We start from the raw sequence: 56,710 nt of genomic DNA, 5'->3' as shown, positions 1-56,710 counted from the left end.
GTTACATGACTTGATTCTATCCAATGAGGTGTTAGCAGAAGGCTTCTTGAAGAAAGTGCAGAAATACTGCAGAGAGGCCCCTGTACCCATCACCTATCATCTCCTGATGGTAACATCTCAAATAACTATAGTACAGTACCAGAAAGAAACTGACATTAACACCATACAATTAAATAGACTACAGACCTCACATGGATTTTACCAGTTTTTGCAAGCACTCATTTGGTTAAGTATGTCTTTGTGCATAGTCTATGACATTTTATCACATGTATAGATTTATATAAACACAACCACAATCAAGATACAGGACTGTTCTATCACCACAAAGGATCTATCTCTTTCTTGCTAACTCTTCATAGTCACATCTGTCCCTAATTTTCCTGGTGGAAAATGTCCAGAGGAGATGTGGCAACTACTAGTCTGTTGTCCATCTCTAAATTTTTGAAGTTTGGGAGTACTGAGATTGTTTTTCTTTTTCACTCAGCAGAGTTCCCTGAAGATCTACCAAAGTTGTTGTATATTTCACTAGTTTGTTCCTTTTTATTGCTGAACATTATTCCTTTGGTTTAACCATTCTCTTACAGAAGGACATTTGCATTTTCTTCCAGTTTGTGGAGATTACAAATAAAACTGCTATAAACATACCTGTACAAGTTTTTCTGCGAACATGTTTTCATTTCTCTAGGATAAGTGCTCAGGAGTGCATTTACAAGTTGTATGTTAAGTGTATGTTTAATGTTTTATAAACCACCATGTGTTTCCAGAGTGGTTGTACCATTTTACATTCCCATTAGTAATGCATGAGAGATCCAATTCTATCAGTACTTGGTGCTATCAACCTTTTTTACTTTAGCCATTCCAGTGAGTGTGTAGTAGTATCTCATTATTTTAATTTGCATTTCCCTAGCAGCTAGTGATGCTGAACATATTTTCATGTGCTTCTTTGAAATGATATATTTAAAAACTGTATCTTTCACCGTACTTATAAACAAGATAATTGAATTTCTGCATGTATTGCTCTCTATTCAGGAGTCATACTAAGCTCTCTAATTAGTTTTAATAGTTTCTAGATGAGTTTGAACTTATTGTTCACAAAAATGACAGTGATGCCTCCTTCCTTCTTATTTACACCTCTCACTTCTTTCTCTTATCCAGTTGTTCCTAATGTACCCCTAAAATTATTATTCTCAACTTCAATGGAAATGTTTCCAGTATTTCACCATTAGGAATGACGTTGATTTTTGGCATATGATATTTATAATTCATCTATCTACTCCCATTTTACTAAGAATTAAATAAAATTGAGAATATATGGTGAATTGATCAAATGTCTTCACAGTCTCTTCAGAGATAATCATGTCTCTTCCACTTTTATCTTTCAACATATTTAATTATAATTTAATTACTAAAATTAAACCATTCTTGCCTTTTTGGTATAACACTAATTTGTGGGTGGTGTGCTATTCTTTTCGAGTGCTTCAGAATTCTACTTACTAAAATTTTGAGGATTTTTGTGTATGAATACTTATAAACAAGCTTGGATTGTTTTTCTTTTTGCTGAGGTTTTTTGGTCACAGTGGCCAACAGTGTTATGATGACTTTACAAAAAGCATTTGGATAGTCTCCTTTTCTGTGCACTCTAACAATTTAAATGGAACTGGAGTTATCCCTTTCTTAAGGACTTAAGATAACTCACCCATGAATCATCTGCACCTGGGGCTTTTGGGGGCAGCTCCTTGCCACCTGCGAGATGGATCATGTAATTCTCCAATTTGAGGCTCTTCAATGACTTGCCAATTTCCTTCGAATAAAATTTGACTCCTAACCATAGCCTTCCAGGCCCTGCAGGCCCTGGCCCAGGTCTGTTGACAACCTCCTCTCATACATTCACCTGCTGTTCACAGCACTCCAGCCTCACTGGTCTCCTTTTTGAACCTGAAACACACCAGGTTCTTTGCAGTCCTACAGCCCTTTCATTTGCTGCTTTTTCTGCCTGGAATGTTCTTCTTTTTGCTCTTATATTCAATGGCTTATTCTCATCCTTCAGGTCTTACTTAATATCACATATCAAACAAGCCCCCCTCCCCACCATCTTATCTGCTGTGAGGTCCTTTCTTTCTATCTCATCATTCTCTTTATTTCCTTAAGGTATCACTCATTATGCTCTGTTATCATCTTGCTAACTTTTTACTTGCTGACTGTTTGCTACATCACCTTCCACCCTACTGTGGACTGGGAACTCCTTTGAGTCCCTTGGAAAGTTGCCTGTCTTAGGGACTCTGTCTCCATTGTCTACAACTCTGTTGGCACACAGCAGGTAGCCAAACAAATGAGCAAAAAACATTGCTGACTGAGTGAACTAAACAGAGGACCGGTGAAAGGAGCACCATTGTCAGAAAAGAGATGAGAAATCACCTAGGGTAGTGCTTAGGTTTGTAGAGGTTGAGATGACAGCAAAAGAGCCAAGTGGAAAGTCCTAATAGGCATCTGGAGATGTAAGAATTGAGTAAACTGAAATGATAACTTGAGAGTTACCCTTAAGCATCTGTTAATGCACTTAATCATCTCTCCACTCATCCATTAACCCATCTGTCTCTTCATTCATCTGTCCATACATGGATATATTCATTCATGGATTCAGTCTACAAACCTTTGAATAAACTATGAGCTAACCATGAGCCAAGCCCTGGGCACCTGGGTTACACTGACCAGTAGACAGTCTCCATCCTCAAAGAGTAGAAGTCTGAAACAGATGGAAGAATAGCGGACATAAGTAATAACAGACTGCATTAAGCACTGCTATGAGGTAGCCACAAGAGCATAATACAGAGCTTAGTCAAAAACATACGGATAAAATACAGAATTTAATCTTGAGGGTATGCCAGAAATGAGGGAGCACTGGAGAGGAGGAGCTTACGAGAGCTGACAAGCAAAGGGAGAGGCAGTTCATGGTGATAAAAGGAGAAACAGGAGAGACATTACATCACAGTAAAACAAACAAACAAATCTGGGCTTTAGAGTAACCACACTTCGAATCCTAGCCCTTATCAGCTGGGTAAGATTGGAGAAATGATTTATCTTCTCTGAGCTTCAGTTTTCTCTCTGGAAAATAGGGGTAACAGTGCTAACCTCATAGCAATGTTGTGTGGTATATCCTGCCTGATACATGGGAGATGCTCATGATGATGGTTGGATAATGGTGATGGTGGTGGTAATGGTGGTGGTAGGGATGATGGCGGTTGGTTGGTGGTGACAGTGGTGGTATTGATGATGGTAGTTGACTGATGGTGATGATAGTGGTGATGGAAATGGTGGCAATGGTGGCAGTGATAGTGGTAATGGTGGTAGTGTTGTTGCTGAAGCAGTGGTAGTGGTGATGATGATGATGGTGATGGTAATGATGGGGTGGTGGTAATAAAGGTAGTGGTGATGCAGATGAAGATAGTGGTGATGGTAACTGGAAGACAATTTAGAGAGCTTACCTCTTGCTTGTTGAGCAGTCTTTGACTTGGATTTATGGAGGCATTGCCTCTTATTAGAAAAAAGCTGCAAGAAGTTTTGGTGCACAACAGAAGGCTGGGTCAAGTTTGTGCTGCCATCTTTTGCAGGGTGACTGTAATTCTGGTGGAAGCTGGACACAGGCCATCTGCTTTCTGTAAGGAAAATGCATTAGCTAGAGTCCATTAAGCTGGTTTGCTGACTCAAAATCTTTTATGATGAGCACTGAAATTAAGTGACTATATTTTTTTCTATTTTAAAAGATATGCCTTCCTGCTGGGCTTAAATAGTAGGGTTGAGTTCAATGGTCAGGGGAATCAGTTATAGTTATAATCAATTTTCTATTGATGAATACAGGGGACTATGGCTTATAACTTCACCAAGAGGATCCACATTTTGCCTTCTGCACCTCTGCAGAGTGGTGGAGCACCAGGGATACTGAGGGTGGGGAAGAGGGAGCAGAGTCTGTTGGGAAAAGGTAACTATTTCTGTCTAGCAGTCCTTAAAGGGTGATAGTATCACCTGCTTAAAGCATCCACCACTATGCCCAGTATCTATCAGCTATGTGGCAAACAGACCTCTCATTTTCTTCCTCACATAGGCTTGGCATTCTCACAGGTAACTCAGTGGCAATGATCACCTAAAAAAGGCAGGAAACCAGGACATGAGAACCACATTCAGTGACTGGTGAGACTGTGGGTTCAGAAATGGCTGGAGTGAAAGATACTACTCTTTACTACGCGCCTGCAGACTGCCAAGCACTGTGCCAGCGGCTTCATGTTTGATCCTTACCATAGCCATGAGTTAACATTATCCAATTCATCTTGAAAATGAGGAAATCAGGTCTCAGAGAAGGGAAATGATTTGCCCCAAATTATCGAACTAATTCAAGGCCTAGCCAGCATGCGAGTCAAGGCCTTTCTGACTCCAAAGTCTCCACTCTTTCCATTATACAGCTCTGTGAGGCTGGAATGCTGGGGACATGGGGTCTTATAAATGGAGTATCGGAAAAGAGATTGAGATATGGGACAGCCAACATCTCTGATCTCTCTTCACTTAGCTCAGGGCCTAAGTTCCTGGAGGAGCCAAAGTTCTAGAGAGCTAGGTCTGAGCCAGCCACATGTGGGGAGGGGGCGTGGGAAGCAGGAAGGTGCAAGATGAAGGTGGGAGGGCATGTTCAGAATTTCCAGGATCGCCCCCTACCTCAAGCCTCTTCCCCCCTTTCCTTATCCCCAGGCACAGTGCATGCCCCCTTTTCCTTATCACAATCACCTGGCTCTGGGGTCCTAAGCTCTTGGGGGAGCCAGGCCTCTGCAAATACCCAGAGACATTTTAATAGCCTCATGGCCTCATGGCTTGGGGCCCATAAGCTTTCCAAGATCTTACACAAATAGTTAAGCCCCAAGAAGAAAATTATATTGGCTCTAAAACATGAGCAGATAGACAGCAATATCAAAATTAATAAATGTTCAAATGTCTAAAAATGCAGTATGATACCAACTAGTCACAGGCATCCCAAACTAATTCTTAACTTAGTTAGAATAAAGTTAAGTTACAAAACAAAATGAATAGCTTACTCTTCACAAAACTCAGAATTATAAAAATCCTTTTCAAAACTTTTATTGCGGAAAATGGTATTTGATGTAGGAACCAGTTATAATGCTTGGCACAACAAGTTTATTATGCTTGCCAGCCTATGAAGGCCTTAGGAGGCCTCTGCTGGCCTTGCAGGGCTGGGTCCCTTTGAGTCATAATGGTGGCCACAGAGGAAGCTGCTGCTGATTTCCTTGCAGAACTGGGTATCATAATTCAGTAGACAGGGACATAGCTGGGGGCCATCTGCCGTCAGCAGTTGTGGTCTCCTAGGAAACACTGGAGAAGGACAAGGAGCAAGGCGGCTGATTGGCTACACATAGGAGACTGAAACATCCATCTGTCATCTGCTCTGTCTGGGCGAGGAGAGCAAAATGCTCAGATGCGGGTTTTAGCAGCTCTTTCTGGCTGCTGCTGTGTGGAGAAGGGGCTGGTTGGAGGAGAAAAACCATGGAGGAGGCTGTAGCAGGGTCCAGTGAAAAGGTGATGGTGGTCTGGCCTCCAGAAAGGGGCATGGAGATGTAGAGAGGAAGATGGATTTGAGAGATGAACATATGGTAGAAATGGCAGGACTTTGTAGATTAGATATGGGAAGTGAGAGAAGGAAGAGGCCCAGACTGGGGGTGGGGGAGGGGTACATGGTGGTGCTGATGACCTGATGGCATCAGGGGATACAGCAGAGCAATATTTGTTACATGATGGTGTCAGTTTGCATCATGCAAACCCAGGAGGCTTGAGGGGCTTGTGGGATGTCCAAAGGAAACCGTCCAGGATGCAAAGTGATATACTGGCTTCACAAGGTGGGCCCAAGGTGAGGACACAGATGAAGGCATCCACTCAGGATAGACAGAGAATGTTTATTTCACTGTGGAACCAGACAGCAAAGCCCTCTTCTAGAACCTTGGGCTTTCACCTTATAACACCATTCATTCAGTCTATCCATGAAACCTCCTCTGACGTTCACAGTCTGGTGGATAATGAGATATGAATGAGGGCAACTGTGCTGCGAGGTGGACAGGACTCCCCACTGTCAATGCTGTGGACTCTGCTCTATCTGGTGGGTGTTGTGGGGTCATAGCAGACCGTGTGGTGGAGGAGGTGTTGAATTGGGCCCAGGAGGTTGGGCTGGCTACCTATGAGAGCAAGTCCCTCTGGGCAGAGAAAAGAGCAGGCTAGCTCATGGTGCACAGATTACGGGCTAAGGGTTTTGCCATGGTCATTTGGGATTGCAAGAGAAAAGGAAAAATTTCCAAATTAAGACTTACTGAATCTCTTCAAGGTGCTACATTAGCTTCCCATCACAATTACTACAAATTTATTTATTTATTTTATTGTTAATACTATAGTATATGTATTTCCAGATCTTTTTTTAAAAATTAATTTATTTATTTTACTTTACAACATTGTATTGGTTTTGCCATACATTGACTTGAATCCGCCATGGGTGTACATGTGTTCCCCATCCTGAACCCCCCTCCCACCTACCTCTGCATCCCATCCCTCTGGGTCGTCCCAGTGCACCAGCCCCGAGCATTCTGTATCATGGTCGAAACTGGACTGGTGATTCGTTTCACATATGACAACTTACATGTTTCAATGCCATTCTCCTATATCATCCCTCCCTCATAAAATAATACAAAGCTATTCTTTTACACTTCTATAAGTCAGAAGTCTGAAATCAGTCTCACTAGGCTAAAGTCAGGGTATCAGCAAGGCTGACGTCTCCTGGAGGCACTGATGCAAGAAGCTGTTATCTTGCTTTTTTCAGCTTCTGTGTTCTTTGGTTTGTAGCCCTTTCCTTCATATTTAAGGTTCATCACTCCAGCCTCTGCTTCCATCATCATGCCGCCTTCTTCCATGATTCTCACCCACCTGCATCTTTCTTCTGAGGACAGTTGTGATTGTATTGGGCCCATGAATAATACATGATCCAGGATAACAGCAAACTTCTTTAATCATGTATGCCGTGTCTCTTCTGCTATGAAACATAGCATTCATGTCTCCGGGGGTTAGGATGTGGTCATCTTTGGGGATCATTATTCAGCCTACCACAGGTGCCCAGTACATTCATCATCCCTAGGGTATGGAGAGCAGACTCAGGCCCTGGAAGCCTGTCTGCTCCAAGGTCCAGGCTTTCAGCTTCTACTCCAGGCTGACTCTGCAGCGATTCTGTATGGAATCTGGCCACTGTCCTTGAGCTCAGAAATTGCCGAGTTTCTGATTAAGTTGTACTGCAATATTTAGGCAAACAAGGTAGGTGGGGAACAGAGGAATTGAACAGAGCTAAACAAGCTCTTTATAACAGGACCTCAGCATGCTATGTGCTGTAACTCTCCAAATATAACTCATCATGAAACTTTTCTGCGATAGCAAGACTTCATTGAACATAGTTTAGGCAGTGCTGCATAGAGCAGGCTACTGTGTGGGGTGTTTAGCCTGAAGGGGAAAATGCCACAGAGGAGGAGGTGCTTCCTTCTGCTCTGGGACAGGTGAAAGTAAGAAGGAGAAAGCTTCAGTCCTACATTTTTTAATTTAATAAATGTACCTTCTAGCTGCTGGATATAGACTGGTGAATTATATAATCATGATTCTTGCCCTACAGGGGTTTACAGTCTATGTAATAGATAAAAGTAAAAATGATTGATTTTAATACCACCCAGGGAGATAAAGGCTATGGAAGAAATGTCCAGGATGGAAGGAGACGGAATAACAGGGTGTTCAAAGGTGTCATTTACATCAAGACCTGAAGAAGAAGGAAACAGCAATCAAAATGTTGGGGCAAGAACACTCCACGCAGAGAGGACAGCTTGAGCAAAGGCCCTGAGGTGGGAGGGAGTGTGACACAGAAAAGGAACTGGAAGGATGAAAGGAGGGCAGTGTGGCTAAAGGACATGAACATGGGAAGAGAAGAGGAGAAGGTTGGCAGGAGAAACTACCAGAGAGGTCAGATCACTCCTTTGCTTGTGGGCCAAGATGAAGAGTTTGGAAATCATTGTGTAACTGTTAAGCAAACAAGTTGCATAATTAAAAAAAAAAAAAACAACAGTTATAACACAATGATAACACCGAAGAACACACGACAAGAAGCCAGTGGATAGCTCTTGCTCCTGCTGTGTCCCCAGTATCCAGAGTGGTGCTTGACAAATGGGATGTACTCATTTGACAACTATCTGTCGAGTGAATAAGTCAGTAAGAGAAGTAGGACCCTGAGTACAGAGGCTGTTGTGGTAGTCCCTGCAGGTGAAGGAGAAGGGAGATGGGAAGACATGGAGGCATTCAAGATGTATTCTGGATCTAGAAATGACAGATGTTACTGATTGGTTGAGGGTAAAGGGAGTGTTAGTAAGGGAGGAATTTAGAATGTCTCCTGGATTTCTGCCTCAAACTACTGGATAGATGATGGTGACATTTTCTGTGAAGGAGTAGACTGGAAGAGGTTAAGGAATATTGGGAGTGAGAGTGAAAAAGAGAACCAAGAGTACATCCTTGAACATGTTAGCTGTGAGATGCTTTTGAAATAGCCAAGTACAGATATTAAGTTGACAGTCTGGAGGACAGGTAAAGCATGTATTTATAAATGTGGAAGTCATCACACATGGATGGGTAATAAAACTATGTCATGAGGAACATCACCCAGAGAGAGTGTGTGAAGGAAAGAAGAAGATGGCCAGGACATAGGTGGATTCAAAATGGCGGTCTTAACTTCAGACAATACTACAAAGCTACAGTAATCAAAACAGCATGGTATTAGCACAAAAGCAGACATGGATCATGGAACAGATTAGAGAACCCAGAAAGAAACCCACACACGTGTGGTTAATTACTCTTTGACAATGGAGCCAAGAATATACAAGGGTGAAAAGGCAATCTCTTCAGCAAACAGTGGTGGGAAAGATGGACAGCTGTGTGTTAATCAATGAAGTTAGAACACTCCTTCATATCATACACAAAAATATGCTCAAAATGGCTTAAAGACTTAAATATAAGACAAGACACCATAAAACTCCTAGAAGAGAACATAGGAAAAACATTCTCCAATGTAAACTGTAGCAATGTTTTCCTAGGTCAATCTCCCAAGGCAACAGAAATAAAAGCAAAAATAAACTAATGGGATCTAATTAAGCTTATAAGCCTTTGCATAGCAAAGAAAATCATAAACAAAATGAAAAGACATTCTACAGAATAGGGGGGCAATATTTTCAATGAGGTAACTGATAAGAGCTTAATTTCCAAAATATATAAATAGTTCATACAGCTTAATATGAAAAACACAAACAACCCAATCAAAACATGGGCAGAAGACCTAAATAGACATTTCTCCAAAGAAGACATCCAGATGACCAACAGACACACAAAAAGATGCTGAATATCTCTAATTATTAGAGAAATGCAAATCAAAACCATGAGGTATCACCTCACACCAGTCAGAATGGCCATTATCAGAAAGTCTGCAAATAATAAATGTTGGAGATGGTATGGAGAAAAGAGAACCCTCTTCTACTGTTAGAATGTAAAATGGTGTAGCCACTATGGAGAACAGTATTGAGGTTCCTTAAAAACCAAAAAATAGTTATTATATGATCCAGGAATCCCACTCTTGGGTGTGTATTCTAAAAAGATGAAAACTCTAATTTGAAAAGATAACATGCATCCCAGTATTCATAGCAGTACTATTCACAACAGCCAAGAATGGAAGTAACCTAAGTGTACATTAGCAGATGAATGGATAAAGAAGTTGTGGTATATATATATACACAATAGAATATTACACTCAGCCATAAAAAGAGTGAAATAATGCCATTTGCAGCAGCATGGATGGACCTAGAGATTATCATACTAAGTGAAGTAAGTTAGACAAAGAAAGACAAGTATCATATGATATCACTTACATGTGGAATCTTAAAAAAGATACAAATGAACTTATTTGTAAAATAGAAATAGACTCACAGATATAGAAAGCAAATTTATGGTTACCAAAGGGGAAAACAGGGGCAGGGATAAATTAGGAGCTTGGGAGTGACATATACACACTACTATAAATAAAACAGATAAACAACAAGGTCTTACTGTATAGCACAGGGAACTGTATTCAATATTTTGTAATAACCTATAATGGAAAAGAATCTGGAAAAGAGTATATATACTTGTGTATAACTGAATTAGTTTGCACTGTATACCGGAAACTAACACAATATTATAAATCAACAATATTTCAATAAAAACAAACAAACACAAATAAACAAAAAGGTTATATTATTGTGATGATCTGGAGAAATCTGTCTAATCCCTCTGAGTTTGTTTCTTCCTCTGTAAAGCGCGAGTAATTCTTCCTCCTAGTTCCATACTTCAAAGCACCAGACACAGGAGGGGCTCCACAGGGGACACAGCCGTAGGCAGGCTTAGAATTCCCCATGCTGACAAAGCTGGAAAAGGTACAGATTTAGCTGCTCTGCAGCCAAACCTAGCAGAAATAGACCACTTAGCCATCTCTGTGAGCAAGTTCCCCTGAACAGCTCTGCCTATTACTCAGGCTCCTCTCCAACCCTCGCCAGCCCTGGGCTACAAAGGAAGTCCACCCTGTCTGCAACTACGAAGAATCGCCACCAGAGGGAGCGCCTCCCCAGGGCTGGTACTGGCTGGCTCTCTTCCTTCCATCCCAAACTCTTCTCGCTTCCTCTTGCTTTCTCCTTTTCTGTTTGTTTTAATTTCAGAAGTACTCCAGAGTCTTAAAAACCACAAGAGTCCAAATAGAATTGGGACAGCTCCCAAATCTTCTGTATTGTTTCTGCCTTTTATTGTCTAGTTGTTAATTACTAACAATCCTGTTTGAAGACTTGTTAGAACCTTGAGAACTTGATCATTTAATTTGGGCCTCAGGAGCATCATTTCTTTAAGGAGAAGATGATTCCACTTAAGATGATGTTCTAATCCAGAAGTTTTAGGAATACAGGCTGGTTGGAGAGACGGGCTGAAGAGGGAGCCCTGAAGGGCTGCTTTCTCAAACAGCTCGAAGTGAAGGTGGGATGTGAGAGGCAAGTGGACCACAGATACTGGAAAAGGGTAGACGGACCACAGGATTCCACGTGGTGGCTACAACCTGCGGGTGGACCCAGTAGCACCAAAGCCTGGGCAGAAGCGCAGCGCTCAGTCCCTGGTCCTCAATCAGGCCGCTGGCCTGGGAGAGGGGCGGGGATAGGGATGGGGGCAAGAGGTGGGGCAACAAAAGTGGGAATAGGGCCAGGGTTAGACAGCAGAATCATCTTCTCCTTAAAGAAATGGTGCTCCTAAGGCCCAAATTAAATGGTCAAATTCTCAAGGTTCTAACAAGTCAGCGAACAGGATTGTTAGTAATTAACAACTAGACAATAAAAGGCAGAAACAATACAGAAAATTTGGGAGCTGTCCCAATTCTATTTGGACTCTTGTGGTTTTTAAGACTCTCGGGTACTTCTGAAGTTAAAAAACAGAAAAGGAGAAAGCAAGAGGTGGAGGGACAGTATGGGGTGGAAGGAAGAGTCGAGGGTCAGGGGCTCGGGGTCAGGGTTTGGGGCTAGGGGTCGAGGGCAAGGTTAGGCATAGGGTTGGGGGCAGGAGATGGGATCAGAGACAGCGGTGGGGCTGGGGGTGGGGGAAAGTCAAGGGTGGAAGGGACAGTCGGGGGCAGGGCTGGGGGGGACAGTCAGGGCCAGGGGGGATGCGGGTGGGCTCGGGCCCCGCACTCCTCGATCTGCCGTTGGAACTCGACTCTCATGCCCCATCATGGGGTTCCAGCATCCAGATTGTTGCGGTTCTTGAGCGCCGGGCTCACCCTCCTAGACAACGTCTTCCAGTCGTAGACGAGGAAGTATTGATACACTTCTTCCCATTGTCCGTCTTGCGCTCGGCTGCTTTATGCTGCCCACCTGGTTGAGGAGAAAGTCCACCTCCACTCTGCCCGAAGCCAAAGAAGCGCGGGCAGATGTCGCCCGGCGTGGGAAGGCGGGAGGGCGTCCGCGCGCACCGCGCAGGCGCAGTTCCGCCGCCGAGCCTGCGCGACCCCCGCCCGCAGTGCGGGTGGGTGCGGAGCGGACCAGCCAGCCAGCCGCCCGCCCTGGAGGAGCGGGGTAGTGCACGCCGCTTTGGCCGCTCCGCTGGATGTGCAGGCCTTCTCCCTTTTTGCAGTTTTTTAATCAAAACGTTTCTATCCTCTCGGTCTGTCTCTCATACTGGGGACACAGGATTACTGAGCTTTGAAGATTTTATGGACTGTTCAAAAAAGGAAACCAGTCATAAGCATGGAATGGAGAGTGTGAAGAAGGGGAAAGAAGGCTCTGGAGTCAGGAAGACCCAAACCGAGCCCAACTCCTGTCTTCTGTGAATTGAGAGATCTTAGATAGATCACTGCACCTCTCAGAGCTGTGATGGGACCAGCATTTATATTGGAGAGGTGAGAATAATGTGAGATGCCAGTTTTTATGTGTGTAAATTAGTGATACCAGTAGCACCTACCTCATAGGGTTGCTTTGAGAACTGAATGGAATAATGCACATAGATCGCCTGTTTCTTAGTAGACCTAAAAAATGTTGGCTCTTTAAAAAGTATTAATACAAAGAACAACTCATAGTCCTGTAGGCCCTTAATCTGAGTACTTACCCTTAGAGCTCTAACCTCATCTGTTCTATAGAGGTAGAAACAGGTCCAGAAAGGGTGGGTGCTTCCTCAAGATCACCTGTAAAATGAGAGTCAGAGTAGGGATCACTATCTTCCTTTAGTCCCCAGTATAAAGCCAGCAGCAAAGACAGAAATCCTGGGTTCTTAGGGTGAACTGTCAAGGAGGGTTTTCTTCTTCTTTTGCTAAAGTCAGGAGGCCACCTGGATGGCAGAGCAGACAGGACCTTGCCCACAGGCATGGAGGCCCAGCACCCAGCAGCTGATAAAGTCTCCTGCACTTGACTTTGGACTCAGGTCCATTTGGTTATTTCTAGTTGGGCAGTTCTGCCTGCTTTCTGGGAGCTCAGAGGAAGTCAAGGTCTTTTTACCAATGAGTTATAATTGAATTCCTAATTCCATGCTTATCATCCTGCGTTCTCTCAACACCTTATGTTCCAGATACTTTAATTAATTGATCCAATAAATATTTGAGTGTCTATTTTGTAGCCAGATCAGGGAGGTCTTGCCCCTTACAGGCTTGAAAGGGCAAGGGGAGGAGCTACCCCTGGAGCCTGGGGGAATGGCAGGATGGAGAGGGTTGCCTGGCAGGATCTATGCAGCCAACCACGAGACCCAGAAGGGAGGTAGTAGATAATAAGAAACATAGAAGAATGCAGGAACAAGGAAGCACATATCTCAAAGATAGGCAGATGGCTGTACTGAGGACCTAGTGTTACAATGAACAGAAAATTGGAAATAATAAGAAAGAGTCAAATGGAAATACTAAAATTATTTAAACAAACAAACAAAAAAGAGATGAAGAGCTCTGTGCTCATCAGTAGATGCAAGATATCCAAAGAAATGATTACATATATTGATGATAGGTCAATAAAAATTACCTAGACTGAAACACAAAGAGAAAAAGGAGTAAAAACAAACAACAGAGCTCTAAAGAGTTGCAATACAATATTGAACAGTCTAACACCCATGTAGCTGAAACCCCAGAAGAAGAGATAATAGAGCAGAAGTATTCAAAGAGGTAGGCTGAAAATGTTCCAAAAATAATGAAAGAGATGAAATCATAGATCGAAGAACACAGAAACTCTCAACAGGATTTTCTTTTTTTAATCTAGATGCATTATGTTAAAATTGCTGGAAACCAAAGGTAAAGTGAAAATGTTGAAGGCAGTCAGAGAAAAAGATACATTACATTCAGAGGAACAAAGACAAGAATTGCATCTTTAAAGACCTGAAAGAAAAAATATGGTCAACTCAAAAAGCTATACCAGTGTAAATATCTTTCAAAAATTTAGGCAAAAATACAGATGCTTTTGGACAAACAAAAGCCAAGAGAATTAATTCCCAGTTGCCTTGTGCTGTAAGAAACATTAAAGGAAGTTTTTCAGGCAGAAGATATATGATACCAGAAAAAAATCTGGATTTATAGCAAGAAATGAGCAACACCAGAAATGATAACAATGAAGACAATTGCAAAATACTTTGCAGGTTTTCCAGATACATAATCATACCACCTGCAAGGGATAGACTGACTCCTTTTCTCCCCCATTCTTAGGCCTCTTACTGATTTCTCTTACTTTTTTCCTAATGCCTCCAGTACAGTGCTGAGGGCCTTTTTGGTTTATTGCTGATCTTACGGAAATACCTTTAGTGTTTTTGTGTTGTTAGATTCTAGCTTTAGGAACAAAGTGTATATATTTTAACATATTAAGAAATCACTCATAAATTTCACTATGTGGTAAGTTTTGATCAAGAGCTTTTTCAACATCTATGGAAATAACCATATGATTATCTTCCTAAATCTGTTAATCTGATGTACTATATTAATGGTTTCCCTAATCCTACCTGTTCATGGTATATGGTGACATGACGTTGGATTGTTTCTTAATATTTTTGAGTGTAATATTTCTATTTTCCAGGCAAGAATACGGGAGTTGGTTACCATTTCCTTCTCCAGGGGATCTTCCCAACCCAGGGATCAAACCCTTGTCTCCTGCATCTCTTGAATTGGCAGGCAGATTCTTTACCACTGAGCCACCTGGGAAACCCCTTTTATTCAAATAGTTTGCTTTAATATTCATAAGTAATTCAGTCTATAGTTCTCTTTTTCATGCTGTTTTCTACAATATTGAGTTTAAATATCAATGTAATACTTGCTCCAGAAGAAAGAAATTGGAAGTTTTTCTTCATTTTAAAAGCATTGCAGTTGATGGTGCATCAGAGGTCTCTATCTTTACAAATTTGGCTAACTTCTATGAAACTTTCTGGAGCTGATTTGTGTGTGTGTGTGTGTAGGAGGGGGAAATTCTTTGGTAATGTTCTCTGTTTCTTCTTTGGAAATTCATCTGCTTAAGTTTTCTATCATTAATTGGTTTGGTAAATTGTATTTCCTTAGGAAACAGTCAATTGTATCTAAACATGCAAATGTTTTTGCATTAAAGTTTGCAAAGTAGTTTCTTTTGATTTTTATTGATTTTCTTTATTTATTTTTTGGCACTTGACACAGCTTGTGAGATCTCAGTTGCCTGACCAGGCATTGAACTTGGGTCACGGCAGTGACAGCATTGAATCCTAAGCATTAGTACATTAGGGAACTCCTTCTTTTGATTTTTAAAATTTCTTCTATTTCAATTATATCTCCACTGTCCTTTCTTTCTTACTTTGTGTATCTGTGATTTGGCCCTTTTATTCTTGATTACGTTAGCTAGTAGTTTGTTTCTTTCATTCTTTTTTTAGAAAACTAAAAATTTTATTCATTCATTAGAGCTGTTTTTTTCCAAACCTCTCATTCATTTCTACCTTTTTCATTATTATTTTCTTCCTGTGGTTTCTTTGTTGTTCTTTTGCTGGATATTGTGACGTGTGTCCCCTAAGTTGTGTCTGACTCTTTGTGACCCCATGGACTGTGGCCCACGAGGCCCCTCTGTCCATGAGATTTTCTAGGCAAGAATACTGGAGTGGATTGCCATTACCTCCTCTGGGGGATCTTCCCGACCCACGGGTCAAACCCAGGTCTCCTGTGTTGGCAGGCGGATTCTTTAGCACTGAGCCATCTGGGAAGCCCAGATATCATGACTTGCGAATTAATTTATTTTTTCTTTCATTTTTATTCACATGTGTTTCCTCAAAATGAACTGCGATTCAACATTTTATGAATTCCAACATCCAAGAGAGAATTTTTGAAAACTGTTGAGATGATTTCAAAATGTATATGGAAGAGTAGGAGCGAATTATAGCCTGGACACTTTTAAGATAGAAGAGCAAGCAAGCTTGCCCTCCCAGATATAAGAACTAAATAAATAGTTAAGATGGTGTGACACCAGCAGACATAGACAAATAGACCAATAAAAGTGAATAAGAGTCCTGACACAGGCCACATATGTGTAGAAATCTGTTGTATGACAGAGGTGGCACATTACATCATTGGGGAAGAGAGAGATGTTCAACAAAAGGGACTGTCCAGAATGGTTCTCATATGTTAAAGACACAATTGGAACCTAACTCATGCTCATACTATGTAAGCATCCGGAAAGGACTTACATATGAAAAACAAACTAAATTCTTGTGGTAAATATAGGCAAGAAACATTTTCTGAATCAGACCAAGCAATGACTATTTAATAAAAGCCTGATAAATAGGAATATATTAAAATGTAAAAGGTTTGTTCATCCAGTGACACCTTAAAACACAAGCGAAAAATTGGGAGAAGAGATTCACAGCATGTGTAACCAACAAAGGTTAGTATCATGAGCGTATTAAAAACTTCAAATTTAGGTAAAAAACACAAGAAACAGCTGATGCCATGAACAGTGCAGGGGAGGCACAAGTACAGTGCTTCCGTTGCAGCTTTGCCGAGATGCTCCTCAAGGGGGATGGCTCCAGAGACCTGTCTGTTGACCTCTTCAAGCACTACTAGCAGTGTGTTCAGAAAGCATAAAAGAGAAGGAGATTCCTGTTGAAGGACTGGAGAGTTCATGGGCCATGGCAAAGAGAAGCCTGAAAGCTCTTGTTGACCTTGAAAGTGGACTCTTCAAATCAGGAAATTGAGTACTCTGGATCACGTCAATTAAAACTGAAGATAGCATTGATTTGACAAATTTAAGAGGGAAGAGTTTCCTTTCCTCCTTAATATTTTTTTTCTCAATTGTAAAAGATGATGAGCCATCACTCTTTGCTTTGAGATTTCTGGTTTTGGCATCTCAGCAGGAATGCAGTGTTCTGAATAATGGGATTATTTGGGATTGTGGTTGCAATCTGGATTAAATTTGCCCATTCCCATCCATTTTAGTTCATTGATTCCTAAAATGTGTTTATCCTTGCCATCTTCTGCTTGACCACGTCGAATTTACCTTGATTTACCTTGACCTAACATTCCAGGTTCCTATGCAATATTATTCTTTACAGCATCAGACTTTACTGTCACCACCAGACATATCCACAACTGAGCATCATTTCCACTTTGGCCCAGCCTCTTTTATTCTTTCTGGAGCTATTCCTCCACTCTTCCTCAGTAGCATATTGGACACCTACTGACCGGGGGTGGGGTGGGGGCTCATCTTCCAGTGTCACATCTTTTTGCCTTTTCATACTGTTCATGGGGTTCTCAAGGCAAGAATACTAAAGTGGTTTGCCATTTCCTTCTCCAGTGGACCTTGTTTGGTCAGAACTCTCCACCATGAACCGTCTATCTTGGGTGGCTCTGCATGGTGTGGCTCATAGCTTCATTGAGTTACACAAGACTGTGATCCATGTGTTCATTTTGGTTAGCTTTCTGTGATTGTGGTTTTCTTTCTGGAGACTGTGGAATTGTAGTTCTTGCTTTTTCTGTCTACCCTCTTCTTGATGAGAATAAGAGGCTTGTGCAGGCTTCCTGATAGGAGGGACTAGCTGTGGGGGAAACTGGGTCTTGCTCTGATGGGCAGGGCCATGCTCAGTAAATCTTTAATTCAATTTTCTGCTGATGGGTGGAGCTGTGCTTCCTCCCCGTTAGTTTTTTGGCCTGAGGCTGCCCAGTCCTGGAGTCTACAGGCTCTATGGTAGGGCTAAAGGAGAACTTTAAAGGACTTACACCAACATGTGCCTCCCAGGACTGCTGTTTGCCAGTGCCCCATCCCAGCAGCAGGCCACTGCTGACCCATGCCTCCATAGGAGATCCTCTAACACTCACAGGCAGGTCTGACTCTGCCTCTTGTGGGGTCATTGCTCCTTTCCCCTGGGTCCTGGAACACACAAGGATTTGTTGGTACCCTTCAAGAGTCTCTGTTTCCCCCAGTCCTTTGGAAGTTCTGCACTCAGATCCCAGTGTCCTTCAAAGTCAGATTTCCTGGGGATTCCAGCCCCTTTGCGGGATCCCCAGATTGGAAAGTCTGATGGGGTCCTAGAACTTTTGCAACAGTGTAAGAGCTTTTTTGGTATTGTTCTCCAGCTTATGGGCTGCCCACTCAGTAGGTATGGGATTTGATTTTGACGTAATTGTGCCCCTCCTACTGTCTCATTGCAGCTTCTCCTTGGACCTGGGATGTGGGGTATCTTATTTTGGTGGGTTTCAACCTCCTGTCAATGGTTGTTCAGCAACTAGTTGCATTCTGGGTGTTCTCACATGTTAACCAAAAGGATGCACAATGTTAGAGTTGTAAGTTGTTAAGTTTCACTTGGGGCAAAATGAGGACTACAGTCTGGGGGACAGCATTTCAGATAGCTCTGATAGACTGCTTCAAAGGAGGGGGAAAGATCAATATATAAGATTTTGGTAAAGGGGGAGTTCAATGCAATCCAATGCTTACTTTACAAAAGGTTTTCTGCTAGTCATGAGGAGCTGATGTTCACCATGAAGGGACTGAGTGATTTTCCAAATATGAAGAGATGCAAGGATTGGGCTCATGAAATCAGTTCCTGAAAATACCCAATGATCTAAAGATCTACCCCATCAGTTTCCCTAGAGCACAGAGTGCCTCACTCTCCACCCTGAACTCCCCTCAGTGGATGTTGAAGGTCAGCAGCTGCAGCAGCATAGGGTTCAATCTCTGCAGACCCAGATGGCAAATGCTTTTGTTGTTGTTGTTCAGTAGCTAGCAAATGCTTTTGGCAGGTGCCAATTTGTATTTGACAGACAGGAGAAGATGAGCACACATCCTTTTACTTTGCTATCTTGTTACTATGACTTCATGGCAAATCACTTCATGGTCCCATCACTTCATGGTAGATAGAGAAAATGTAAAAACAGTGATTCACTGGAAAAGACCTTTATGCTAGGAAAGATTGAAGGCAAGAGGAAAAGAGGTGGTCAGAGGATGAGATAGTTAGATAGTATCACCACTCTCAATGGACACAGATTTGAGCAAACTCCAGGAGATAGTGAAGGACAGGGAAGCCCAGTGTGCTGCAGTCCATGGGTTTGCAAAGAGTTGGACGAGACTTAGCAACTGAACAACAACCTTAACAAGCGTTGTCAGATCTCATATTAAGATGTGAAAGCTTCATGAATGCTGTGGTGAACACCATTTCAGAGCTCATGGTGTAGTTCAAGAATTCAAATCCTTGGAGAGACTATGGAGGAAGGTCCTAAATTACAAAGATTTGCTGCTGCCAGTTTTTAACTTAAGTCAATGAATTAAGCCACCCTGTATATAATAAAAATGCTAAAATGCTGCATATGGTTGAATGAGGGGATGAGGAGAAAAGAGTTAGCTTTATTTCCCTTGTTTACTCACCCTGCCCTGTAATGCCTTTAATCATGAAGATGAAATAAATCATTCCATTTATTTAGTTTCTATCATTAAAAAAAATAAAAACACAAAAAACACTGCAGAGGAATGGATGAAAATTAAGAATGAGCTTTTCAAAGAAAATGAAATTCCTATGACTAAAGCCATGTGCAACATGCATATTCAGGAAGTGCCAATATCCCAACCCTAGCTGGCAAACAACCCAACACTAGCAAACAATAAGTCTGACCACACCGTGAGGCCAGCATCCACATGATCTCACATACGTTCCTGGCGAGGGTGTAAACTGGTGCTGCTGTTTTGGGGAAAGCCTGGCACTACTCCCCAGTTCGTGCAGTCACATACCCTTTGACCCTGCAGTCACTCTCCTGTGAGAGGGAGAAAGGATGCAGAGACAGAGACCAGTGAGAACCCTGGTATCAGAGGTGATCAAAGAGGCTGGCTGTGGGTGTAGCTTTCCCATGGAAGAGAAATTTAAATCAACAGAAGACTCATGGGTGAACCTGTGATAAAATGATATTCAAACGGCCAGTGAACATTTTAAAACATGCTCAGCCTCATTAGGCAACCTCATTAGGCACAGAGGAAGCCACTGTGAGCACAACAAAGTGCCCCCACGTCTTCACTACAACGGATTAAATGTTGAGGAGGATGTGAAGCAACTGGAATTCTCATGTGAAGCTTGCGGGTATAAATTTATACAATCACTTTGGGAAATATATGACTTTATACAAAAAGACCCAGCTGTTCTATTTCCAGGTACATACTCAACACAAATGTATATAAATGTGTACTACAAGCCAGGTACAGAACACCTCTCCTGCTGTGTGATACGTAAAAGAGCTGTGAAGACGGTAGATCAAAATTCTCATCAAAAGGAGATTTTTTCCCTCTTTCCTTTTATTGTACTATGTGAGACAATGGATGTTAATGAAATCTATTGTAATCATTCACAATGTAGCTAAATCAAGCCATCATCCTGTATACCTTAAACTTGTACAATGATGTATGCCAATCTTTTCTCAAAAAAAAAAAAATTGGAAAAAAAAGAAAAGAATGCTCATAGCAGTACCATTCACAATAGCCAGACTCAGACAATACCTTACATGTCACCCAGCAGAAGAATTGTGGTATATTCACCCAGTAAAGTCTTATGTAGCAATGAGAAAAAACATACTACAAACATGTAGTATGAAATATACTACATATACTTGAAATATAAATATAATAAATATACTTGAAATATAATCTTGAGCCAAAGAACCAGTCTCAAAAGAATAGTTTCTGTGAGACTCACTTATAAATTTCAGAGCAGATGAGGCTGGTATGAGGTTTGGGGAAGAGAGGAGTGACAGGCAAGGACACAGGTGCTGGTCAGGTCCTATTTGTCCATCAGAGTGGACATCACACCAGTATGTTCACTCTGGGACAATGCATCACTCCTATACTTAGGACTTGTGTCTTTTCCTGTATGTTTGGTACGTTTCAGTTCAAAGTGCACATTTAAAGGAAGAGATTTAGGAGAACCGACTGAGAGAAGTGAATGTTGAGGGACAGAAAGAGTCTAGAGTGACTCTAAGGTTTTGGCCTGTGTAACCGGGTCACTGGAGTCCCCTTTCCTGAGATGTCAAAGAGCAGAGGAAAGCTGGCCTGGGTGGGAGAGGGAAGATCAAGTTCAGTCTCAGGCAGGCTGTGAAGGAGATGCTGAGCAGACTACCAGGGAGGATATCAAGAACCCACCTACATAGTCAAGTCTGGAGCCCAGGGGGAAGTCAGGCTGCAGATGCTATTTGAAAGTGTTAGTCCTGTAGACAGACTCCAAGGCCATGAGCCTGGGTGAAGTCTCTGTGGGAGAGAGGAGGGAGGATCCAGGGACAGAGGGGACAGGAGGGCCCTCAAACACTTAGCCTGGTGAGGAATAAGAGCCACCACGGAGACCCAGGGACAGCCAGAGGAGCAGGGGGGAAACCAGGAGAGGGTGGGGTCCACAGGCCAAGTGGTTTCAAGGAGGAGGGAGGGACCAACTGTGTCTGAGGCTGCTGAGAGGTCAAGATGAGGGCTGACAATTGACCACTGGATTCAGCAGTGTGGAGGCCACTGGTGAGCTTGCCAAGGGCAGTTCCACAGGACAGGAGCTGTTACTGTATATTTGTGGAGGGGAACAGTGGACATGGCAGAAGAGGGGAGACAGCTACTGCAGCCAAGTCACTGGGTAGATGTGGAGGACAGAATTGCCCTATGCTTAGTGCTTGACCTGTCAAGTGGAGGGCAAGATTCAAGCAAAAAGAGAAAGCTATCTGGCAGATAAGGTATTGCCTGAGGAGGCGAATATCCTTCCCTTCCTCCTTCCTTTAGCTGACTCCAGGGCAGGTGGGTTCAAAGGTTTCTCCTAGGAAAGAGACTCCTGCCAGGGTGAGGGCAGGGAGGCATTAGGCTGGGCTGAGTGGGGTGTGGCACCCTCCTCCCAGACCACTAATGCTTACTCAACCTCTGGCAGCAACAAAAACCAGTAGGTGCCTCAGACCACAGCAGAGCTCAGAGAAACGTGTGCAGTCAACCAAGGAGACAGCATGGTGAAGTTTGCACCCTTGTCCGTGCCGTGGGAGCGCAGACTGCAGACCTTTGTGGTTCTGCAGTGGATTTTCTCCTTTGCGGTCCTGGGTAAGGCGGGCTGGGCTGGGGGGACAGGAGACCATTGGATTCTCCATCTCATCTGCTGGCACCATACTAGTTAGGTACGGCTCCCCCCAGGGCTAGTGTTCAGCCTGTGGACAGACCCTACTAGACTGGGGTTAAAATATGGACATACTCTGTGCAGGCTCTGAAATGGTCAATAGCCATTTCACACACTCACAAACAAACATGCATACACATACGCATGCATGTACCTTATATATTACCCCATGTCCTCCCTCAGAACTTCCCTAAAATTTTGCAGCTAAAGCGTTTATCCCCAGGAAAGCAAGAAACCCAGTTCTCTACCACTGGCATCCTTGATGACTGACTTGTGTCTCTGCTCTAAAGCTTGTTGAAACATTTTAAACACCCCTAGTTACCCCCATTACACAGATGAGCAGGGAAGCTGAGTGCCTTAGATGTGCAAGGCTGTAGGTCTGGGCTCCTGTGCTGCCAAAGGACGAAAGGAGAGGAAGCAAAGGGAGGAGACAGGGCTGCGGTGTGGGAGGGGAGGTGTGGAGCAGGGAGGGGAGGGCTACCCCAGGGCAGGGGACAAGTCCCTTGGCTCCTGGATGAAGGATTCTGGGGGCCCAGAACCAGATAGGCTGATGACTGAGGATCACTGGGCGAGAGTGGGGGTGGGAGGATGAGGGACATCTTGCTCACCTGGCCTTGGTGGAGCTTTGCCAGCACGAGTGTGTCTGTCTGCCCTCATCCACCCCCAGCTCAGCCCAGGACCTGGGAACATCAAGAAGAGCACAGGGAGGTTGAGTAGCCCTCCGTCTGGAGCTAGAAGGAGGACAGTTGAGAAGAGAGATCTGGGCCAGCTGGTGCCGGGAGCAGGAGCTTGTACCTTGTCCCTTATCCTGGGGAAAAAGGGGAGCCCCAGGAATGCTTTACAAATGGGAGGGACAAGGTTCAGTCTGTGCAGTACAGGTCCCAGTGCTTGAAGCCTATGGATCTGCTGAGTATGGGGGAGGGGGGGTGGTAGACTGATGGCAGGGAGTATATATGGGGGAAACTGAGCGCTTTAGAGGTGTCCAAGCTATATCAGGGGCCCCCAGATTATGTGGCGTGGGTCAAATCCAGCCCACTGGCTTTTTTGCGCTTGTACAGCCCAAGAAATTTTTACATTTTATTTTATTTATTTATTTATTTTAAAAAAATTTTTTTATTTTTCAGTGGGTTTTGTCATACATTGACATGAATCAGCCATAGAGTTACACGTATTCCCCATCCCGGTCCCCCATCCCACCTCCCTCTCCACCCGATTCCTCTGGGTCTTCCCAGCCCACCAGGCCCGAGCACTTGACTCCTGCCTCCCACCTGGGCTGGTGGTCTGTTTCACCACAGATAATATACATGCTGTTCTTTCGAAACATCCCACCCTCACCTCCCACAGAGTTCAAAAGTCTGTTCTGTACTTCTGCGTCTCTTCTTCTAGTTTTTACATTTTAAATTCTTACATAATTTAAATGATTATGGGCCTATGTAATATCCTCCAAGTTGCCCCATAGAGCCACAAAGTATACAAAATATTTTCAATCTGGTTCTTCATAAAGATTACTTACCTAGGTGTAGGGAGGCTTCCAGTGGGTGGAAAGAAGGGACCCCTTCCAAAGATACTCAGGAGATGGGTCCACAGGGCAGGGTTTATAGGCTGGCAGGAAAAGTAAGGGCTTCCAGTGGGCCGACAAATGCTGGACATGCGGTGAACAGCGGGTTCACACTGGACATAGAGCAGGCATTTGGGGGAGAGACGAAGGAGTAGCCAGAAAGGTCACCAAGGACTCAGGGCCCAGAAACAAACACTTTCCAGTGCATTACTTGTTTACTCTGTTTCCTCTCCTCTGTAGCTCACACACTCACACAGGAAGGTAAGCTCCTCTCAAACAGTTGGTCTTGTTCTCAGCTGAATCTCCAGCTCCTAGAAGAGTTGGTGTCCATGAACATTTGTTGATGAATGTCTTGTCCCATCTGACTGACTTGCTGTGTGGGCTCAGCCAATTTGCATACCCTCTCTGGACCTCTATAAAGTGGAGTTTTACGTTTTTCCTTCTTGGTGATATGAGGGGAAGGTAGAGGTCTCCCTTAGCGACTGAAAAATCCCCAAGTTTGGTTTTGCCTGCTGACAGGAGTTAAGGGTGATAAGGATGGTAGGAAGTTCTTTCTAAGTGCAAGGGCCTCTTGACTGGGTTTTTCCTAACCTTAACATGCTACGTTAGTTGCAAAAACCAGCATGTGCTGTTGTAACACATCCAAACAGAATGTGTATCCTACAAGTGAAAGACTTCCCCAAATCCACTATGTACATATGTATACATATATATATAATTTTTTTTTTTTTTTTTGGCCTCTAGCGGCATGGCTTATATGAAAGCAGCAGTAAAAGCACAGAGTCCTAACCACTGGACTGCCAGGGAATTCCCTCCAGGGAGCCACTATTAACAACTCAGTTTTATTCTCTATAAGCAGTTCTCTTACAGTTTTTTTTTTTTTTAATGTTGACAATTTAAAGTCTTTATTGAATTTGTTACAATATTGCTTCCATTTTAAGTTTTTTGGAGTTTTAGCCCCTGAGGCATGTGGAATCTTAGCTCCCTGACCAGAGATTAAACTCACACTCCCCCTGCATTGGAAGGTGTGGTGTAAAATATATATAACTTACACTTTGTCACCTGAACCATTTTTTTTTTTCATCTGAATCATTTTTAAGTGTACAGCTCAGTGACACTACATTCATTCACATTGACTATCATGATTATCCATTTTTAGAACTCTTTTCATTTTCCCAAACTGAACCTCTGTACCCATTAAACAAAAACTCCCATGTCTCCCTCCCCTAGTCCTTGCCAGTCACCATTCTCTTTTCTATCTCTATGAATTTGATTGGTCTACGAACCTCACAAAAGAGGAATCAGAAAGTATTTGTGTGTATGTGTGTGACTGTCTTTACCTCACTTAGCACAATGTCCTCAAGATTCATCCTTGTTGTTACATGTTGCAGAAATTCCTTCCTTTTAATGACTGAATAATATTCCATTGTGTTATTTGCAACATTTTCCATCCTTTCATCCATCGGTGGACCGATGGCCATCTAGGTTGCTTCTACACTCCTTGTGGGTCGATCACTTTTTTGTTTGCCTTAAATATTTTTTAATAAAAATCTTGAATGGGAAAGTTGTAGAAGAATGGGAATAAAATGCCACCATTTTCACAAAAAAGAACATGTCCATGCTGGTAGATGCTCATGCATAGAGGATGGAAGGATGCTTGCAGATCTGGAGGGAGGAGGCAGATGCCAGGAGACAAGGATGGCTTGGCAGTTGACTTAGATTTTTAAGTTTGGTTTTTTTAATGCAAATATTTAATGTGAAAAAAAATTGTAAAGAATGTCAGTTAGGACTCTCTTCCTTGGGGCAAAATCAAAAGTCTACATGGGTTGCTCCCACTTTCAGAAAACCACCTCTAGGGAGCAACTCATGTAGACTGGAAGTTCCTAGAGGTGGTTTTCTAAAAGTGGGAGCAACCCATGTAGACTGGAAGTCCCTAGTGATCAACATACAAGGAGTGTAGAAGCAACCTAAATGTCTATTGATCCACTGATGGATGAAAGGATGGAAAATGTTGCAAATAACACAATGGAATATTATTCAGTCATTAAAAGGAAGGGATTTCTGGAACATGTAACAACAAGGATGAATCTTGAAGACATTGTGCTAAGTGAGAAAAAGACAGTCACCCACATACATGCAAATACTTTCTGATTCCTCTTTTGTGAGGTTCGTAGACCAATCGAATTCACAGAGATAGAAAAGAGAATGGTGATTGGCAGTGGCTAAGGGAAGGAGACATGGGAGTTTTTGTTTAATGGGTACAGAGGTTCAGTTTGGGAAAATGAAAAGAGTTCTAAAAATGGATAATCATGACGGTCAATGTGAATGAATGTAGTGTCACTGAGCTGTACACTTAAAAATGATTCAGATGACAAAGTGTAAGTTGTATATTTTTTACCATAGAAATTTAATAAACAAAACAAAGTGCCCTAAACACAATACTGTGGAAAGTCAGCTCCATGAAGGCAGGAATTTCTGTCTGTTGTTCATGACTGAACCACCAATGCCTGGCATATTATAGGTGTTCAGTGTTCTGTGAGCTCCAACCTATTTTCTCTGGTTTATGAATTTTACTACTGTTCAGATTGGGTCAAAAGTCCCCTCTTCCTCGAAGCCGGCCAGGAATGACAGACCCAGTCTACTCTGCTTTCACGTTCAGTACAACTGGAAGCTGACAATTTTAAGAGTGTGAGTGCATGGTATTGAGTAGAAGGAATGGGATGGGGTGGGAGAAATATTCTGAGAATGATGCTCCATTGGCATTAGGTTAGGGTCAGCCCCTCAGACATCCTGACCCTGAGATGAAGCCAAGATTAGCCTGCAGCAAGGGACTGGGAATTGTAGGTAAGAAGTTATTTCTTCACTTTACCAGGTCATAGCCATGCCGCATCCTTGACCCATGGGCCAGCCACAGGTTGGCCTCTTCCTCCCTCCTTCAGCAGCAAAGGGTGTGGTAGTCACAGGAAACAGCATGATCAAAAGCTAAGAGGTTGAAGGAACTCCATCTCTCCATGGAGATACACTAAACCATTTCAAGTAGCCAGAGTATTGGGTCCATATGGGTGAATGAGGCTGGAGCAAGATGGGGATCAGCCAGCTATGCAGAATCTGAATGCCAGGCTGAGCTACATGGGCTGTTTTTAAAGTTATGAGAAAGTCATGGAAGGATTTTAATTAGAGGGGGGAATCTGGCAGGATTATAAATAGACAGTTGGGCAGAGAGTGGACAGAGAGAAGGCTGGGCAGAAAGCATGTCTCCTTTTTATTTGGGGGCCTGAAGGGTGTACACTAGAAAGTGTTAATCTAGTCACTTCTCTCCCAGGCATTTATTGAGCACCCAGTGAATACAGACTACTTAACTGGACAGAGATGGGGGTGGAGGGGTAAAACTGAAACAAATAAGCAGCCTGGTACAGTGGGGAAAACTTAGTTTGGAGTTGGGTCTACCTGGCTTCAAAACCAGGCTCCCAGTGTGACACTGGACAGGCTGCATTCTTTCCTCCTTGAAGTCAAGAGAGTCTCACCCCTTCCTCCTGGGATGAGGGCTGGACAGGACAGTGCTGCTAGTTGTAGGAGGAGAGCTCGTTCCTTCATTCCTTTGACCACTTATCTTCCTGCTTCTGTTCCCAGCCCAGATCTGCATTGCTATCTTCATAGGCCTCCTGTTCACAAGATTCTGGATCTTCAGTGTCCTGTATGCAGTCTGGTGGTACCTGGATCTATCCAAGCCGTGGCAGGGGGGCAGGCGCATTGAGGCCTTAAGGCGCTGCGTCATATGGAGGTACATGAAGGACTATTTCCCCATCTCGGTGAGTAATGGGGTAGCTGGGGTGTGGCCAGGACTATAGTGCCTCACGTGTCCATGGGGAAGTGTGATCCTCTGTGCAGTGACCAAAATACTGGGCTGGGAGGCAGGAGCTGGGCTTCCACAACTCTGTGGCCTGGGGAGGAGTCAGCTTCTGTCTGGCCGGGATGTAGGGCCACTATGAAGATGGATGAATGAACAGGATTTGAAGGAACTCTGCGAGCCATATATTGTGGCACACATTATGTATCTTACAGATGTAAAGCCCTCAGCAGCCATGCTTAGGGGTGCAGGTAATAAACGTAAGGTTCTAAGAGATCATCTAGCCCCACACTTCATAAGATGAAGAGACCAACCCCTAGAAAGGGACAGGATGTGATCAAGGTCACATACAAAGTTCTTCTACTGGTTTAAAGTTTGTCCATTGTCAGGTTAGAGGGACAGGGGAGAAGACAAGGAACTTGTTCTAGATTCTCTAATCTGCCTCTCACTCTGGTACATTATGCATCCTTGGACAAGGACTTGCCGCATTCTGAATGGATCCTGGATACATTTACAAATGTATCCAGTGATCACACCAATCCCTGACACCTGAGTGCTTTTGAATCTCTGACTTTCTGACTCAGGGCACCTGATGGCCATTTGGACACTTGACCCTGGACCCAAAGTTCAGACTTGAGTGGAACAGGATTGATTTGAATGAACCGACCTATGACTCCTTTTCTGAATCCCAGACAGACTAAAGTCTTGGATGTAAGCAGATGGGTGAGGATGATTTATTGACCAGATAGAATGGGGAAGGTGATAGGGACACAGAGAGGTACAAGCAGGGACAGGTGGCCCTCCTCTGGAAACAGGAGAGTGAATGGACAGTGCTGAGCCAACCTGAAGGGACCAGGTTAGGGGGTGGTCTTCCCAGACCCCATATCTGCTTCCTCTGCAGGGTGCCTTCCCAGGACCTTGTCAGCAGAAGCTGGTAGGTTTGCTGGGGCCCTAGAGGAGCCATGGGCCTGCCACAGGCAGAGCCCCTCATCCTCACCCCAGAATCTCTTAACTTTGAGATTCTGAATTCCCATCTCTCCCTCTCTTCTTCCTAGACCAGGGCTTGCTCTTCTGTGCCAGGAAGGTCAGAGTTTCCATGGGGAAGTGTTGTGACATCAGCCAGCAAGCCAAGGAAAAACCATAAGCAGTTTCTGGCCTCAAGTAGAGCTTTCTGGCTCTCTTTGTGGATTCTGTCCCTGTGGTCTCACTCCACACTGTGAGCTGAATCCCAAGTCCAGCAGGGAAGGAAAGGTGGCCTGCAAAGGGAACAGTGCAAGTGCAGGCCCAGAAGCGGCCAGGGCATGGTTTCTGAGCAGTAGTGTGACTAAAGCTGAAGGCACACTGGGGATGAAGTTGAAGAGGTTTTTAGGAATAAGATAAGAGAGACCAGTGGGCTTCCCAGGTGGCGCTAGTGGTAAAGAACCCGCCTGCCAATGCAGGAGATGCAAAAGATGTGGGTTCGATCCTTTTTTTTGGGGGGGGGTTTCGATCCTTGAGTCAGAAAGATCCCTATAGGAGGGCATGGCAACTCACTTCAGTATTTTTGCCCGAAGAATCCCAGCCTGGTGGGTTCCAGTCCATGGGGTCGCAAAGAGTCGGACATGACGAAGCGGCTTAGCACGCACATGTAAGGGAGACCAGTACAGGCTATTCCACAGAAATGAAGTCTTCAACTGAAAGCTCTCCAGTGGGCTGTCTTCCTGATATCCTGGGGCCTCTAAAGACATATCTGACTCTCTTTGCACCTGGAGTTTCTGCCAGTTGCAGAAAATGATTCTGGGCCTGTCTTATTCACCATCCTCCTGCTTCTCCCCCAGAGAAGATTTCTCAACCGTGACACTACTGACAATGGTGGAACACTGGACACTTTCAGAAATTCTACCTGCACAGTGTTCAGGATTCTTGCCTACTTCAGGCCTTTGGCATCACAACCTACAGAAGGCGAGCAATACCACCTAGTGGCCAGCAGAGGGCTGGATGATGAGCACTTTAACTTGCTTGTCCAGCCTGGGAGCCTGCAGGGGTGGGGCTATGGCCCAGATTCTGGATCCCTGCACTTCCCAGGAGACCCTCCAACTCTTCCACATACTCCTACAGCACAGGGCCGAAAGGGATCTTATGGTGGCTAGGAGGTAGGGGGTCCCAGGTAAGGAGTCTGCACTCGACTGGAGCTCCCCCACCCCTCCATTCATAAGCCTCTGTATCAGTGTCAAATGAGCTTGTGTTTCTGGGCTGCCTTCAGCTATTACTGATTTTATGAGCTAGGGTCTATTGATGGAATTTCAAGCAAAGTTGGGAAACTATTATATTTCTGAGCATTGGATCTTTCTAAGTGCAACATCTGGACTTCCTGAAGAGCTAATGGAGAATCAGGCATATTCCCCCAGGAGGACCTGTCTCCATTTGCTGTTCCCCCTGTCACAGCTGGTGACATTCTGCTTACATGGTCTTGCCCTTTGCTTTTCCACCTGATGAATGATCGTGGCCACCTTCCCCTATCAGGACAGGAAGAATTGCATTGTATGTCCCTATGGCTACATAGTGGCCCACAAGGAAGTATTTCATAATTTGTCTAAATAGGCCCTGTTGATGGACATTTGACTGGATGCCAAGTTTTGGTATTACCAAAAGAAAAATAAAAAGCTTCAGTTAATAATCTTGTTCAGATGCCATTTTGCACAAGTGTGAGAAATTCTGTAGCTAAATTCCTCGACAGTGGAATTGCTGGCTTAAAAGGTCAGTTACATTTTTCCATTTTAATACCAATAGATATTGCCTCATTGCCTTTAAGGGGGTTGTAACAAAATTATTTTCCTACTAGCTGAGAAAGGGAATTCATAAACAAGTACTTCTGTGTGGGGGATCAGGTGTGTTTTTAAAGAAACATACTGAGATGGATTCCTAAGGAAACACCTTTCCCAATGAGAATAACCAGAATATCTCTGCTTGTCCTTATTTTCACATTCAATAAATTCCTTCTGTATGAGTGAAAGAAGTTTGCCTTTTTCTGTGAAGCAATGGTGACTCTACCTAAGGTCCCCTCAGACTTTCTGCAAAGGGTCAAGGGTAACCAGAGGGAGAGGTTGATCATTACAGTGATCAGAGGGAGTTTGCAGAGATCCAGTCAGGTCAAGGACAGGACAAGCTGGGACTGTTCCGATGTGGTAGGGCAGACAGGCTCAGACTTCCAATGCTGTCCCTTGGGTCTGCCTCCAATGCTATCTCTTGGGTCCCTCCAGGCTGCTCTGAGATGGGCAGCCAGGCCTCTGGGGCCTGAAGGTAACAAGAATCCTCAGAGCCAATGCTGACAAATTTCAGCTTGTTAACTAGATGATCTTTCACGGTGCCAAAGATGAGCCTAAGTGGAATGGACTGTCTGTGCCTGGAAGTGCAAATTACAAGGCCTGGGTAGTCTTGTCAGGGAGCTTCCTGCCAGGGGCTTAGGGCTTGGGTCAGGGGCCTCAGGGCCTCCGACTCTAAAGGCTGAGCCTCCCAGAGCACAGGGCTCTGTAAGGGGTGGACCCTGCAGTTCCTGGCAGAGTGGGAAAGGGGTTGGTCACACACAGAATCACGGGCAGTCATCTTTGCACATTGAAGCCTGTCCAGTAACTGGTGGGAGCAGCATTTTTTAAAAATTATTTTATTTTTGGTTGTGCTGAGTCTTTGTTGCTGCGTGTGGGCTTTCTCTAGTTGCGGATAGCGGGGATTACTCTTCATCGCGGTGTGTGGGTCTCTCACTGTGGTGACTTCTCTTGTGCGGCATGAGCTCTAGGCACACGGGCTTCAGTGGTTGTGGCTTGTGGGCTCAGTAGTCGTGGCACATAGGCTTAGTTGCACCACAGCATGTGGAATCTTCCCGGACCAGGAATCGAACGCATGTCCCCTGCATTGGCAGGCAGATTCTTAACCACTGGACCACCACGGAAGTCCAGGAGCAACATCTGCTAACTCAGTTCTGCCCCCTCTGTCTTCACTCCACTTTGCCTGGAAGCTGCTAGTGATGAACAGCTCTGCTCTCCCTCTCCTTCTACAATGTCTTATGGTTTCTGGTGCACCCTCTGTGCTGCAGGACTGACCAGACCCGGGAAGAGCTGCCAATAGCCAGGGGAACAGGTGGATAGATGATAATGAAGGTCTGACACAGGGGGAACAGAGAGGCATCAGGGAGACCCTTGAATTGTACAGAGGGGTAAAAAGGACTAAGGCCAGCCTCCAGCTCTGCAAACTCTTTCAACCACCCTGATATAGCTAGCAAATTCTCACTCCCAGGTCCTAAGTGCTGAGTTTTCTCATAGGGAGTTTTGTTAGAACAGGACTGTTTGAGTGACAGCCCTGTGTGGCCCTTGATGGTGTATGATTATCCTGTCCCGTAGTCTTGGTAATTCCAGGGAACTCACGGACCTGAAATTCTCAGCAGAATGTAGGCAGGACAGGGTCAAATGTCCACATTTAATACATTGAAAGCTGGAGAGGGAGACAATTTGTCTGAAGCTCACAGCAAGTCTGAGACGTAGATGGCAACAGGACCTCCCTGGGTGCAGTCACATGCATATCTCCATCTTCCTAAGAACTGGAGGCTCAGAGAGGAGGAGCAAGTAACCCACGGTCACACTGGTGCTGGCAGAATGGGGGAGGGTATGAGGTGCAGCTCCGATTCAGCAGGTTGCTGTCCCTGCAGCTGGTCAAGACTGCCTATCTGGACCCCTCCCGGAACTACCTCGCTGGTTTCCACCCCCATGGGGTTCTGGCCACTGGAGCTTTTACCAACCTGTGCACAGAGAGCACCGGTTTTTCCTCACTGTTCCCTGGCATCCGCCCACATCTGATGATGCTGAACTTGTGGTTCTGGACTCCTTTCTTCAGGGATTACATCATGTCAGGGGGTGAGTTTTCCCAACCCTGGGTAACCCAGCTGGGTGAAGGCTGCAGGCATGGAGGAGGGATTTTACAGAGGGCCGTCAACAGTTCTATACTTCTTCCAAGTGAATGTGTGGTGGAGAAGGAAGCTAGATTCAAGGAAGCACTTCCCACAACTCTGTGCTCAGTGATACACTCAGTTGGGGGTTGGGAAGACCTGAAGGGCTCAGTCCCAGTCCTCAGGGAACTCACAATTGGGAACTGGAGTGGAGCCCAGCCCACATCTCTGCCCACAGTCCTTGCCCCTTCACCCCATACCTAACCACCTTTCTTTCTCCCCAGGGCTGGTCCCAGTAGACAAGGAGAGCGCCGCTCACATTCTGAGCAGGAAAGAAGGTGGCAACCTCATGGCCATCATTGTTGGGGGCGTCCAGGAGGCACTGGACGCCAGGCCTGGAGGCTGCAAGCTGGTGCTGCGGAACCGAAAGGGCTTCATCAGGCTCGCCCTGACGCACGGGTATTGGGGAGAGGGTTCTGGGTTCAACTGGAGATTGGCAAGGATTGTGTTTTGGTGGTAAGACAGCACAGATGAATACACATCCTATTTTGGCAAGGAGAGTCACAATCCATCGATTGTGAAGATTCTGTGTTGGTGATTGATGTGATGTTTCATTCCCAAATAGCCAGAGAAGATTCTAGAAGGGAGATTTGGTGATGAAAGGGAATAAGGTCAAGGATCATATTACTGAAAACTTGAATTACATCTGAGTCTAGGGCTTTTAGGAGAATGGTGTTTGGGGCATAGCTTAGAGCTGTTCTGCCGGGGTCCAGCCCCAGCAGGATCCAGGGGAACCCTCAGGATGAACGGCGTCAGCGAATGAGAGAGAGAGAGAGAGAAAGAAAAAGAGAGATAGAGAGACCAGACCAGGAAGGTGCGGCAGAGTCTAGCAGTTGCTTTATTTTTTACCATCGCCTTTATACCCTAAGTTGGTACATTTCTAAGGGGCAGATAAGCATACAGACTTAGATTAACATTACATCAGCTTGTCCTTCACGAAACCAGGTGTTCTCTGTATATTTTTGTTTGAGAGTCTTTTCCCATAGATTTTTTGTACATTATTTTCTGGCCTTGAGGTTAGCAGAAAACAGAAAATTGGCAGTCTCATGGTACAGCAAGTTGCAACATAATAGAAATACAATCTTGTTAACATAAAAGTCAGTCTTTTTGCAGAAGTTCTCAGCTAAATTTATCTAAAAACTTTAACACACAAAGACTCTGCGGCTCTGGTGAGGGAGCCCCTGTTTAGCGCTCCTGGTTAAAATTAGCAATTATCTTATTGTTTTTACACTAGGGCTAAACTCTTATTTTACTAGATCTCCAACTATATTAACAATAGTTTCCACTGCACAACCTCAGCACATTAACATCAATCAAACGTTGATCTAATAACCACTTTTAAAACAATATTTTTTGTATTTTCTAGTAGGGCTTCTTCACCCCCCAAAGGGCTCTGTGCCTATTAGGGTCTTTTTTTATGGTTAACCTCTATGTATAATATCTTTTGGCCTTCAGGCCTGTTGACAATTTATGGCTTGCACCTAGTGCAACTTTTAGCAACTTCAGTAGCCGACCCTGTCTTTTTTGTGGTTAATCTATTTTCTTTCTATTAGGTGTCATCTCTATGGGAACTAGATAGGGTTACATTTTTACAGAACAGAAATGCAAAGGATTGCAAAAACAGCAGATATGGCACAAACCAGGCTCTTAGTCCAAAAGTTAATTACCTACAAGAAGTCACCAGCTAATCTCTATCTAAACTATTTTCTATTAGGCGTACATGTGGCTATAATATTTGTGGGGCTTTTCTCACCCCGCAGAGGGACCTATGCTTAATAGTTTCTTTTGTTAGCGTACTGTGCTTAGGATGTTTAGAACAATCAAGAGCATTTTGTGCAATGAGATCACACATTTATCAAACAAGCCAGAATGCCAGCAAAAGGGTTTGAATTGAAGCATTTCCTTCATCCCTGGCCTCTTCATAGGGTACCAGAGTCCAGGAGATTTATTAATTAGGGTTTTAAGTTGGTCTTTATTCAATGAAAGAGGAGCAGGAGAGCTCTCGGCAGGCAACACAACAATCTGCATCAGGGCAAACAAGAACAACAACAGCAAAGGGGGGAGGATACAGGGTGGGGTAGAGGCCGAAGCCAACCTGGAGGGTCCCTTATCCTAGACGGCCTTGCCTGTCAGGTTTTTTCCTCATGACCTCGTCATGGATGGAGTCCTGGACGGCCTTGCCTGCCTGGTATTTTCTTCATGACCTCGTCACGGGCGGGACCTTCCATAACGGCTCCCGGCACTGTTCTCTTACCTTGAAGCATCTGTGAAGAATACAAGTTAAGTGGGGAAGAAGAAATTTTTCCAGGAAGTTTGCATGTTTTATACCTGGAAGGGCTCTCTGAAGCATTCTGTTCTCTTGTCATGGTGCAACTGGGAAGCCATGGTCCAGAGAGGAGCCATGACCTGCCTAAAATCACAAAGCAAGGCCGTGGCAGGTCTGGAGGACACCTGAGGCCTCCTACTTTTGTCCCAGGGCTCTGTCCTCTGCTCCAGTTCCTGATCACTAGCTCCCTTCAGGAGGCTAGTGGACCAGCTTGTACCTTCTTGCCCCGCCACACTCTCTCTCTCCTGTCTCCTCTAGGGTAGCTCTGGTGCCTATCTTCTCCTTTGGTGAGAATGACATATTCAAGCAGGTTGAGAACTCCCCTGGCTCCTGGGTGCGCTGGTTCCAGGACCGACTTCAGAAGATCATAAGAGTCTCCATCCCACTCTTCTATGGCTGTGGAGTCTTCCAGGACAGCTTTGGTCTTATGCCCTACCGCCGGCCCATCACCACCGTGGGTGAGCCTAGACCCAGGCTGGGAGGGGAAAGGGCTACACAGCAAGGGGCTCAGGCTGGTGTTGCAAAGGAGACTAGACATGAGCCGAAGACATCATTGACTTTCATGGAGTTCACGTTCCAGAGCGTGAAACAGACACACAGGCAGATAACCCTGAGGAAAGGAAGTCTGGGATGGGAAATCTAACCAAGACAAAAAAAAAAAAAAAAAGTCACCACTACTGATTACCGGGCACCTGCTGTGTGTCAGATACTGCACTGACTACTTACATGCAGCAGCTTAGTTTTCCCAACAACCTTGTAGGCAGTGATTATTATCACCATTTTACTAGTGGCAAACTGAGACTCAGAGAAGGTAAATCACTTCCAAAAGATCACCCTGTCCTTGATACAAAGTTGAGGTTTGATCAAGGTCTATTTGATTTTTTATGATGCCAGAGAGGAGGGTTTAATTCTGACAGGAGGATCTTGTAAGGCTTATTGGAAAAGTGGATACCAGGGAAGGGATTCCGGGTCTGATAGTATTGTGTGTAAACTAACAATCAGCAGGTTGTGAAAGAGAGCCTGAGGGATTTCCCTGTAATTAATGGGCATGGGCCTTAGCGCATGGACTTAGCGCCATCTTTTCAGCTATTTGATTCTCTCATTTGCTTTTGTCTTGGATTCCAACTAGGTTTCAATGGCAAAGCTTATAAAGTGAGGTCTTTTCATCTCCACTCACCCAGTCATTTCTTAGTTGAGTACAGACTTGGCCAACCCTCTACACCATGACTTTCCCTGGGTTGTCTGGTAATATTTTCATGAATATAATTCACAACTGATGCCTCCAGAACCATTCTTCAAGAGAAGAAGACAGGACAGCTGCTTTCTGAGCCTGGCAGAACTTGAGGAAGGAGGTTGATAGATCCTCCCACGTCCTCCCTAGAATGGGAGGCACTGTAGGACATCGTAGAGGGAGAGGAGGTAGAAGGCACTTGGGCTGTGGGCCACCTCCTCCCAGACATACAGACACTTCCACTCATAGCATCTGAGACTCCCAGATCCACGTGTCCATGAGGCTGAGAGCACATCATCCTCAGGGCTTATAACTAGTCACTGGTTCTTCGTAGGTGGCCCTGACCAATTTACTCAACCTCCCGGAGTCTCAATGCCTCAGCTGTCAAATAGGAATACTAGCAGGTTCTATATTCTTAGGATTGTTAGGATGACCTAAGAGATAATGCATTAAAACACCAGCTGGTGATATTGTTAATATATCAGAATCTTAGAGTTGCCCTAACATCTTAGAATCTATGACCCAAAATAGAATTGAAAGGGAAGGAGAAAGAGTGCTTACCTGCTCAGATGATCATTGTGGTGGGAACCCTGAGAGTCCCTGAGCCTTCAGTGGTTCCTACTCTGAGCCACCACTCACCTCTGTGTCTTGCAGTGGGGAAGCCCATTGAGGTGCAGAAGACGCCACATCCCTCCCAGGAGGAGGTGGACAGGCTGCACCAGCGCTACATGCAGGAGCTGGAAAACCTCTTTGAAGCCCACAAGCTAAAGTACAACATCCCCAGAGACCAACACTTGGAGATCTGTTGAGTGCCTCCCCAGAGGAGGGGCTCCTTCAAAGGGCAGTGCTGGCATTAGGGAGGATGGAGGAAGATTCTGTGATCCCAGAAGGCTTCCTTCAGGTGTCTGTTGAACACATCTCCAGAGCCTTCACTGACTCCTGCATCTCCACCCCGTGCCAGGCCTTGGGTCACAGCTGGCTCCATGGCAGAGGAAACCAGACTCTGGCATCAGTGATTTGCTCTCCTGCACTGACTCTTCTGTAGTGGGCCCTCTCCTTCATTCTGCCCATCTGAGAAATGGAAGAGGATGATGTGTGGTGTCTCTGTCCTCTGTGGTCCTGTCACTCAATGGGCAGGACAAGAGCAGCTCCAGTGAGCAGGTTGCTCTTCCTCTGCCTTGAGGGACATCACAGAAGCAGCCCCCAGCTGCAGCCCTTTCTCCTACAAGCTCCCTCATCCTGCATCCTGCCTGTCCCAGCTCCTCCCTCCCCGAGATGAAGAGGAGGGCGAGGCCACAACCCCCTGACTTATCCTGGCACCTTCGAATTTCTGGATCCTCTGAGCCCCAGAGTAGCAGCCAGAGAGGCCGGGAAGTGGGGAAGGAGACTGTGGCTTTATCACTGGCTAAATGACCATGGCAGACCTCTTCACCCTCTCTCTGAGTTTCAGTTTCCCCCAAGGACTAAGATAACCTCTGACCTCAGCTGTGATGTCACACTGACTGAGCTCCATGAGTCAGCCGCGACTCCTCCTTTGTAACTTAAGCCCTGACTTTGACACAGAAGGGAGCTCCATAAATGTCGACTCATCAATGAAAGAATTCTGTTTCAGCCTTCTTCTCTTCCCTTACCCTACTCCCCAACTGGGAACACGGGTCAAAGCCTCCCATTTAATCTCAACCTGGCCCTGCAGCCCTGCTGCTCTGTGTCCTCTTCCCAAATGGTGGATCGGATGGGCTAGAGAATGGCATGTTACTTCTTTCTCCCTGACCAGTCAGTTCCAACTCACCACCTCTGGCCTGTTCTGTGGGAGACAAGGGGGAGGCTGTGTACAGACACAGGGCAGACCAGCCAGAGAAGTAACATGAGGAGTGAATGGTCAGTGTCTGCAAGCAGGGCAGTAGGGGACAAGCCTCTGATAAGGAAAATTCTGGGTCACTGTCGCTGGGATATATGTCATGAGTGATTGGACAGGATGGTAGGGTAGGACCAGTACTATGAACGCCCACGTCTGAAGTGGGAAAGCAGGTTCTTTTCCCTCCAGAAGCTAATCACAGCAATAAGTACAAATGGGGTGTTGGGGGTGGGGGGAGTGGGGAGAAATTCTGTGGATGTAAATTTAGGTTCAGTGACCCTGGGCAAGATCCATCCCCTTTCAACCTCAGGCTTGTTATCAGGGATATAAGAATTACAGTACCTAACTTGGATTTGTGAGTGGAGTAGATAATATGAGATGGTTAACCATTCCACATCCTGTGGGGAGTAGGAGTAATTAGCAGGCAGGCCATAAATGTACTCAGCATCTCTTGATGGCCTGTTCTGACCCTAGGAGGTGGGAGCTATAGGGTCCCAAGAGAGGGGGGAATCAAGTGCAGTGGGGTTGAGAGGGAAGTGATGGTTTCCATTAAGGGAAGAGGGAGGAAGTGGCAGGTAAGCAGGTCCATTAAGGAAGGGCTAGATTTTCCAGGAGAGAAGTACCTGCCCACTGCAGTTTTCTACTGCTGGTATTGAACCACTTCAGACCTTAGTGGCTGAAGGCAGTAAGGATTTATTAAGTCCACATCTCTGTGGATGGCTGGGTGGTTCTTCTCCCTCTTTCAGCTCTCCCACCTGCTGTGTCTTGGTACCTGTTGATATCTTGGGACCAGGATACTCTGTCTCCTCAATTTGATCATCCAAAGGTCACCTCCTTGGTCAAGCCCTGCACACCCACCACCTTCAAACTAAAATCCTGCTCTCCCAATCCACTGCCTGATTCAAAGTTAGTCATCCCTCTTGTAGGGAAGTTTGGTGTGAAAGATCCATGACTGATGATAGGTCAAGTTTGTCACCAGAGAGCTGGAAGCACTTAGGGATTCCCGCGCAGTTCACTCAGGAGGAAGCAGCCGACCTGCTCCAGCAGGTATAGTTTCAAAGCCTAGAGTGGGGAATCACTCCCAAGCTCTCCCAAGTGGCTGCTGGCAGAAGGCTTCAGAGCCCTGCATGTGGGCCTCTTCATCACGCTGCTAATTGACATCAGGATTCTCCAGAGTAAGCCAGTCACCAAGGAGAGAAAGACTGAGAGGGAGCCCAAGACACAGAGAGAGAAACAGTACTGCCTTCTAGTACCTAGACCCTGAGTCATTCACCATCAAACCTGCCTTATTCTATTTGTTTGACGTGAGGCCCTAAGCCCAGTCCACTTTCCTCCATAGGAGGGTGTGACACCTGGAGGTGAAGTCATTGCGGGCATCTTGCAGGTGCTACCACAGTGACAGCCAACGAGCCCTCAGAAAATGGACTGGGCAACCTCAACACTGTGGGGTTGCAGGAGGCTGTCTGCCTGGAGGACACAGGCTGAGATGCCCACACAGCAGGGCCCCACGTGGGGCAAAGGTGTGAGCTCAGGTCAGAGGTAGGAATCATGGCTGTGAACCCAGGCCTGGCTGGGATGCAGTACAAGGTGCCATCAGACTTAGGGCTCCTGGGTAGGGAATGGGGACAGATTGGTTGGGTCAGAGGGAAGGAGATACCCCTCTTTCACTGCAGCCTTGGAGGCCACACATTAAAGACCTCAATCAAACAAGTTAAGAGCGGAGAGCCTGATCTGAGAGGAAGGCTGCCTACAGAGGTACCCTATTAGGAACATCCACACTGGACTTTGTGTGTATAGAAGTATCCTTTCATGTGTTCAACACTGACACTGAGGTGTTTGTTAAGCAGTCGGCCTCCCCAAGGATACAGAGATCCAGGAGCTTCACAGCAAGGGTCCAATACTATACAGCACCTGCTCCCTGACACCCCATGATCCCCCTAACCTGCCTGAGTGTCCTTGCCCTGGGAAGATCTTCCACCAACACACAGGCCAACTCAGACAGCCCAAGGAGTATGGGTAGAGGTAGGAGCACAGGCTCTCTAACTGTGGTAAAGAGGCTCAGAGGTCCGCAGGAGTGTCCTCCTGAAATCAGGCTGCCCTTTGTTCTCAGACATCATTACTCACAGGAAACAAATGGCCTGTTGGGGCCCTGCCTGGTGACACTGCTGGATGGTGACAACAATTGGGACAAAGGTCAGCCAGCACAGATCTATCAGCAACCACCTGGCCTGACCCAACCTCACCCTCTCAGGAGCACTGGGCTTTGCTGGAGATCAGGAGGAGGCAGAGGTGGGAACATGGGAGCTGCTGAGGAAGCCAAGGCAGAGAGGAGGAGAGGGCAGAGCACATGTGGGCAAGACTTCCTGGTGAGGGTCAGGGTCAAGGTGAGGTTTAGGAAACAGGAGGCTGAGGTTTAGGCCTTTGTGCAGCAAAGTTCTATTGAAATAGAGAGGGAGCAGGGCAGATGAGGTCCCTGAGGATGCCTGGCCTTCTGTCTGGAGGAACTACTGTCCAGTTCAGGGGTCAGAAATTCATCTCAGGTTGGGAGGAGCCCTGGAAGGTGCTTGAGCTGGAGCAGGTCATGGGCCAGATAGAAGGGCAGTGGATGCCTCAGGGTTGGACTGGGCATCTGTCTTGGTGACCCCACAGCAGGACAGAGTCAGCTCCCTGAGCTAACTGCTCAGCGATTACCTACTTTGTGTTGGGCTCTGAGTGGATGCTATACATGCAGTATCTCAATGTAACTGACAGTGACTTCCTCATACAGATGAGGTTCATATCAGAGGTTAGAGACCTTTCTAGAATCCTGGTCCCAATATGAAACCTGCTTGCAACAGGTGTCCTGCTCTCACCTTGCCTACTGTGGCCTCAAACTTGGCCGAATTTTACACTGAAGACACCCGTGGCAGCAGTTGTAACCATGGACTCCCAACACTACCAGTGCTGTGTGGACCCACACAGCCCACATCCCCTCCCATCTTTACTTAGAACCAAAGAGGGTCCAATCAATGCCAGCTCTTCCTCATCACTTCTGTTTATAAATGCCTGAAAGTGGTTTTAAAGACCTGAGAGGGTTTGTGTCTATCATGAACTAGGTTTGGGCTTTTATTAGAATCCATGTCTTCCTCTCACTCTCTGCCAGAGAGCTGACCTGAGTGTCTGCTTTTTCACGAGTTGAACAGGTGCCATGTCTGTCAAGTTACGTGACTGAAAACAGATAGAAATGAGCAGGAAGATTCCTTTCCCCAGCAGATTTAAACCTATGGCTGATTTATGTTGATGTTTGGTAGAAATCAATACAATATTGTAAAACAATTATTCTTCAATTAAAAATAAATAAATTAAAAAAAATAAAAGGGACCTTGAATGGAATAGAAATAGCACTGAACTCTGGTCTTATCTGTAAATGTCAGGGTTGAGGATCAAAAGGGGCCTCCTCCTTCAAAAAATGTTAAATATGTCTGGAGTTGTTGGAGTTGCCCTAGATTAGTGTTTCTCAATATGTTGTGGTAAAGGACCAGGTTTTTGTATTTTTCCTTCTTTTCTAATCTATCATGGACTTTTCTATTTGTAAATTTATAAATTATTTTTAAAATGAAGCAAGAAAACAAATAGTACAAATCCAATAATTAATTATTAGTTTCAATACATATAGAACTACTCTGTTACATTGCTCTAAGGTTTCTGAGCAGTTACTTCAGGAACCAGTAACAGGCAGCTCATGGACAAGGCAGGTCCTCAGACCACGCAAGAGCCACACTGCCCAGGACATATGGTGCTGCCTGGTTGTTGGCCTGTAAAGGAGTGGGTGGGACTTCCCAGTGGCACTAGTGGTAAAGAACACGCCTGCCAATGCAGGAGATGTAAGAGATGTGGGTTTGATCTCTGGGTTGGGAAGATCCCCTGGAGGAGAGCATGGTAAGCCATTCCAGTACTCTTGCCTGGAGAATCCCATGGACAGAGGAGCCTGGCAGGCTATAGTCCATAGGTTGGACTATAGGTTGCAAAGAGTTGTACATGACTGAAGCTACTTAGCACACATGCATGCAAGATTGTTGTGAGGTGAGGGGCACAGGACCCCTGGTGGACTGCTGAGCACTGTACACAGGCCACTAGGGGCCATCATCTTAGCCCCTAATACCTGGTAGGATGAGGGGCTCTGGGAAGGGAAGGACTTGCCTGAAGTCACACACCTGGAAAGTGGCCAATGCAGGACTGGTCTCAGCTCCCACTCAGGACTCTTCCAATCTGCCTTGAGGGTGGACCCTGGAAAATGTCTCCCAGATGCACCTTCAAGGAAGGAGTGGTGATCTGAGCTGCAGAGCTGCCTGCACAAGGGCAACTGATTCTAAGACAGATCCAGGTGGGATGTCAGCCTCAACCACTTTAGCCCAATTCAGGATCACTCTGATGGACCATTTTGGTTCACCATTGCCCGCTAGCCAATTCCACTGTCTTCCTTCCTCATAAAGTTTTCACACAGAGGAAATGTAACAAATAGTCATATTCACCATTCATGATAAGGAAATGGAAATCAAGACCCCAACTGGATATCTCTCTACTCACCAGGAAATAAGAGGTCTGAATTTACCAACAAGGAGAGAAGATCTGCATCCATGGGACACTGGTAGAATCCAGGTGAGATGTAAACTGGTGCTGTTGTTTTGGAACAAACCTGGCACTATTCCTCCCCAGCTCGTGCAGTCACATACCCTTTGACTCTGCAGTCCCTCTGGCTGTTGAGTCTGTGGGAGGGAGAAAGGACACAGAGACAGAGGCCAGTGAGAAGACTAACGTCAGAGTTGATGAAAGAGGCTGGCTGTAGGGGTGAAAACAAGCTTTCACATGCAAGTCATTAAAATCTACGAAATAACCAGTGATAAAATAATATTCAAATGGCCATCAAACTTTTTTTTTGGCATGCCAGTCTTGGTTGCAGGAGGAATTTTCTTTTGTGGATCACAGGCTCTAGATCATGAGGGCTCAGTAGATATGGCATGCGGGTTTAGTTGCCCAGCACATTTGGAATCTTAGTTCCTTGACCAGGGATGAAAATCACGTCCAGTGCATTGCAAGGTGGGTTCTTAAATACTGGACCACCAAGGAAGTCCTCACAGTAAACATTTTTAAATGTGCTTCACCACCTTTTAGGCATTAGGAAACCACGGTAAACACAATGAAGTATCTGAGCAGCCCAGGCACTCAACAGTGGAAGTCCTAACCTGTGAACCCCAAGGAATTCCCTGTGTAACTCCTTTGGAAAGCTCTGACAAAATGTGGTCCACTGGAGAAGGGAATGGCAAACCACTTCAGTATCCTTGTCTTGAGAATCCCATGAACAATACGAGAAGGCAAAAAGATAGGACACTAAAAGATGAACTCCCCAGATCGGTAGGTGCCCAATATGCTACTGGAGATCAGTGGAGAAATAACTCCAGAAAGAATGAAGAGATGGAGCCAAAGCAAAAACACCACACAATTGTGGTTGTGACTGGTGATAGAAGCAAGGTCTGATGCTATAAAGAGCAATATTGCATAGGAGCCTGGAATGTTAGGTCCGTGAATCAAGGCAAATTGGAATTGGTCAAACGAGATGGCAAGAGTGAACATCGACATTCTAGGAATCAGTGAACTAAAATGGACTGGAATGGGTGAATTTAACTCACATGACCATTATATCTACTATTGTGGCAAGAATCCCTTAGAAGAAATGGAGTAGCCATCATAGTCAACAAAAGAGTCAAAAATGCAGGACTTGTATGCAATCTCAAAAATGACAGAATGATCTCTGTTCGTTTCCAAGGCAAACCATTCAATATCACAGTAATCCAAGTCTATGGCCTGACCAGTAATGCTGAATAAGCTGAAGTTGAATGATTCTGTGAAGACCTACAAGACCTTTTAGAACTTACACCCGAAAACGATGTCCTTTTCATTATAGGGGACTGGAATGCAAAAGTAGGAAGTCAAGAAACACCTGGAGTAACAGGCAAATTTGACTTTTGAGTATTGAATGAAGTAGGGCAAAGGCTAATAGAGTTTTGTCAAGAGAACGTACTGGTCATAGCACACACCCTCTTCCAACAACACAAGAGAAGATTCTACACATGGATATAACCAGATCGTCAACACTGAAATCAGATTGATTATATTCTTTGCAGCCAAAGATAGAGAAGCTCTATACAGTCAGCAAAAATAAGACTGGGAGCTGACTGTGGCTCAGATCATGAACTCCTTATTGCCAAATTCAGACTTAAATTGAAGAAAGTAGGGGAAACCACTAGACCATTCAGGTATGACCTAAATCAAATCCCTTACAATTATACAGTGGAAATGAGAAATAGATTTAAGGGACTAGATCTGTTAGACAGAGTGCCTGATGAACTATGGACAGAGGTTCGTGACATTGTACAGGAGACAGGGATCAAGACCACCCAAGAAAAAGAAATGCAAACAAGCAAAATGGGTGTCTAAGGAGGCCTTAAAAATAGTTGTGAAGAGAAGAGAAATGAAAAGCAAAGGAGAAAAGGAAAGATATACCCATCTGAATGCAGAGTCCCAAAGAATAGCAAGGAGAGATAAGAAAGCCTTCCTCAATGATCCATGCAAAGAAATAGAGGGAAACAATAGAATGGGAAAGACTAGAGATCTCTTCAAGAAAATTAAGGATACCAAGAGAACATTTTATGCAAAGATGGGCTCAATAAAGGACAGAAATGGTATGGACCTAACAGAAGCAGAAGATATTAAGAAGAGGTGGGAAGAATACACAGAAGAACTGTACAGAAAAGATCTTCACGACCCAGATAATCACGGTGGTGTGATCATTCACCTAGAACCAGACATCCTGGAATGTGAAGTCAAGTGGGCCTTAGGAAGCATCACTACGAACAAAGCTAGTGGAGGTTATGGAATTCCAGCTGAGCTATTTCAAATCCTAAAAGATGATGCTGTGAAAGTACTGCACTCAGTATGCCAGCAAATTTGGAAAACTCAGCAGGACTACAGGCTACAGGACTGGAAAAGGTCAGTTTTCAACCCAGTCCCAAAAAAAGGCAATGCTGAAGAATGCTCAAACTACCGCACAGTTGCACTCATCTCACGCTGTAGTAAAGTAATGCTCAAAATTTTCCAAGCCAGGCTTCAGCAATATGTGAACTGTGAACTTCCAAATGTTCAATCTGGTTTTAGAAAAGGCAGAGGAACCAGAGATCAAATTGCCAACATCTGCTGGATCATCGAAAAAACAAGAGAGTTCCAGAAAAACATCTATTTCTGCTTTATTGACTATGCCAAAGCCTTTGACTGTGTGGATCACAATAAACTGTGGAAAATTCTGAAAGAGATGGGCATACCAGACCACCTGACCTGCCTCTTGAGAAATTTGTATGCAGGTCAGGAAGCAACTGTTAGAACTGGACATAAAACAACAGACTAGTTCTAAATAGGAAAAGGAGTATGCCAAGGCTGTATATTGTCACCCTGCTTATTTAACTTATATGCAGAGTACTTCATGAGAAATGCTGGGCTGGATGAAGCACAAGCTGGAATCAAGATTGCCAGGAGAAATATCAATAACCTCAGTTATGTAGATGACACCACCGTTATGGCTGAAAGTGAAGAAGAACTAAAGAACTTCTTGATGAACATGAAAGAGGATAGTGAAAAAGTTGGCTTAAAGCTCAACATTCAGAAAACTAAGATCATGGCATCTGGTCCCATCACTTCATAGCAAATAGATGGGGAAACAATTGAAACAGTGACAGGCTTTATTTTGGAGGACTCCAAAATCACTGCAAATGATGATTGCAGCCATGAAATTAAAAGACGTTTACTCCTTGGAAGGAAAGTCATGACCAACATAGATAGCATATTAAAAATCAGAGACATTACTTTGCCAACAAAGGTCTGTCTAGTCAAAGCTCTGGCTTTTCCAGTAGTCATGTATGGACATGAGAGTTGGACTCTAAAGAAAACTGAGCACTGAAGAACTGATGCTTTTGAATTGTGATGTTGGAGAAGACTCGAGAGTCCCTTGGACTGCAAGGAGATCCAACCAGTTCATCCTAAAGGAGATCAGTCCTGGGTGTTCATTGTTAGGATTGATGTTGAAGCTGAAACTCCAATACTTTGGCCACCTCATGTGAAGAGTTGACTCACTGGAAAAGACCCTAATGCTGGGAAGGATTGGGGGCAGGAGGAGAAGGGGATGACAGAGGATGAGATGGTTGGATGGTATCACCGACTCAATGGACATGAGTTTGAATAAACTCTGGGAGTTGGTGATGGACAGGGAGGCCTTGTGTGCTACAGTCCATGGGGTTGCAAAGAGTCGGACACGACTGAGCAATTGAAGTGAACTGAGGCTATGTTGAGACTGTAGCATGGGCAGGTGAGTGCAGGGGTTATCAGCTGCCTGTTCATCTGGCTAAGCCATGAGAAAATCACCATGGGAAAAGAATAAAAGCAAAATGTAGCAATAAGGAATAACCCAAATAAAAGTACATCAGGTTGATTAGTTGGGGTTGACATATCCTGCTAAGCTAAGGAAAAACATAATGTGGACCTTGGAACACCAGGTCAGTGCAAGTTCAGAACTCTGCTTGTGCACACACTAAGATGTTTTCCCAAGGCATGTATGGGTCTATGACCTACAGCCAGGTGATGGCCTTTGTACAAGAAAATAACAGAGATATTTTAAAGTAATCAGTAAAATGGGAGATGTGACTGGGGACCCAGGAGGCTGACTTCATCGTATCACAATAGTTATTTGCTGCTAGTCAAGACACTAAATAAAAGTGATGTGGCTCTGAGGAACAGTACTCTTGATCCAGAGGTCTTGAGTTCCCTGGTCCCATCTTTAAAACTTTATTTCTGTCTCTAGTTTCTTTTTCATAAACTGTGTGTCGACCTCTTTTGATCCCTACCTGCTTCGCTGGCTGCAGCAAGTGGTGCCCAACATGGGGCTTGAAAGTGAAGGATCACCGAGAGTGAAGCCAAAGTTGAAATATTGGCACACGATCTGAAGAAGAGTAGGGTGAGGCCTCCAAAAATTCCCCCTTGTGGTAAGTAATACTCTCTCAGGCATTGAAACCAGGGTTAAGCATGCGAAATTAAAAAAGCTCGGAAGAATACCGGCTGTACATATGCTTCTTAAGGCAGCTTTTGAAAGCAAGGGGAACAAAGACAAGTGAGGGCCAGCTAGTGGAGCTTTTATAAACCATTGAGGAATATTGTTCATGGTTTGCTTCTCTTTAGATTTAGGAACATGAGAGAAGATAGGTAGTGAATTAGAGAAACCTCTTTGCAAGGGTTGTATCTATCTGGTCAACTTGGACACTGATGAAATCCATTTTGGGAACTCTTCAGACCCCTGAAACTCAGAAGGGAGTAAAGATGAATGTGAAACCCCATCGGAGGGAGGACCGAAATATGCAGAGCCCAAGTGGGTAGAACAAAAAAAACTCAGGAGGCTCTTAAAACTGCAGTTCCTTCTGCACCTTTGTTTGGGGAAGATGAATTTCCTTTGCCTTCTCTTCCTCCCTCTCCTGGCTTAACCACTGGAGAGGCTCAAGCTTTTCCTTCCTTGAAACAGACAGCAGTTCTGTCACTCTTCCAGAAAGGTATTTGTTGGATCCGACAGGAAGGTGACTTGGACTCTATGACTATGGCATTTCCAGAGATAATACACAAATGGATAGCTCCTGGGACAGATCCTAATAATCCTAATGGGGTATATGAGGCTGTACACAAACAGATTCCCTTCAAAATACTAAATGAACTTAAGCACGCTGTTCAGAATTATGGAGTATATTCTCCTTTTACCTTGGGAATAGTGCAAGGACAACTGAGGGCTCCCATTTCATTATGGTGGCTCATGACCAAGCCAGGCAGATCCCCATCTCTTTAGATTAATTGATAGGCAGTGGAAATTGGAGGAGAACTCAAGTTCAAGTGCTTATGGAAGATCAGGATATAGAACAGGTGAGGCAATACTACATAAGAGCTTGGGAGGAAATAGAGGTTAAAGGACAGGCTTTCTTTACTTCTCACCTCCCCAGAGAGACAATCCCTGCTGGGACAACATCTTATCAGTCAGGCTACCCCTGTCATCAGAGCCAATTTGAACCTTCCCTGGTTTTAATTTTTAGCTATAAAACTATGACTACAAAAAAAAGAGATGACATTTTTGACACTGAATGGCCATGATATTCTTTAGACTCCGGAGAAAACTGGTTAAAATAAAATCTGTTTTGAAATTGGAAAACAGTTTCTTCTTACATGTGCAATTAAGAAAAAGTTGACTTGTTAAAATACTTATTTGGAGCTTCAATTCTGCCTGAGAAACAAAAACAGACCAGGAAAAAACCTGAAGTTAACTCTTATCATGTCCTTGGGATACACAGGCTACTCTATCTGGGATTCCAGCCATGAACAAATCGGTAGAACTCAAACCAAGAGAAAAAAAAAGAAGAGACAAAGATGTTAAATTTCAAGTGGAAAATTATGAGATCTCTGTCTGTCTATCTGTCTAAACTTCTCTGTGTCTCAGTGTGTGTCTCTGTTTTTAGATAATATGAGGTTAATTTATAAATGAGCGCTATTTAAATTCAGGTTCACATGAATTGAGAAATATTCAATATTAAACATCTAACTAATGTTTGTTTGCTAATCTAATTAAGACATGTCTTAAGTCATCAACATTGTTTAATACTTTTATTGTGCCTAGGTTTAAGGTAAACTAAATTTGTCAACAAAGAAAGTAACTCTTTATATATATATATATATATATATATATATATATATATGTAAATGAGATAAAAACTTTCAGATAAACTCTATTAAAAATAATTACATTTTAGAAATGTCTATCTCTGAGGATTGGGGTAACTTACTTTTTTTAAAATTTTTCAATGGGTTTTGTCATACATTGATATGAATCAGCCATAGAGTTACACGTAGTCCCCATCCCGATCCCCCCTCCCACCTCCCTCTCCACCCGATTCCTCTGGGTCTTCCCAGCCCACCAGGCCCGAGCACTTGACTCATGCATCCCACCTGGGCTGGTGATCTGTTTCACCATAGATAATATACATGCTGTTCTTTCGAAACATCCCACCCTCACCTTCTCCCACAGAGTTCAAAAGTCTGTTCTGTACTTCTGTGTCTCTTTTTCTGTTTTGCATATAGGGTTATCTTTACCATCTTTCTAAATTCCATATATATGTGTTAGTATACTGTAATGTTCTTTATCTTTCTGACTTACTTCACTCTGTATAATGGGCTCCAGTTTCATCCATCTCATTAGAACTGATTCAAATGAATACTTTTTAATGGCTGAGTAATATTCCATGGTGTATATGTACCACAGCTTCCTTATCCACTCATCTGCTGATGGGCATCTAGGTTGCTTCCATGTCCTGGCTATTATAAACAGTGCTGCGATGAATATTGGGGTGCATGTATCTCTTTCAGATCTGGATTCCTCAGTGTGTATGCCCAGAAGTGGGATTGCTGGGTCATATGGCAGTTCTATTTCCAGTTTTTTAAAGAAATCTCCACACTGTTTTCCATAGTGGCTGTACTAGTTTGCATTCCCACCAACAGTGTAAGAGGGTTCCCTCTTCTCCACACCCTCTCCAGCATTTATTGCTTGTAGACTTTTGGATAGCAGCCATCCTGACTGGCGTGGAATGGTACCTCATTGTGGTTTTGATTTGCATTTCTCTGATAATGAGTGATGTTGAGCATCTTTTCATGTGTTTGTTAGCCATCTGTATGTCTTCTTTGGAGAAATGTCTGTTTAGTTCTGTGGCCCATTTTTTGATTGGGTCATTTATTTTTCTGGAATTGAGCTTCAGGAGTTGCTTGTATATTTTTGAGATTAATCCTTTGTCTGTTTCTTCATTTGCTATTATTTTCTCCCAATCTGAGAGCTGTCTTTTCACCTTACTTATAGTTTCCTTTGTCGTGCAAAAGCTTTTAATTTTCATTAGGTCCCATTTGTTTATTTTTGCTTTTATTTCCAATATTCTGGGAGGTGGGTCATAGAAGATCTTGCTGTGATTTATGTCGCAGAGTGTTTTGCCTATGTTCTCCTCTAGGAGTTTTATAGTTTCTGGTCTTACATTTAGATCTTTAATCCATTTTGAGTTTATTTTTGTGTATGGTGTTAGAAAGTGTTCTAGTTTCATTCTTTTACAAGTGGTTGACCAGTTTTCCCAGCACCACTTATTAAAGAGATTGTCTTTTTTCCATTGTATATCCTTGCCTCCTTTGTCAAAGATAAGGTGTCCATAGGTTCGTGGATTTATCTCTGGGCTTTCTATTCTGTTCCATTGATCTATATTTCTGTCTTTGTGCCAGTACCATACTGTCTTGGTGACTGTGGCTTTGTAGTAGAGTCTGAAGTCAGGCAGGTTGATTCCTCCAGTTCCATTCTTCTTTCTCAAGATTACTTTGGCTATTCGAGGTTTTTTGTATTTCCATACAAATTGTGAAATTATTTGTTCTAATTCTGTGAAAAATACCGTTGGTAGCTTGATAGGGATTGCATTGAATCTATAGATTGCTTTGGGTAGAATAACCATTTTGACAATATTGATTCTTGATTGGGGTAGCTTAAATTTCTAGGGTTGTACTAAACCAAATGATAACATTTATTAAATAGCTAGGTCATTTCCAAATAAAGTAAGATTTTGAAACGTTAATTACTGAACACTAACAGAGAAACTAAAGAGATCTTGGACTGTTAATAAATATATTTGGTGCCATCCTGAAATATTCTTTAAATAGATAAATGAGGTGATGACTACAAAAAAGGTAAAAAAAATTTGTGACAAGTGAAAAAAGAGTTTTGTGCATGATACAAATTTCTTAAGACATTAAACTGCCTTTAAAGTCTTATTGTTACTTTGACTAAGTAAATAACTATTGTTTCACAGTGAATATAAGCTGGTACCCATCTGGAATTTGGTTTTCTCTTCCTGTTAAAGAACAAAGTTTTCTTGAAATATGGCTTTTGATAACAGACTATGTAAATTTGTCTTTAAGTGATTCATACATGCTTTTAAAATCTTGTTACTTTGATAACATTGTGTTATTTCACAATGATCTATGGAAACTATGGCACACACAGACAAAGCTCATTCTGCATCTACAAAATTAACCCCTCATCAGAAAATTTAAAATGGATAAACAACGGCTATAAACCAAACTGTCAAGGCTATGTGAAGTCCAAGACGGCCGCTTGGCTTTTCCTGGCTCCCTGACAAACCTCACTTTTATTTGATAGGCTGCAGGGTTAACATCTCACAATGGAAAATATGGTTAAAATGCATTTTCTGCAATCTCCAGTGGTCCGGCCACCCACTTTGCTGGACAGATACAGACACTGGCAAAAACTTCATGAGCTTCTTGGAGACTATCACTTTCGCTGATGTCCTTTGTTATCAGACAAGGACCACAGAACAAAGGAATTGGTACACGAGATTAAACAGACTGCTAAATATAATGCAATTTTCATGACTTTTTGCCTGACATATTACTGGCTTCTAATCTTTGTTTTCAGATATAAAAGAAACTCAAGTCACTGATGGCTTAAAACAATTTAGTGATTTATACCTGTGGGTAAAATTAAAACATTTTTCTTTTCTCCCGCCTCATCTCTCCAGAAATTGGGTATATTGAGTTCTGAACAGCCTCATCAAGGTAAAAAAGACTGTTTCCAGACATACACAAAAATCTCAGAGTATACTGGAGAGCCCAAACTCATATAGATGAGATATATATATAGATGAGAGATGGTGGATTTAGAAAATAAAATGATACTCTTAGAAGAAGAAACACAAAATCTTAAATTACATTTAAAATACATTTAAAGTGTGACTGGAACATTACTACTTTCTGTGTAACTCCCCAGAAATATAATCAATCTAAACACACCTGGAAAAATGTTAGACGGCACTTGCAGGGCCATACGCCTGACAACCTTACTCTAGATATTAAAAAGGTACGAACAAGAATCATTGGCAACTAGTATGCTTCTCTTAGACTATTACCAGATACAGATACCCTTCAAGGAATAGCAGAAGGCCTTAACTCACTGAGTCCTCTCGAGTGGATCCGAGGTATTGGAGGTGGTCTCATTGAAACACTAGCTATGTTTTGCTGTTTCACTATAATCTTCTCTTTAGTCCTCAGATGCACACAAAAAGCCCTCCAAGAACTAATGAAGTAAGCAGTTGTGAGATCAACATATCTTCTGCTACAAAAACAAAATGGGGGATATGCAGGGATTAATAGTCAGCTACCCATTGCTCTGGCTATGCCACGAGAAAATCACCAAGGGAAAAGAATAAAAGCAAAATATAGCAATACAGAATAACCCAAATAAAAGTGCATCAGGTTGATTAGTTGGGGTTGGCATATCCTGCTCAACTAAGGAAAATCGTAATGTGGACCTTGGAACACCAGGTCAGCGCAAGTTTAGAACGCTGCTTGTGCACACACTAAGATGTTTTCCCAAGGCATATGTGGGTCTATGACCTCCAGCTAGGTGAAGGCCCTTGTACAAGAAAATAACAAAGATAGTTTAAAGTAATCAGTAAAATGGGAGATGTGACCGGGGACACAGGAGGCTCTGACTTCATTGCAGGACAACACATACTTTCTCCTAGTCAAGACACTAAATAAAAGTGATGTGGCTCCGAGGAACAGGGCTATAGATCCAAGAGGTCTTGAGTCCCCTGGTCCCATCTTTAAAACTTTAGTTCTTCCTCTCGTTTCTTTTTCCCAAACTGCGCATTGACCACTTTCAATCCCTACCTGCTGCACTGGCTGCAGCAGGTGAGGGGAAGTAAAATTCAGCCTTAGACAGGCTGTGATGGAGGTTCTGAGCAGACTATCAGGGAGGATGTCAAGTACCCACCTACACAGTCAAGTCTGGAGCCCAGGGGGATGTTAAACTGGAGATGCAGTTTGGAAGTGTTCATCCTATAGACAGACTCCGAGGCCAAAAGCCTGGACAAGGTCTCTGGTGCAGAGAGGGTGGAGAGAAGAGAGAGGGTCCAGGGACTGAGGGGGCAGGAGGGACCCCAAACACTTAGCCTGGTGAAGGATAAGAGCTACCATGGAGACCCAAGGGCGGCCAAAGGGTCAAGAGGGAAACTAGGAGATTGTGGTGTCCACAGACCAACTGTGTCTGAGGCTGCCAAGAGGTCAAGATGAGAGCTGAGAATTGACCACTGGATTCAGCAGCATGGAGGCCATTGGTGAACTTGTCAAAGGCAGTTCTGGGAAACAGTGGTGTTTGAAGTCTAGAAGAGGGATTACAGGATGGGAGGGAAGGATGTGGAAAGCAGATGGCTCTTGCAGTTGTGCTCTGCAGGTGAGGTGCAGAATAGGGCAAGAGGCAGAAGAAATGGTGGGGCTGAGAGGTATTTAGGTAGAAACTGGTACTGTACATTTGTGAAAAGGAACAGTAACCTGGCAGGTGAAAGGAAACAGTTATTGCAGCCAAGTAGTTGGGTGGGTGGGAAAAGGACAGGATTATCCTATAGTTTGTGCTTCACTTGCCAAGTAAAGGGCAAGATTTGAGCAAAGGTGGTCTAGCAAATAAAGTATTGCCTGAGGAGTGAGCTGTAAGTATCTTCCTCCCTATTCAATTCGGTACAGGGTAGGTAATTTCAAAGGTTTCTCCTAAGAAGTCAGTCCTTGCTGGATCAGGCATAGTGAGACCTTAGGGCTGGTCTGGATACCTACCCACACCCCTCACAAATGCTTAGACAACCTCTGGCTGAAACAAAAACCAGAAGGCATCTCAGAGCTCAGAGAAGCCTCCAGAGTCAGAAGAGGAACCAGGATGGTAGAATTTGCACCCTTGTTGGTGTCATGGGAGCACAGGTTTCAGACTTTGGGGGCCGTGCAGTGGATTCTCTCTTTCTTTTGATCTTGGGTAAGGTGAGCTGGGATGGGAATGGCCAACCATGGGCAGCAGCCACTTCAGATGTACGTGGTGCATTTTTAGGAGAAAGACACAGATATAAAGGGGCTGCTGATCTCATTGCCTGGGGATCACCTGGGATGGGGGACATCTTTCTCACCTGGCCTTGGGGGAGATTCACCAGCAGGGATGTGTCAGACTAGCTGTGCCTACTTCCAGCCCAGCCCAGGACCTGGGAGTGTCAGAAACAGCACAGGGAGGTGAGTATTTCTGGGCCTGGAGCTACAGTGAGGGCAACTGAGAAATGGGATGTGAGCCTACTGGGGCCAGGAGCAAGAAATTATACCTTCTCCCTTATCCTGAGGGCAAAGGGGAGCCCCAGGAGGGCTTAGGTACTGGAGTGACATGGTCCAACCTGGATGTGACAGGCTGCAGGCCAGGAATCTACAGTGTTGGGGTGTCTGGGGAGATAGATGACAAGAAGCAGTTGTTGCCAAATCAAATTTGGGTCTGCTTATGGGAGCACAGTAAAGCCCATATACTGACACTGGGTTATGGTGAAAGAAAGTGTAGCATTTATTGCCGGGGCCAAGCAAAGAGCCCAGGCAGCTAAGACTCAAACTATAATTGAGTCCCCAATAATTTTCAGGGTATGGTGTTAGAGACTGGGTGAGGTAGAGTTGCTGGGTGCATGATCAACACCAGTCATCTTGGTGTGATATCTGGGAGCCAACATCACCAACCTCTGGTTCCGCCTGTTCTGAGATCTACCTGCTGGTAAGCAAATTCTTCTACCTGGTGGAGGTTCAGTATCTGCAAAACTCAAAGATAAGGCTCAGAATATTATCTCTAGCCCTTGGGGATAAACTAAAAGTTCTTAACACTGTTGAATGGCTAAATGATTATTATTTTGTGTTGCTTGACTCTTATCCTTTGTCTCTGTTGGGCTTCCCTGGTGGCTTAGATGGTGAAGCATCTGCCTACAATGTGGGAGACCCAAATTTGATCCCTGGCTTGGGAAGATCCTCTGGAAAGGAAATGGCAACCCACTCCAATACTCTTGCCTGGAAAATTCCATGGACAGAGGAGCCTTGTAGGCTGTAGTTCATAGGGTTGTAATGAGTTCAGACATGACTCAGCAACTTCACTTTACTTTGTTTCTGTATTTATTGTTTCCCTGAATAATTTATTCTTTGACAAAGGTTAGAAGGTGAAGTGAAGTGAAGTCACTCAGTCTCCCGCATTGCAGGCAGACACTTTACCATCTGAGCCACCAGGGAAGCCCAACTACGAGGTGGAAGTGTTTCTAGAAATAAGAGGCAGGCTAAGGATGTGAACGGTTTTCCCCAGGAAGGTCTCTGAGATCCTGCTCAATTACAAGGTCATAATCTACAAACGGGATCACCACATAAACCCATCACCACATAAACCACATAATCCAACCCCCTCATTTTTTTGTAGTTGTATACCTCACGAGCCAAAAATGGTTTTTACACTCTAAAAGCTTGTATTTTAAATGATTTATTGCCTATATAATATTCTCCAACTTGCCCCCAAAGAGTCACAAGTCTGATTATTTACAATTTGGCTTTTTAAGGAAAGAAGACTTTCCTAGGTCTAGGGAGGCTGGTAGTGGGTAGAGAGAAGGGGATCCTTTCTAAGGATACTTAGGAGATGGTCCACAGGCAAGAATGTACAAGCTGGCCTGAAAGTAAGGGCTCCCAGTGGACCAGTAAATGCTGCACATGTAGTGAAAGCTGGTTCATGTTGGACATAGAGCAGGCATTTGGGGAAGATGGCAAAGAAGTGGCCAGAAAGGTCAATAAGGACCTGTCACCAAGGACTCAGGGTCCAGAAACAAATACTTTCTAGTGAGTTAGTTGTTTATTCTGTTGTTGTACCCCCCTCTCCTCATAGCTCAAATACTCACACAGGATTTAAAGCTCCTTTCAAATACTTGGTCTTATTGTCAACTGCATCTCCAACTCCTAGAAGAGTTGGTGTCCATTAACCTTTTCTTTGACTGAATGAATATTGGGAGACATACTAGTAGAACTGAATGTCAGGTTCTATCCTACTGGCTTGCTCTGTGAGCTTAGCCAAACTGCACACCCTTTCTGGATCTCGGTAAAGTGGGGTTTTGCATTTTTTCTTTGGTATTATGAGGGGAATGAAGGGGTTTTTCCTTTCTCACAGACTGAAAATACTTCCAAGTTAGGATCTGGCCAGCTGACAGGAGTTAATGGGTGACCTGAGAGTGAGGAAAAGGTTGAGGTTGGGGATGTTCTTTCTGGTCAAGTGGAAATGCCCCAATTTTCTTAAGCTTTTTTTTTTTCTCACTGAAAAATGGATACATGTTATTATAATAGTTCCAGGCAAATTCTGTTCTAGAAGTAGAAAATTTCCCCAAATCTTACCCTCCAGGGAGCCACTATTAACAACTTGGTTTTATTCTCTAGACATGGACATGGGAATTTTGTTTCATGGGTGTAGAAGTTCAGTCTGTGAAGATGAGAGAGTTCTGGAGATGAACAATGGTGATTATTAGACAACAACATGAATGAATTTAACGCTGCTGAACAGTACACTTAAAAAGTCACTTTGGGTATATTCCCAGGAGTGGGTATGCTGTGTCCCATGGTAGCTCTATTTTTAGTTTTATGAGGTACATCCATACTGCTCTCCATAGTGCTTTTGTCAAGAAAAGAATAATTTGAAAATATATGTGCACCACAATGCTTATTTCCGCACTGTTTACAATGGCTAGGACATGAAGGC

At 44.1% G+C, this 56,710-nt stretch overlaps 1 protein-coding gene across 1 annotated transcript; it reads left to right on the top strand.

The window, feature by feature from the left end:
• The first annotated feature begins 22,033 nt into the window (after positions 1-22,033).
• Positions 22,034-36,943, top strand: LOC136174906 (2-acylglycerol O-acyltransferase 2-like). The gene is made up of 6 exons (XM_065945167.1): positions 22,034-22,124; positions 27,386-27,564; positions 32,281-32,485; positions 32,802-32,976; positions 35,162-35,361; positions 36,789-36,943. The coding sequence occupies exons 1-6, from the start codon at positions 22,034-22,036 to the stop codon at positions 36,941-36,943; spliced, it is 1,005 nt and encodes a 334-aa protein (XP_065801239.1).
• The last annotated feature ends 19,767 nt before the right edge of the window (positions 36,944-56,710 follow it).

The sequence above is a fragment of the Muntiacus reevesi genome, chromosome 9 (assembly GCF_963930625.1).
Source record: "Muntiacus reevesi chromosome 9, mMunRee1.1, whole genome shotgun sequence".
Lineage (NCBI taxonomy): Eukaryota > Metazoa > Chordata > Mammalia > Artiodactyla > Cervidae > Muntiacus > Muntiacus reevesi.
The sequence above is the reverse complement of the archived record's forward strand: the minus strand, read 5'-3'. Positions and strand labels throughout refer to the sequence as shown.

Coding starts and splice junctions, on each gene's coding strand:
- LOC136174906 (XM_065945167.1), top strand. CDS start 22,034: ATGGTGAAGTTTGCACCCTTGTCCGTGCCGTGGGAGCGCAGACTGCAG. Junction 27,565..32,280: donor AGGACTATTTCCCCATCTCG/GTGAGTAATGGG, acceptor CTGTCCCTGCAG/CTGGTCAAGACTGCCTATCT. Junction 32,486..32,801: donor GGATTACATCATGTCAGGGG/GTGAGTTTTCCC, acceptor CTTTCTCCCCAG/GGCTGGTCCCAGTAGACAAG.